Source organism: Neltuma alba, unplaced genomic scaffold, assembly GCF_004799145.2.
Source record: "Neltuma alba isolate B1F8T4 unplaced genomic scaffold, ASM479914v2 tig00000654_pilon, whole genome shotgun sequence".
In the NCBI taxonomy this organism is placed as follows: domain Eukaryota; kingdom Viridiplantae; phylum Streptophyta; class Magnoliopsida; order Fabales; family Fabaceae; genus Neltuma; species Neltuma alba.
Window position 1 is genome coordinate 1 of NW_021632132.1, and position 67,582 is coordinate 67,582.

General features: G+C 32.1%; 1 protein-coding gene and 1 pseudogene across 3 annotated transcripts; one reads left to right on the plus strand and one right to left on the minus strand.

The window, feature by feature from the left end:
- Positions 1-20,672: 20,672 nt before the first annotated feature.
- Positions 20,673-22,619, plus strand: LOC114743720 (uncharacterized; annotated as a pseudogene).
- Positions 22,620-29,837: 7,218 nt separating this feature from the next.
- On the minus strand, positions 29,838-42,321 carry LOC114743689 (G-type lectin S-receptor-like serine/threonine-protein kinase B120). Of its 3 annotated transcripts, XM_028931919.1 has the most exons (8): positions 33,429-33,591; positions 32,097-33,344; positions 31,600-31,707; positions 31,245-31,477; positions 30,949-31,159; positions 30,578-30,815; positions 30,332-30,479; positions 29,838-30,159 (listed from the first exon to the last, which is right to left on the minus strand). In XM_028931919.1, exons 1-8 carry the CDS (start codon positions 33,460-33,462, stop codon positions 29,851-29,853), a joined length of 2,529 nt encoding a protein of 842 aa, XP_028787752.1. In that variant the 5' UTR covers positions 33,463-33,591; the 3' UTR covers positions 29,838-29,850. The 3 variants fall into 3 exon arrangements, with proteins under 3 accessions (XP_028787752.1, XP_028787747.1, XP_028787759.1); XM_028931914.1 differs by having other exon boundaries at positions 32,097-33,592; XM_028931926.1 differs by lacking the exons at positions 31,245-31,477; positions 31,600-31,707; positions 32,097-33,344; positions 33,429-33,591 and adding an exon at positions 42,317-42,321 and having other exon boundaries at positions 30,949-31,098.
- Between the last annotated feature and the right edge of the window lie 25,261 nt (positions 42,322-67,582).

Genomic DNA, 67,582 nt, shown 5'->3' on the forward strand with positions numbered 1-67,582 from the left:
CGAACCATTGACGAGTTTAGTTGACGGTTTAACCAGTCGAACCGTCCGGTCTACTTCTTTAATTATTGGTATCATATATTATCTATGTGTTTTTTAATATAGTATTTTATTACAATTTTTTTATAATGAAATATAATATTTGTAAATCATACCCCACGGTAATCCTAATCTAATCATGTCAACTCCTCTTTGACTTACTTGGCTTAGCATTCCTTATTTAGCACGTTTTTCTTGTATGAGAGGTTAAGCTTTTTATTTTGTGTTTGCTACCAATGTAATCTTTTAAAAATATAATTGTTTACTAATAACACTCATTTCATATATTTTATATAGGAAAAATATTTCCCCGTCAAAAAGTGCTGTTTTAATTGATAAATGAAAAATAAAATGTTAATGAATTTGAAGTAAGATCATAAAATAAAATAATAAGTTTGTAAAATCATAGTATTTTTGATATGTGAAGAAAATAATCTGATCATCCAATCGTATGAATTGACAAGCTTATTTTGATAGATATTGTATAGAAAAAAGGGTAACAAAATTTACCATATCACTATCATGATCGGCTTATTCGAATTGGGTTTTAACAACATGCTTATTAATCATCATATGCAGGCAAATTGAGGATATTGTGGATATATGATATATGAACCTAGTGTTATTAGTGAGATACTTTAGTTTGATTATATTAAACATTTTAGCTTGGATTTATTTATTAAATGTACTATTTTGAGGACCATCATAAGCCTTTTTTTTTCTTTTGCTTGAAAAAATTAAGCAAATAAGTCTAGATTAAATGGCATATACTATCTCCAGTTTTAATTATAAGACCTCGTTTGTAGATTATAAATAAAGTTTTATAATTAAGATAAGAGGTAGTAGCTTTTTTGAACTTTAGATCATGCACACGTAGTTTTTAACATTAATATTTTCAAACTTTGAAAATTCTCAACTTTGATTTTTTTTTGTTTTGGTAAAAAGGAGAGCTAGAGCCCGTACAAGCTAAATACAAAAACTAATGAGGACTTAATCCCAAACACTCAGCATCAAGCAAAGTCCTCAAATAGGGGGAACAGGTATCAAAAAGAGAAGATTTGGATAAACCTCCTTTGGCCAAAGCATCAGCAAGCTGATTTTGTTCTCTTGGAACATAATGCAACTCCAGGTCCCAATCGTGAGCCATGAATTCACGAATTTGGAGGCAGAGTAGACTATCTGAGTTGGTGCATGGCTCCTTCTTGAACATATCGATTTACACTCTTTGAATCAGATTCTAGAATAACCTTCTTGAATCCAAATCCCAAGCTAGTTTGAGACCTTTGAAGATAGCCCATTGTTCAGCTTCAAAGGTGGTGCAACTACCGAGAAATGGGAAAAACTTGCTATCCATATACCTTGACAATATCTTAGAACACCCCCACACCCAGCCTTACCAAAGGATGAAGTCATAGCACCATCAACGTTGACTTTTATCCAACCTGAGTATGGAGGTTTCCAAGAGCCCTCTCTTGTATTAGACCTGTTTGTTTCTATCATCATCCTGGATCAGGGTATAATTCCTCTAGCTATTTTCAATGACTACTGTTGGATCAAAGCTTTTTGAACATCATCGCCAAACAGCATCTCATTTCTACATAACCATAGCTTCCAAATAGTTACAGCCCATTTTTAAAATCCCAGTGATTATCTTCCTGTATACCCAAGTCTCTTTTCAGATTTAAAGCAAACCAGTTTTTGAGGGGAGAATTAAAGAATTGCGTAAATAATTTGGTTTAATAAGCTGCCTCCACAGCTACTCAGCATAGGCGCAATCTCTAAAAATGTGCAAAGCACTTTCCACTTGATTATTGCACTGAGGGCACGTCGAAGATGATTAAGACCATTTACTTCTCCATTCATTTGTTGGAAGCCTATTGTTGAACGCCACCCATAGAAACACCGTAATACGTTCTGCACCTCTCCACTTCCATATCGCTTTATAGACATGACTATAATTGTTAGAAGGAGTCTTCTCTATCATATAGTAGGCACTCTTGACTGTAAAGCTTCCTTCAGCTGTACCATTCCAGGATAGAATGTCATTTCCTGCTCTTTCCAAAGGCGGTATCATAGTGATGAGTCGCTGGAAAATATTACTTGGAATAACAGAGGCAAGTCTTTGGAAATCCCAAGACCCATGCTTAACCCATTCATACACCTTACTTTCCTCCTCAGTTTTAGTGAGAGGTCTAACACATACTTCTTTAATAGCTCTATCATGGATTAACCACTTGTCATTGAAGAAGTTTATCAATCATCCATTCCTCAACTTCCATTTTGAACCCTGCTCAACTATCTCCTGCTGTTGTGCAATAAAATGCCATAGTGGTGAATCACCCTTCTTCGCATCAAGTAAATTCTCCTCATTCCTGAGCATATATTTGTTAAATAACACATCAGCCCAAAGTCCACTGGAACCAGCAATAAGCTTCCAAGCAATTTTTGCCCCACAAGCTCGATTTAGAGAAGATAATCTCTTGAAGCCTAAACCACCATAATTCCTAGACAAGATGATTTGTTCCCACCCAATTGGATGGAAACCATGCGTTTTGTTACTTGTTCCCCAAATAAAATTCCTCTGTATTTTTTCAATTTCAACACAAACAGAGAGAGGGATTTTAGCAACTTGCATTGGATAAAGAGGAACAGCGCTAATAACAGATTTCACAAGAGTAATGTGTCCAGCCGTCGACAAACAATTCTCATTCCAAGTAGCAAGTTTAGATTTGATTCTATCAATTATATAGTGGAAAGTATTGGATGGATTCCTCCCTCTTGTGATTGGACATCCAAGGTACTTTCCAATTTCTGCAGAAATGGGCATGGCAATAATATCACAAATACTCCTTCTAATAGTAGATGGGACCTTTGGAGAAAAGAATATAGATGATTTGCTGTTACTAATCTTTTCCCCTGAAGCCTCACAAAAGTTATTAAGGCAGTTCATCATATAGCTAGCTTGTCTCTCATAGGCTTCATCAAACATAAGTATATCATCTGCAAACAATAGATGGGAAATAGCAAGTCCCCCTTTAGTTACCATTACAGGTTTTCAATCTCTTCTGTTGATTGCATCACAGATGACATGAGACAATTTATCCATGCATAAAACAAAAAACAGAGGAGAAATAGGATCCCCTTGGCGAAGACCCCTCCTAGGGGAGAAAAATTCAGTTTGAGAGTCATTCCACAAAACATTGTAAGAAGCAGAAGTGACACAAGACATGATCAAGTTAATGAAATTTGCATCCAGCCCAGTTTCAAACAGTGTTTGCCTTAAAAAATCCCATCTAATACGATCATAGGCTTTTTCTAAATCAATTTTCCAAGCCATGAGACCTCTCTTTCCTCTAGCTTTTTTCATAATATGCATTATTTCTTGCCCCCACAATAATATTGTCTTGGATATGTCTTTGGGAGAGATTAAATCATCTAGGAAATGCTTCAGTCTACTAGCAATCACTTTAGTAATACACTTGTGTGGAACAGTGCATAATGAGATAGGCCTAAAGTGATTAATCATATCAGGAATATTCTTCTTTGGGATCAGCAATATAAGGGTCTTATTGGCCTCAGAGAGAGAGATATTCCCCCTGAAGGCCCCTTTAACAAAGTTGCAAACAGACGAGCCCACCTTGCTCCAGTTTGATTGATAAAAAATTGGCAGAAAACCATCATAACCTGGAGCTTTGTAAAGACCCATAGAGTAAATAGCATCTTTTATTTCTTCATTAGTAGGAGGTTTTACCAATTGAGCTAGGCTAAAGTTCTGATTCAAAATGGAGAAAGTTCGGGTGGGGTGTTAGTCCGGAGCTATTTCCATTGTGGGCCAATACTTCAAAAATGTTTTTGGATCGGACCGATTCGATTTGGTTTTTGTCGACTTCATCAGGTGTCAGAGTTTTTGAATTTCAAATATGATCACTCGAGCCAGCTGAAATATGTTAAACTTTACTCTTTTTTTTGGTAGAGTTAAAAATCTACTATATTTTCAGGCTTAGTCCCAATTGTACATGGAACAAAGTTGGGCTCGAGTCCAACCCCATCACTATTTTTCTTTTTATTTTTTTTATTTTTAAAACTAAAAATAATAACAACGTAGATGAAACCAAAATCAATAAAAACTTCCATCCAGAAGGTCTGTGTGTTTTAAAGAGTTAATTTGAGTGTCTAACAATAAAATTAATAACCCAGTTTTTTTTGCTTATGACAAAGCAATGATTCAATAACAAAAGAAAGATGACTTTTTTTTTTTTACGAACGAAGGTTGGATCTAATAAGACGGGTAAGTTTCTCATAATGTGGTAAATTAAAATTCAAATTTCTATTAAAAATAATCACATTTAATACCCGATAGTACTTTGAACAAGATTGTCTTCACTAGAAGAATACATGTACCTAGCACAAAAAAAGGGAAGATTGCCTTTTTAAATGTATAAGAAAATAGTTTTTCCTTAATCATCATTTATGTATAAAATATATTTATCAAATATGATTTTACTTGCAGCTACCACATCGCCTGCAAATGGGGGAAGCATTTCACGATATTGAAGCTCAAAATGTTGTGTTTAAAAGCCAGAAAATTAAGGAAATAAATCAAAGTAGCTTTACACACAGCACATTAGGTTAGAACTCTCCTGGTTCTTTTCATAAACTTCAACTACTATATCATAGCTAAAAACTTAATTAATATTAGTTATTTTCTGTGAAATCTCAAAATTATCCACAATAAATGTCTTTAGTTACTATAGCAAAAAAAGAATAATTAATTAGAAGAGTTTGATTAATTAGTCAATAAATTTATAGATAGTCAGAAATATTAGGTAAAAATAATCAAAATTGTTATAGGATGAAGTAGCATCAAGTACCCTAATCTTATTCTCTAGTGCATCTAATATCTTAATATTATTTATGATGCCTCCAGCACCTTTAAATCATAAATAATATTAGGATGTTGGATGTAACTGAAAAAAAACACCAGGATATTGAAATAAAAAATAACATTATAGTACTAGATATTACTTTATGTTATATTGCATTATAAAACACGCCAAAAGTCTTTTATAACATAAGGTAAAGATATATCTAATACGCTAAAAACTATTTTAAGGTGCATCTAGTATTTTAAAATAATTTAATATGCAATTTGACCCCTAAATTTTTAAACTGGAGCAATATCGCCGTGTGTTAAACAACCCACAAATGTCCGTTAACTCCCTCCCACTTGTTCTTGTGTGTTCTTCCATGACTATTGCGTCTACTGTTGAGGATGGATCTGTTGTTTCCGCGTGAATCGCTGTGTGTCTGATGAAGAAGGAGACGATGGAAAGGAAAAGCGACCATGGAGATTTTTTGTAACAGTTTAGAAGAACACACACGAAATGGAAAAAAAATAATGGTACTAAAATATTCAGCTTTCAGCAGCAGTACATAAGCATAAGGGGAAATTGCCAGCCACAGAGGTAGGATAAATCACAGAGAAAATAGAAGAGAGAAGCAGCGAGTACTGAAGGAAAGGAAAGCATAGTCATCAGAAGGGTCCAGGAAGAAGAAGAGAAGCCAGAGAGAAGTTTTCATCAAAATTCTTCACTGCCTCCATACCTTCATCTTGCTCCACTATGTACCCTAGTTCCTCTAATTAGCCCGTACTCTTTAAGCCCAATACTAACATCCGTTGGCCCAATAGTTGTTTCCTTCTGTTCCTTATTATACAAGGCCCATTCTACATTTTATAGTTGAACGACAGTAGATACTGGTCAGTAATGGAACACGATGGGGAAGAAGCAAGAAGTAGGAAGATGAATCTTGAACTAGCAAGGGACTCTTTGAAAGAGCTACAAGTTAATGAACAAAAGAGAGGCATAATCACAACACACGCATTGCCACAATGCGATCCCTACTCTGTTATCACTACAAGAAAATGTAGAATTAGCAGCGGAACATTTCTAGCGGTTCAACAAAATCGCTAGAAATTCAAACATTTCTAGCGGTTTTTAGAAAAACTGCTGCAAATTACAGATGGTTTGACCATTGCCCGTACATTTCTAGCGGTTACCACCTAACCGCTAGAAATTTAGAGCTAGAAAATTTTTCGGGTTTTGGCGGGAACTTGGCGCCAAATTTGTAGCGTTTATTTTCTAGCGGTTCAGGCCAATAAACCGCTAGACACTGAAAATTTCTAGCGGTTGATGCATGAACCGCTAGAAATATTTTTAATTGCCCGAGGAGTTTAAAAATTTCTAGCGGTTCGGGTAAAAACCGCTAGAAATTTCTAGCGGTTTTTACCCGAACCGCTCGAAATTTCTGACTTATGACCGTTGGGAATTTCTAGCGGTTCTATCCAAAACCGCTAGAAATTTCTAGCGGTTTTGGACATAACCGCTAGAAATTCTCGGTCTATATAAACCCCCCCACTTTCACTTCTTCAATCGTTCTGGAAGCGAAGCTCTGCTGAATTTTCTCCACAAACATATTCGAGTTCTGATTCAGTTGCAGATCCTTATTTTCAAGTAAAAATAGTAATTTATTGATAAATAATTTTTTTTGATGTTTTATTTTATTTAATTTATTATGTTGTAGTTTAAAATAATTTTTCTTTTTATTTTATTTATAAATAATTACTATTTGTTGTTATTAGGATGACTCGTCGGCACGGGAAAGACCCAGTTGATCCTGAGAGAGCTGGACCCAGTGAGGTTTCATGATGCTGGTGAGCCATTCCCCAGCATTCATGACTACGATCTCAGCGAGGAGGATATCCTCAGTTTTATGGAGCAGGATGATGTTGAGCGGACTGAGGAGGCTCATTTTTACTGGGGATGAGCAACCCATGTTGATGCTGATGCTGCTGACAAGGAGGAGGAGGAGGAGCAGGATCAGGGGAATGAGTATCCCCAGGCTGCGCAGCGTCCTGCTCCGAGACGTCAGGCTGGTTATGAGGTGGAATTTGTCGGTAAGTATTTATTTAACTTTTTAAAATTTTGATCAGTATTTAATTTATATAGAAATTGTATTAATTTATTGATATATATTTATTTCTTAATTAAATTTTACAGACACTGAGGGGAACAGGTCCTATCGGAGGCTGACAGCCAGAGAGCTGTCTATGATGACGAGCAGACGAGTGGTTGTGCCGCTCAATGAGTTGGGCCAACCGACGAAGAAAGGTGGCCAGTTGTACAACAAGTACGTGCGCCTCCTTGGTCAGCAGTGGACGCTGTTCCCCATCTAAGTGCAGGACTGGAAGAAGATCACCTCAGACAAGAAGCAGCAAGGCTGGGAAATGATGAAGGTAATATAAAATTGTTATTTATAATTTTTTTAATTTAAATAAATGATTATATATTTTGTTTTCAAATAATTTAATTGTTTGATTATAATTTTTTATTTATTAATTTGTTTGTTATTTATAATATTTTTAAAAGTAGTTAAATGAATATATATATTTTTTATTTAAATTATTTAAAAGTAGTTAAATGAAAATAATTTGTTATTGATTTCATTAATTATTACTTATAATAATTTTAAATTTAGTTGAGTAAAAATATTTTTTCATTTAAATTACTTAATTGTTTAATTATTATTTGTTTTTGATTAATTTATATTTTATTTATAATATTTTAAATTAGTTAAAAACTAATTATTTGTTTTTGATTATTGAAATTGCTTAATTATTTGTTTATAATTTGTTATTTAGTTAATTTATTATTTTAATCATAGAGTAAATTTATTCTGGGGGAGGAGTTGAGGGCTGACATGATCAAGAGGCTTGGGATGGCATGGAAGAACAGGAGGGCCGACCTGTGGAGGGAGAAGAAAGGTGACGGGACGAGGCCCCTCCAGGAGATACTGGCAGATGTACCTGGTGGAGTCCCGGACCAAGACTGGTCCAGTTACGTCTATTTTAGGATGACGGCTGACCAGATGGTATGATAATATTGTATTAATTATAATTTCTTTATTTTTTATCTGACTTGACTCATTTAATTTAATTTTTTTACATTTTGCTTCAGGCTCTTTCTAGGAGAAATGCTGGGAGCGTCAGGCATCAGACAATACGTCATAGGGCTGGATCCAGGAGCTTTGCGATCACTTATGACGAGATTGTGAGTACTTGAAATAAATTTATTAAATATGTATATGTATTTAATTTGTAACTAATTATTTCTTTGATTTCATTTACAGAGGGAAAAGATACGGCAGGAGCGGGGATACACGGCCACTTATGGCGAGATGTGGCCGATGGTGTATAGACCTCGAGACGGGCGTGCGTCGGATGAGGTTGAGGAGATAGCGGTAAGTAATAAATTAAATATTAATATAATATCACAGTGTAGATATCATTATATTATAATTAACTTCTTTATATTAATTTTGGTAGGCACGGATGACTCAGGTCGATTCCGAGTTGCGTGAGTCTCAGGGGTCTGCCTTGGATCCCACCGCCTCACTTTTAGCGGGTCGTGGCCGGCCGCAGCACCCTGGTCGAGTTAGCGGGCTTGGACTTGGACCTACACCGACTAGGTTGCCCCGCTCAAGTGGCGCTGGCCCTTCATATACTGCCGGGAGCTCTCATGCGAGTGCGAAGCGGCCGGGTTCCTCATCCTCAGAGGAATTGCGAGAGGAGCTCAGACAAGAGTTCGAGGCCAAGATGGAGGCCAGGATCGTGGAGCGTGATCGTCAGCTCCAGGGGCAGCTTGACCAGCTCTTGGCAGCTGCTACGGCTCTGCGTCATGTGGTGGTCAGTATAGCTCCAAACATCTCGGTTCCTGAGATCCCAGACCTACACCTGCCACCAGTCCCGCCCCTACCCCCCCATCCGCCAGTCCAGTCCCAGCAGGTTGAGCGGCCTGCCCACCCCCAGCCGGAGGATCCAGCAGAGGATGATCACGATATGCTGCTTCTGCCCCTCACCCATGATTTATCTTGCTTTCATTGTATGGGATTTTATTAGAATTTTGATTTTACGGTTTATATACTATTTAGATATTTATTTAAATTTTATATTTATTTGTTTACTTTATTTATTTATTTCTATAATTTTATTTATGTCAAGTATTAATTAATATTGAAATATTTATTTATTTATTACAACATCAACATTACAATTTATTAAACACGTTAAACATGTTAATTAATCAAAATAATTCTATAATCATTTATTAATTTAATAAATATTTATTTTTGTAATGTTATTAATTTATTGTGCAGTATTTCTATTAATATTTAAAAATAATATCATTTGTAGCGGTTCTAAAACCGTTAGAAAATTTAACTGAATTTTATTACATCGTGAAAATTTCTAGCGGTTTAATAAACCGCTAGAAAATTAGTAACTTTCTAGCGGTTTACGAAAAAACCGCTAGAAAATTACCATTTTCTAGCGGTTGATGAAAACCGCTAGAAAATTACTATTTTACGTAATTTTCTAGCGGTTTTATAACCGCTAGAAATTTCAAAACCGTTGGAAACAAAATTCCCGTTAAACCGCTAGAAATTTCTATCGGTTTGTAACCGATATTTTGAATTTCTAGCGGTTAATAACCGCTGGAAAATGAAACTTTCCGTTAAAACCGCTACAAATTTGTAGCGGTTTTGTAACCGCTACAAAAAAATGACCGTTCCACCAGCCTCCTTTATAAGCTGAAGCACTCCAACTGAATTCCATTTTAACTTCTCTTTGAGCTTCCTGTGTCATATTTTCACGAAATTTGAGCATTATTAGTGATGGATAGGTCGTGGATCAACTTGCACCGGTCGACTCCGCAATACTTGGCTGGTCTAAACTATTTCTTGGATTTTGCTTTCGCCAATGCTGCCGTAAATGGTAAGATTCAGTGTCCCTGTCCTAAATGTAATTTCAAAAAGTGGCATCCCAAAGATATTGTTAGGGAACATTTAATCTTTAAGCCTTTTCCGCGAGAGTACGTATTTTGGCAACTACATGGGGAACGGCTAGATATGGGTGCTGAGTCAGTTCCAGTAGTTTCACGGATGGGAGTTCGAGTGGATGAAGCCGATGCCGTGAATGATGCTGTGCGTGATGCTTTTGGTGTTCACGAAAGCTCGAATCCCAACGAAGATGAAGTAGAGGGACCTCAACCGGAGTTTCTAAGAAACGAAACTGCTCGGGAATTTTTTGACCTCATGACCGAAGCTGACAAGCCTCTTTATTCTGGGTGCACAAAGTATTCGAAGTTGTCATTCTTGGTGAGGCTGTATCACATCAAATGCTTGTGCGGTATGACTGACAAGGCGATGTCCATGTTGCTGGAATTACTGGGAGATGCTTTCCCCCAAGCTGAATTCCCTCCATCTTTTTACGAAGCAAAAAAGATTATTAACAAGCTTGGCTTGAACTATAAGAAGATAGATGCATGCCCAAACGACTGTATGCTATACTGGGGAGATGATGCCAACAAAGAGATTTGTACGAGATGCAAGACGTCACGCTATAAGTCGGTACGGAAGGGCAAGAAGCAAAAGAAGAAACCGGCCAAAATTCTCAGGTACAAATTATTACACGTGTTACTTGTTCCGTCTCTAAATATTCGATATTTGAAATTCTTAAAACAATTGATTATGTCATCAATTTTTTTAAATTGAGTCGATATTTAGTATTTAAATATTCGGTATTTTAAATTTTTAATATATTATATATTTTCTTAGATACTTTCCTTTGAAACCACGGTTGCAAAGAATGTATATGTCATCAAAAATGGCTCAGCATATGAGGTGGCATGCGACTGAGGAAAATCTAGATGGTAGGTTAAGGCACCCACGAGACTCGGAGGCGTGGAAAGCATTTGATGCGAAATTTCCAGACTTTGCCAATGATCCTAGAAATGTACGTCTTGCATTGGCAACCGATGGTTTCAATCCCTTCGGAAACATGAGCACAAGTTACAGTATCTGGCCGGTGGTGTTAATTCCATACAATCTACCACCTTGGTGTGCATGAAGCATAGCTCCTTTTTGCTTTCCATGATCATTCCTGGCAAGAAAGCACCAGGAAATGATATTGACGTATACCTGCAACCGTTGATACACGAATTGATCGACCTATGGACGAATGGTGTTGAGGCATATGACTCACATGACAAGCAACTATTCAATCTCCGTGCAGCCTTGATGTGGACAATAAGTGATTTTCCCGGTTTGGGAACTTTGTCTGGCTGGAATGTGCATACTGGGTTGGCCTGTCCTGAGTGCAATTTTGATTCTGTGCCATGTCGCCTTCCACACAGTCGCAAGTGGTGCTTCATAGGACATCGACGGTTCCTTGATTCCAAGCACAGACTTAGATTGCAACGGATTCGCTTCGATGGGAAACAGGAGAAGAGAGATCCTCCTGTTACTTTGTCTGGTATGGATATTTTGCGGCAGTTAGAAGATGTTCATGTCGAGTTTGGTAAGAGTGTGGATCCCGAACGATTGGGACGACGATCTCGTGGGACATCTGATACGCAACCTATGCAATGGCGGAAGAGAAGCATATTTTTCACTCTTCCTTATTGGGAATCTAATTTGCTACGACACAGTTTGGATGTTATGCACATTGAAAAAAATGTGTGCGATAATGTGCTATATACGTTGCTCAATGAAGCTGGAAAGTCCAAAGACCATCTCGCAGCTAGAAAAGATTTACGGGCTGGGGAATTCGTGAAGAGGCTTGGCCTGATGAAAACGACAAGTTTCAACCAGCTAAATTCACCTTGACAAAGCATAACAAGGATATCTTCCTCTCGACGTTGAAGAACATAAAAGTACCAGATGGATATTCTAGCAACATCTCAAGGTGTATCGATCTGCAGGCTCGAAAGGTTACTGGGTTGAAAAGTCATGACTCTCATGTTCTTATGCAACAGTTACTTCCATTGGCCTTGAAAAACACACTTCCTTCTGATGTATCGGTGGTTTTGGTAGAATTATGTTCATTTTTCAAGAAGTTGTGTGCGAAGGTCTTGGTAGCGGAAGAGCTTGATCAGCTGCAAAATAAAATTATTCTTACACTTTGTCACTTGGAGATGATATTTCCTCCATCATTCTTTACTGTTATGGTTCACTTGACTGTCCACCTTGTTCGAGAAGCAAAGGTTGCTGGCCCAGTTCACTATCGATGGATGTACCCTATAGAGAGGTACTAGATTATCTTTTATTCCCGCCTCTTTAAATTTCACATTGTTCTTTCATTTACTCGTAATTATTAATGCAATTTTAACTTACAGGTACTTGAGAAAATTAAAATCATATGTTAGGAATAAGGCATGGCCTGAGGGGTCAATAGCAGAAGGTTATTCCGGAGATGAGGTCCTAACTTTCTGTTCGAGGTACTTTGATGACATGGAGACATCTTTTAACCGCCCGCGTCGCGTAGATGATTCTCCTCCTGGTCCTTCCACGTCAACTTTATTTCCTCCTGTTGGGAAACCAGTTGGAGGATATGAATTCTTCAGACTCACTCCTACAGAGAAACTCCAGGCACACAGACACGTTTTGATAAATTGCAGCCAAGTTGAACTCTTCATGTAGTAAGTATATATATCATATAAGCTCACTAGCTTTTACACTTTATATCTGTTTCTTACTGACTCTTCTAACAAATTACACTTTACTATAGTGAGTTTAGGAGTTATCTCAGGCGTCAGCTACGGGGCCGTGCGCGTTCTGCTGACATTGATAAAAGAGTCCACAAAGAGTTTCCCAGTTGGTTTACACGTCGAATACGTAATGACAACAGCCCATACACAGATGAATTCAAAGCTCTTTCTCTCGGTCCGTTAGACCATGCACGAAGGTTTACCGCGTACAATGTCAACGGCTTCAAGTTCTGTACGGTTGGACGTGATCAGGGATTGCTCACACAAAACTCTGGAGTTTGCGGGACATTCGGAACGAGATGTTATGCTAGCAGTAGTGATGGCGATATGCGCTTTGGAGGCGTCACTTACTATGGAAAGCTAATTGACATTATTGAGTTGAGTTACCAGCTTTTCACCGTGACACTGTTCAAGTGCTCCTGGGCAAATACGACAACTTCACGGGGACTCGCTACTGACCATTTGGGCATCACATCAGTTAATTTCTCTAGACTTATTCATACGGGGGCATCTGAAGATGATGAGCCATATATCCTTGCTTCTGAGGCACACCAAATTTACTATGTCGAGGATGAGAAACATAAAGACTGGAATATGGTCGTTCACCTCAAGCCACGGGATCTTTATGATATGGGTGATGGTGACATTATTTACGACAGTGAATCCTTCCAACCCTCGAATTTTGAAGACTTCTTTCCTTAAGGAGATGATAATTTGCCAATTATCAGGTACACGTCTTTTCTTAAATTATTTAAATAATTAACTGCTAATTACTAATTTTTTCTAAATACATTATAAATTTAACAAATTTTTTTAAAATGTGTTCTTTCAGGCCGGATGATGATGGAGAATAGCAGCATCCAAAATAAATTATTAAAAAAATTTTCCGTCCATAAATACATATGTATAAATTAAAATTCGTACAGTTTTTTTAAAAATAAAAAAAGTTTAATTTGTAGCGGTTAAATAACCGCTACAAATTTATTTTACAAAATTATAATTTGTAGCGGTTATTAACCGCTACAAATACATATCTATAAATTAAAATTCGTTCAGATATTTAAAAATAAAAAAATTAAATTTGTAGCGGTTATTAACCGCTACAAATATATCTATAAATTAAAATTCGTTCACATATTTAAAAATAAAAAAATTAAATTTGTAGCGGTTATTAACCGCTACAAATATATCTATAAATTAAAATTCGTTCAGCTATTTAAAAATAAAAAAAATTAAATTTGTAGCGGTTAATAACCGCTACAAATAAAAACGCTACAAATTACTAGCGGTTATATATGCGCTAGAAAATGAATAACAGCTACAAAATGCAATGAAACGCTACAAAATCACCGCTACAAATGTGTCGCTGATCTCTATAAATACCATATCTTCTCTACATTTATTTACTCCATCTCTTTTCTTTCCTCTCCTATTCTTCTTCATAATTCTCTCTTTTTTCTTACTATCTCATATGGTGGTTTCTTTCTCTTTACTGTATGGTAAATGAATTTTATTTTATAATTCATTGTATCTTTTATTTGTTTTATTTAAAATTTACTAACATATTTATTTCTCCTTTTCTTTCAGATTTTTCTTCTCCACACTTGTCATGCCCTCCTCAACTGATTCAAATACTCCTCAACCTAACACTACAGGTTCAATATTACAAAATATATCATCTTCAATTCAACTATCTTATTAAATATTCAATTGAATTATCTTATTAAATTAAATTCACTTCTTTTGACACATTCATAATTTAATTACATATTGTTTATTACAAAATTTAAATATATAAAATGTAACATATAACTAATTATACAAATTAACAAAAATTCTTCAACATAATTTATTTAATGGTTTTTAAAATTATAATATGAAAAACCATAAATTTTTTTTTCTGGCACGGTAAACATTTCTAGCGGTTCCAAACCGCTAGAAATATTTCGTCAAATTTAAATTTTGCGCCAAAATTTCTAGCGGTTCAAACCGCTAGAAAATTTTTTGCCACCATTCCAGAAATTTAATTGGCGGGAAAATTTAATTTCCTAAACATTTCTAGCGGTTTTATAACCGCTAGAAATTTCCACGCACTACTGAAATTATTTATTTCTCGGCAAAATTGATTTGGTTTAGCATGTTTCTAGCGGTTATAAAACCGCTAGAAATTTTATTCCGGGCACATTTTCTAGCGGTTTTATAACCGCTAGAAATGTTTTTCCTTTATATATTTTCTAGCGGTTATGAACCGCTAGAAAGTTTCTAGCATGTTGACCATAATGTGTAGCGGTTGCCATAACCGCTAAAAATTTTTTCTTGCGCCTGTTTTTCTAGCGGTTAAAACCGCTAGAAATGTATCACTCTAACCGCTACAATTGACATATTTTTTTGTAGTGTATTTGCATCCTTATAATTTTAATTTTTTGCCTCCACGGACTCCACTGAACATAAATATACTGTAATTTGTTGTTTTCGCTAATGTTTGGTGAAAGAATTGAGAGAAAAAGAGTTATATATATGATTGGGGAATAAACCACATTTGGGGGTGGGGGAGCCAGCTCTGCTAGCTCTAAAGATGACGCGGCGGTGGCGGCATCCATGAGAGGAGGTGGGATGGTAAAGCATTTTAAGGAGAAAGCCTTAATGCCCACAAAAAAAAAAAAGAAAAAAAAAAAAAAGAAAAAGAGGAAGCTAACAGACATTCGTAAGCTGTTAAGCCTTAAGAGAGAAGTGAGATTGCTCTACTTTTAAAACATTAGGGTTAAATTGCAACACAAATTATTTTAAGGTAGTGAATATACATTTAAAAAATTTTTAAGGTACTAGATGCATCTTAACCGTATAATGTGAGGCACTGTTAAGAGGTAATAATACATGAAGAAGAGTAAAAGAAGCCCTTGAACTAATATAATAGGCATTGTGTTTAATATGACTTAAGAAGTGATCGTACTTGACTTGTGTGAAAAGAAAATAATGTCCCTCCCCCCTTTTCTCATTCTTTTCTGTATCATACTTGACTTGTGTGAGAAGAAAATAATATGTTTCCCCCCTTTTTCCTCATTCTTTTCTGTGATCATACTTGACTTTTTTGGGCAGAAAATAATATGATTTCCCCCCCCTTTTTTCCTCTTTCTTTTCTTCTTGTTATTTTTTTTTAATTTTTTTAATTCCTCAACTACAAAATTCAATATCAACAGGGTGCTTGACATAGAGCACTAATCATTCGGAGGCGGTTTTCTGTTGCCAGAGCTTCACAACGGGCTTGTCTTGGGGCTTTTCGCATCTTGAGGAGTTTCAACTTCCACAGCACAACCATCTTAGTTTGAGCTTGTTCTATATCTCGAGCTCTTCTAATGAAATATGTGTTTTATTTTTAAAACGCCTTGTAATTTACTATTGGTTGTTTTCTTCGTTCTCTTTTTATAAAGCAAATTTTTTGTAGTTGCAACAAGCGTGAAGCCACCAACAAATGGGTGAAATTAAAACAGCCTTTTTCTTACTACAAGAGGTTGTAACTGGCTGAGGCAGATCATTGAAGCTCAAGTGCTACATTCAAATGCCTGAAATTTAAAGAAATAAATCAAAGTTGATTCCCCCGTGTATACTACATTATGCTAGAAGTACATGAAGAAAAGCAAAAGAAGTACCATTAGGCTAACACTGCCAGATCTATCGCTCATCATTTGAGTTTTTGATAATTTTTAACAGTGACTATACTTGACTAGTGTGAGAAGAAAATAATATATTCTTTCCTTCATTTTTTTAACTTCTTTTTTATTTCTTTTATATCACTCAACTGCGTACAACCCCAATAAAAATTATAAGTTAGAGAAGTTTAGTTAGTTAGAAAAACAAATCATTAGTTAGGAATATTAGTGTGGAAAAAATCAATGCTTTATTCAAAACATATTATGGAACACGCATTGAGTTCTTGCAAGAATCAAAAGGAGTGGTATATGAAGAAAAACAAAAGAAGCACCACTGGGCTAACAGCGTCTTGTTAAACTAAAGCATGCACTTAGCATCTGAGTTTTGTGAAAGTTAAAAAAGTCAACGTACTTGATTAATGTGAGAAGAAAATAATACTCTTTTAGTTCTTAATATAAGACCTAATTATTGAGTTGATTTTGGTCCTAAATATAAGACTCATTTCTCATATTTATCAATGTTCTCTAAATTACGCCTATGGATACTCCATCAACCATAATCAAGTAGTAGAAGAAGAGGGGGTATTAAGAAAGATGATTATAGTATTTTAGGAAAAACGTGTCATATTTCTTATAATTAACTAACTTACCTAACTTCCTTAATCTAATCAAATTAGTTAAATAGGTCTTCTATTAAGGACCGAAGGAGTATATTCTTTTCTTTTTTCATCCTTTTTCTTTCTTTTGTAATCCTCAGCTACATGTATGCCACCCCCGATATCATTATGTGCTTTAGTTTAAGCCTTATTTGCCTAAAAACTAGGGAAAATTAAGGTGCTGGTCCCTATAATTTAACTTGATTTTTAATCATTTCCTTATACCATTTTTAATCAAATTCTTACAATTTCATCTGATTTATTTAGCAAGTTTCTATAGGATTTTTCTTTTTCTTTTTTTATCAAATCCTCATAGTTTTATCTAATTTTTAATCGGATCCCTTTAGCTTTTTTTATTTATTTGCTATTATAATTTCATATGATTTTAACCATGTCCTTTTAATTTTTTTCCTTTTTCTCAAGTCTTACAACTATACAATATCTTATTTTTATTATTTCAAATTAAAAAAATCATTTTTTTTTAGGTTGAATTATTTTCAAAATTATTTTCTATTTTCCTGTATATATACTAATTTATAATTAATATTAATTAATTATTTATTTATTTTCGTTTTTCTTGTTCAAATTTGTTTTATTTAAAATTTAACTATTTTTTATTTTACATTTTAAAAGTGAAACTACGAAAAGTATAGAAACTTGAAAATTAATTCTTCCTACTTTGGATGGAAATAACGCTTTTAAACTAAGATACGCATAAATAATGATGGTTGGATTGGACGAGAAGAAAGAGTTCAATATCTGTTAAACAAGACTGTGGGTTCAAATTTTAAAAATAGAAAAAAAAAAGTTGACAAATTCAAAAGCTTAAAAAACTTTTATAAAATTATAAATATCATAAAGTTACTTGTCTTGTATATATACACACACTTGACCAAAAGTTTACAAAAATTGTATAGAATTCAACCAAAAGTTTGTGAAAACTCAAATTGCAAAGTTGTGTAAAAGTCAACGATTAATAAATTAGTGTTCCTGTTTACCAATCCCAATTATTTTGGATTTTTTTTGGATTTTTTTTGGCCTTGAACAGTTTTCGATTCAAAACTTTATCGATGCAAATTTAAAAAAAAAAAAGTCATATTACTCGAATCGAAATTAATCAATAATATTAAATTTGAAATTATTATCATAAAAATTGTAGTGTGATCATTAACAGGTGGCAGAGCCGGTTCATACAAAGCAAACAATTAGATAGAATAAAGTTCAACAAAAAAATTTAAATTAATCAATAATATTTCCATTATACTGTGATCCATATACATACATACATGCATACATATATGAAGACTGTCCGGATCAATTGTGAAAATACTATTACTTCCCATTGACTTTTATTTTGGTCCTAAATATAAAGCTCCAATCCATATTGTCTCTTATATTTATGAAAGTAGTCTTTCTAACAATAGTAATTTTAACCAATATATTTGATTAGTAAGGATATTTTAAAAAAAACAACACATATTTATTACAAATAATTAATTTAACTTTTTTTTTTAATCTCCTTAAATTAGTTAACTAATTCTTATAATTAAAACCGGATGTGGTAATATATACGTGTATATAACTGTGCCGCTGTGCGCGCATCTATATGAAGAGTCAGTACGACAATAAATTAAAAAAAAAAGGTGCGACAATAAAATTGCTAACTTAGCTCTTTTCTTGACAAAGTAATTATAATTCAGCAATAACGTTAAGAGTACCTTTTTAAATTTTTTAAAAAGTAGTTATTGGTTAATCATCATTTATTTATCTCATATATACTCACACTACCGTTAACTTAATATAAGAGCTAGTTAAAATTTAATTTGATCATAAATATAAGATATCAATCCATCTTATCTCTCAAATTTATAATTTTTTTCTCAAAATATCTATACTGATTGTAAAGAGTTCCCACCAAGAGCGGTTCCAATGAACATAATTAAAGAAGGTATTTAAGAAATTTATTATACATTTATTACAGATAATCAACTCAATAATTTTTTAATATTTCCAAATTAGCTACTTAGTTCTTATATTAAGAATCACGTGAGGAGCTCGATCTTCTGCGGCATAAGCATGTTAGTGTGAGCTTGTTCTATATCTCAGCTCTTCAAATTAAATATATGTTTTATTTTTATTTTATTTTTAAAATTCCTTACAATTCACCATTTTGATTGTTTGCTTCGTTCTCTTCTATGTTTGAAATGCTATATACATGATATACATAGTCAAATAATGCTTATCAAATTCTAGTCTTTTGAATAAAGGCTTTGCTCTTTACAAAATCACTTGAGTTTACTTCCAACAGTGCAATGGCATCTACATTATCACTCCTACTTCTCCCTCCACAAGTTCACTTGATGCATTTATCTTTTAACAATAAAGAGTAGGATACCAGGAGTCGATGCCACCTTAGGTTTTGCTTGACAGAAAAGAAAATTAGGAGTGTACATTACAAGAAGAAACTTTGACAAATATTAAAATAATTGTTTTTAATATTTTTTAAATTTTTCTTCTTAGCGAGAGGCGGTCACACATGCTAACTTGAGAATTCTAGATTGACTCACCTCATGATAAGTAGAAAAATTTTCAACCCATCCCACTTGCTTGTCCATTTTGTTTAAATATTTTCACACATACACGTGTATTTATTAATATTTAAATTAAATTACAAATTCATAAAGACTAATTTTTTTCCTATATGTGCATAAAGTTATATAATTAAACTAACCATAAAAGTTACCAATATAAACACATAACATATTTTACATAATTATTTTATTAATATAAACTAAAAACTCAATTAAAAAATAAATAAAACATAAATCAAGTCTCTAACATGAAATAAATCTATGTTTAAATTAAGTGAAAACCAATGAATTTTTATTAAAATTAAATTTAAAAAGTTGTAAAAATAAAAAGAAGGGACCAGCCCACTGCAAGCTACTGGTTAGGTGGGTCAAGCTTCAAAAGCCCACTTCAAAATCAGCTGCTAATTCTCTAACCCAATTCAACGCTTGTTGGAGGCTAGGCCTGCATCATGTTACCGCTTCCACTCCCAGTAATTTTCTCTTCACTATTTTTGCCGCTACCTAAACGAAGGTTAATCCACGCTCAATCAATTATATGTCGAGTCTAGCCTCCCTGTTCTCTCTTCTTATTCCATTTGCTCGCAATTGGACTATACCGAGGCTTTCACCAATCCCATGAGAGAAGAATTGTCTCTCATAAAGACCCCCCCATATCATTATTTGTCTTGGAACCTTCTTTGCACATGACATTGTCTTTGATTCCAAGTTCCCAACAGTTTTTCTAAACCAAAATACAAGGACCATAAGATGCCAAGCTTTGACTTTTGGCGGTCCTTAAGATTGACCATGCAAAGAAGCGCATAATATCAAGCCCTTCATATTTTGCTAGGAGTTTGATCAAATTCCTAAAACCCTCTAGAATCCCCCAACTTGGCAATTCTGCAATGAAGTCACATTAGGAGTCCACTTTCACACCAATTTAGATTCCAACACATCTTTTTAACCAATCTTTTAGTGTTGGGTAAGTTATACAGTTAAAAAATTTTCAGACCTCTAGAAAGAGAAGATATGGTTACTATCATTCCCAGCAGAGTGGAGAAAATATGGGAGAGTTGGAATGCCCGAGGTGCTATCCTTTTAAGCTTCTTCATACAAATGTTTCTGGTCTCATTTGCTCCATTAAAAAAACACTCAGACAACATGCTGGTGGGATTTGCCATTTGGTCTGCCTGGTTGCTTGCTGATTGGGCTGCCAACTTAAGTCTTGGACTTGTTAGTTCCAACAATGGCAATAATAACGATGCTGCTAAGGATAACCTAATGGCATTGTGGGCCCCATTTCTATTGTTACACTTTGGAGGCCCTGACACTATAACTGCTTTTAATTTGGAAGACAACCTGTTGTGGCTGAGATAAATACCTAGGTTGTTGTTTAAGACTCTGGCATTAGTTTATGTGTTTGTCGTAACTGTTCCACAAAACACATTGTGGGCTCCAACACTCCTCATTTTTGTTGCTAGAATCATCAAATACTCTAAGAGGACTTGCGCTTTGTACGTTGCAAGTAACAAGATTTTAAGGGAAGAACCTACAGAGTCTATATTACCTAATGAGACCGCAATGGAACGTATTGAAGAACATAGAAGAGGACTATCACGCAGTTCTTTAGATAGTTACAGCTACCTAATTGATATGAGGCCTCTTGGTGATTTACTGATAAATTATTGTGATGACTTCTGGACACATGCTGAAAGATCACACATTGAAGCTTTTGAATTAACAGAGGTGTTATGTGAATCCACCTATGAATTGTACTACACTAAGGCTTCGATTTTACATAACAAGGTCGCACGCCTTGCTCGTTTTGCAGCTCTCAGCTCTGTTGTGGTAGCCTTGGGGCTTTTCATTTCAATGGAAAAGGATGGCTCATACAAGTTTGACAAAATTGATGCTGCAGTTACCTATGTATTGTTCTACGGTGCATTGTTCCTTGAAACAATCTCTGTCTTCAGGCTTATATTCTCTGTATGGATGCTTGTCATTTCAAATGAATCTTCGCAGAACGATTCATATTTGGGTCATGTCATCAAATTTTATCGAGTCAAGATTCTTAAGCCTATCCTTGTCCTTCAAAGATCAAGGTTCTCTAAATGTAAGAAGATGCCTTACACCGATTTTAAAGAATTGTCTACTCCATTCTTATTTCACAGATGGTGTGGTTCAGTCTCAGGGCTCAATTTAATCAACATGTGCCTTGGCCAGTGTCGTCCCAAGAAGCAGTATTTGCACTTCAAACTAGTGGAATTTCTAGAAGGTGTTTTTGATCAAATTGCTCCTTATATCGGTGCTAAAGACCTGAAGCAGTTGAAGTACAAAGTAAAAAGTCCATTCTTTTTACACTTGTGGCAGTTCATTTTGGTTGATCTGATATCTGTACTACCAAAAATGCTTGAGGATTATCATTTACGGGGAAGAATACGTGATGTAATAGAGATGCGAAAAGAATCGGATTCACGCTACGTTGATCTATTCAGTGCACTCGAATTTCTTGAAGAATTTATCCTTCGTGAGAGAGGTAGCGATGAGTATGCTTTTGATAAAATGATCCTATTGTTGCATTTGATTACTGATGTGTGCTATGATAATGATGAACACAATGTTGCTGCTAATAAACGTCATTTGGCCAAGCTTCTTTCAGAATACATGCTATACCTTCTACTCATGCAACCAAATATGATGTCAGAAGTGCCAGGATTTGCACAAACCTTGGAGTTCCAAAACGTTTATTCTGCTCTCATTAGATTGATTAGAGAGGAAGATCCAAACATAAGAGATCATGAGCTTGGGATAGGTCTTCCTAATCTAATCAAGAGATCAAATCTTCCTACTCTCTTTCATGCACTTACCCTGGCAAGAAAGCTAAATGATGAATTCCCGCCAGACATGAAATGGGAATTTATGGGCATGGCATGGGTTCAAATGTTGTTATTTGTAGCAGTGAAAAGTAGGCCAAATATTCATGTCCAACATCTTTCTAAAGGTGGAGGTCTTATTTCACTTGTTTGGCTAGCCTCCTTACTTGTACAGCTAAACAGAGATCGTGAAGAGCCGCGACGGCTTCTGCAATGGTTTCAACAGTTACCTTAACAATTTACATAACAATGTGCATTCTCACTTGTGTAATTGCTCCAATACTTTGTTATATTATTTGTATAGTATCTCACTCTATTTTTTTCCCCTCGTATTTATTATTGCACACACATGGCAGAATGTTTTAACTTTTATTTTTTATTCAAATATGACTCTAGTATCAATAATAAGGGAGAATCCCAATTAAATCCAATCAAAATGCTAAAATTCATATTAAAGCCTACACTTTTAACAAATTACTAATCAGACCAAGAGACATATTTAGGAATTTCTGAATGTTAACAAAAGACCATAATGCAAATTTATAATCAAATAATAATATTGTTTAAAAAATTAAACCATGAACGTTGGCCAAAAAAAAAAACCATGAAAACTTGGCAGTATATAATATTTATTTATAAAGAACATTTTTAAACCCTTAACTCTTAAATAATTACTCTCAACAGATTTAATGACTGATGTAATTTTCAGTATCTTGAAAACTTCAGTTTCAAAGCCTTGGGAAAAAAGGGGGAAAATTCGGGTGGGGTGTTAGTCCAGAGCTATTTTCATTGCAGGTCAATACTTCGAAGATTTTTTGGATCAGTATGTGGATCCGACCAATTCGATTAGACATCCATTGGCCCAATTGAGTGTCAGAGTTTTCGAATTTCAAATTTGATCACTTGAGGGGGAAAAAAAGTTAGGCTTGTGAGAGTGTCCCGACACAAAGACAGTTTTTCTTTTTATTTTTCTTTTATTTATTTTTTCGTGACAAGATTTTAGGCAAAGAGTCGGACACCCACAAGTCAAGGACAATAAAACTAGCCAGTTACACACAACTTAGGGTGTGTTTGGATTACACCCCAAACCATGGTTTGGGGAATAATCTACCCAAACACCCCCTCCAAAAACCAAAACCATGGTTTTGGGTCAAAACCATGGTTTTGGAAAAAGCAAAATTTTTTTGCTTTTGGAGAAAAAGGGAGAGTGTGAGGGCCTATATGATATGTATCTTGTTATTTTTTTTATAAACATATTTTTTATAAATATATTTAATCTTATATTTATAAATATATATACACATTAATTATTTATTAATTATATTATCTTATGTATTATTAATTATGTTGGTAAAAAACATATTATTAACAATTTTATTCATTCAAATTAAAATATATCATAAAATCTATTTTTTCTGTAATTATCATATTAACTTATGTCTTTTTTTTAGTAATTTGTATATATAAAAAGTGCTTCTGATAACAACTATCCAAACACTCTCACTTCTCAGAATCACTTTTTTACAAAATCTATTCTTCACAGAATCTATTTTCCCCAGAATCTATTCTCCAGAATCACTTTTCCAAACCACGGTTTGATTTCATCCAAACACACCCTTAGTTGCTTGTCGGTTACATACTATGCATTTGGGTCCTTGTTTTGATGAGTGTCAAACCTTTTGACCCCTGAACATGATACAATAGGTTAAATCTTTTACTTTTAAATAATTTTATACTTGGCCGTTTATATTTCAAATTATATTTCAATTACATGTAAATATCTTATATTCTGACTTCAACGTTGATTTTTCTCTTTTGTTATGACTTTAATTCTACCCCTAGCAAGCCATCATTTCCATAAATCCCTCTTCCTCATCGCTCATGGTCCGCAAAATGAGTTGTCAAAAAAACCATGACACTAAACACACACGTAGAGGTGAACAAAACCGAATTGCAACCGAAAACCAAATCAAAATGAATTTAATTTCGGTTTTTTGATTCAGTTATTTCAGTTTTCGATTACATATTTAGTTTTTATTTTTTAACAATTTAATTTCAATGTTTGGTTTGGTTAGTAGAAAAAAAATTCGATTATAACCGAAAAACCAAAATAAATATATTATATATTTATAGTTAATAAATATTATTATAATAAATGTATATGTAGGTATATGTGAACTCTTTAATATGGTTATAATAAATTACATTGAATGATGAAATATTTATTAATTAATGGTTGTAATTGTGTTTTACTATTATTTTTAATTTAAAATCACTTTTTATATTTATATATTTCAGTTAATCGGTTAACCAAATCAAAATATTTGAATTAATTCGGTTTCTGTTAGTTTCGTTAATCGGTTTCGGTTCGGTATTTAAAATTCATTGTATTCAGTTGTTTAGTTAATTCGGTTATCACTGAAAACCAAACCAAAAAACCAAATGCTCACCCTTACACACAACTGATTCGTTTTCTTTTGATTCCAGTGGTTTTTTCTAAATCAAAATAAACGAGCCATATACAACACTACGCTTTGTCTTTATGCAGTCCTTTAGATTGACCCAAAACAAAAAAACCACATAGTATGAAGCCCTTCATATTTCTTGTTGGACACAAACAAATAACACTCCGTGTTATTGAACAATAGAAAATCAATTTACAATTGTGGCTCCGCCGTTTTATAATAGGCCCATGATAATCATTTATCAAGAAACAAAACAAGAAAACATAACAAAGGTCCATGTCTTGTAGTGAGCACAGTTACTACCCCATCTCCCCAATATTGCACACACGACATAGTATTCTAATTTTCATTTTTATTCAAATATGAATATACTCTAGTAATAAGATAAACACAATTTCTATTGTTTATATACCATTTCTCTGTAAATCTTCAGTGTATATCAATTTATATTTAGTTCTCTTAATGTTTTTCTTATTGCCTTTTGACCATGTATTTCTGGTGATTTTGGTTTTTGGTGTTCCGTTCATACAAATATCTCGCGCAAAACATAGGTAGGAATTGAAATACCAATACGAGGGTGTCATGAATTTATAAGTCACTATAAGAACTTTTAGCTTCCGGTTAAATGAAAAAAGAGCAATGGCATTTTAGCCACATTGCTGGTTTTTATTAGAGTGAGGAAAAAATTGATTTTAGTTTATTTTTCAAGTATTTTTATATAATAGAGTGTAGTGGACAAAATTATTCTTAACTTTGATTTTAGGGCGGGAGATAGATATAGATATTTATTGTTGTTGGATTTCATGTTTAGATCCGTCCTTGATTAGTTGGATTATTTAATTAGAGAAAATGAGAAACCTAACTAAATGAGAAATAAATAATCATTAATTCCTATGCGAGAATTAGGGAATAAGAAAGATTACTAAATAGAAAATTAATCAACATTAATTTTGAGATTGTTGATTGAGGGGCGAACAAAAAATAATATTATAATAAATTAGAGAAATTACACATTCATATATACCTCCTCTAGTCCTTAATATATAAGCTAGTTTAACTTTTAATTTGATCCTAAATATAATCTCGATCCACTGTATCTCTCTATTTAACCATTTTTTCAACGTATTCCTTGTAGTAGTTACATATGTTAAAGATTCCATCAAATGATAATTCTTAGCTAATGCACATGATTATCAAGGACATTCTAGGAAAAACAACACCTAATTATTACAAATAACTAATTTAAGAAAATTTTTTAATTTACTCAAATCAGTCAACTAGTTCTTATGTAAAAAATTGGAGGTAGTATATATCTACGTAGGACGTATCTCTCCCACTTCCTTCTCGCCCCAATCACAGAGTTATCTAGCTTTCTCTTCTCTCTCTTTTTCTCTTTGTGGGTGCTTTGACCTCCAAAGCTTAGAGAAATTTGACCCTGACCCTAATATGGATCCAACTCGATACACATTTCTCTACCTCTCTTCTATTTAATTTTCTATCGAGTAGAACCGGAAATATAGGTTGGGGTCTGTAGGCCAGCTCGCCAACCTACCATGAAAGAGCGGCTTAGGGTTGGCATTTTGCCAATCTGCCAAAGTACGGGCCGCTCTAGCCCGCACCGCATAACCCATGGGTTGTGGCGAGCTAGCCTGCAGGTTGGTAGGTTGGCCCACTTAACCCGCTACCTTTTTTTTTAAAAAAAAAATTTCACATAAATAATATATTGTTATATTTAAAAATTTTCTTCTCTCATTTACATTCCAATTTTCATGCTACATAATACATATGTAAACAAAAAAAATATTGTTTAAAAATAAGCATACTGTATTTATAGCAAAAATTTAATAACTATAATCAAATATAAGACAATATTTATTACAGAAAAAAAGTGTTTTAGAAAAACATGGTGAATGAACTTTAAAAAAAAAAATAGATAAATACATTTCTAATTTATTAAGAGATAGTATTTTGTATCAAACATCACATTTCTACAGAAAAAATTATTAAATTTATCACTTGATGAGTTGATGTTAAATGTTAATCATGTAGTAATGTATTGTTTTATATTTGTATTGACTGTTTTAAGTGTGGTTAAACATAATTTATACTTGTGATTGCTTTTAAAATTTTACATCACCATTTATTAATTTAAAAAAATTAAATAAAAATAAGATTTAAAAATTGAGAATAAAAAAAAAAAAAAGATGGCCAGCAGGCCACCTGCCCACCAACCCGCTGTAGCGAGTTAGGGTTGGGATTTTTCTAACCTACCAAAATGTAGGCTGCTCCAACCTGCACCGCATAACCCTCAGGTTATGACAGGCTGGCCTGCAACTTGCGGGTTAGCTTGTATTCCCAGTTATATTGTCGAGTATAATTTCTAAGAGCTTGTTGAAAGTAGGGCTATTCGCGGGATGGATTGGGATAGGGACAGGCCTGTCTTGGTTCCGTCCCAATGAACAGTAACGGGACAGATTTTTTGTCCCGTGTCCCGGCCCGTCCTAGTGTTGTCTCGATCCCGGTTGAGATGAAACGGATCCAGGACGCCCTAATGTATTTTTTTAAAATTTTTTAATTTTTTAAATAAACTCTGATTTTTTTTAATTATAGTTTTTTGGGCTTAGGCCTTATAAAAACATCTTTTTATTTTCTTTTTTATTTGTTTCGATACTCTTAAACAAAAGCCCAAAATATTACATATAATAGTCATTAAAAACTCTAAACAAAAGCTTTTAACACAATAAAAACTTGCTAAAAATTCTAATCATCAATAACCTCAAATCATCAACAAATATAAAAGCTCTAAATAAATATATCCATAATTCCATACAATAGTCTCAAATCTTAAAAAAAATAAAAAAATTATATAAATAGGATAAAAAAAAAAAGGAACCAGGACGGGATGACCTCGTCCCGCGTCTTGTCCTGTCCTAGTTCCTTTTTTGTCCTGTCTCGGTTTGTCCCGTTCCAAAAAATTTCAAGACGGGTCTGTCTTATCCTAATAAGGTCGGACCCAGAACGGGCCGATTAGGACGGACCAGCCTTGAATACCCCTACTAGAAAGGAAGGGATGAGACAGAAGTGGAGAAGAAAGGAGAAAAAAAACAAAAATAAAATGGCTAAAAATGTATAGGGGGAAAGAGGTCAATAATATTTATGAGGGAGGGGGGTAATTATGGTTCATCATGAGGTGGGAAGTCATGATTCAAACGGTCAAACGGGTCCTAAAATATTTCAAAGAGTAAGATAAGCGTGCATATATATAGTATGTATTTTGATTAGAGTGAGACAAATATATATATATATATTAAAGTAAGAATATAGTGAAATTTTAATAAAATTGACTGAAGGTCCTCGTATTTTACTCTTTAATTATTCATTTGAATAAATAATTTATGTAAGTTATAGAAACGGTTTATTATTCTTCCACTGTTCCCATGAGCATTATTTAAAACATGGGATTAAAATTTAGGCCCAATAGCTCATGGGATGTGTCCTTTTTCGGCTGAATCCCCTTTTTTTTTTGGGCCAACTCTTATGGGATCTTTCAGCTAATAAATTTTGAGGCACGTCTTGTCCCATTATTATTAATTGTCACAATAACGTTCAATAAAAAGCCCAAAAGCACCATTGGTTTCTATAAAAAAAAAAAAGTCAACAAAAAGGATGTGTTTGAAATGGCCTATAAGAAGCTTTTCGATCATGATTTACAGAATACATAGTAAATATATGAAAAAAGCTTTGCCTCAATTTACATGAATGTGTTTATTGATAGTAAATTCAAGCAAATCCAAAATATTTGACATTATGATACATTACTCTCTCTTAAAAACAAATTACTAGTAGAAGGGACTAATTTTTATTAAAAGAGGTGTTCATATTTAGTGTATGATAAGGTTTTGAATGTGATTGTTTACATTACGAGATTATGTATGCATAATAATAATAATAAAAAAAAGATTATAGTACATCTAATATCTTGAAGTTTTTTTTTTTAATTTTTAAAGTTCATCTAGTTAACTAAAGTATTCTGTAATTCAATTTTGGCCTTAAAATATTTTACGACTAATTTTTTATCACTCCTTTTTCATATTTTAGGTACCCATTCTTAACACTTTTAATATTCAATTTTTAAATAATCAATTTTGTAATTTTTGTTCAATCAATAAAAATAGTTTGTGAAAAAAGAAATAAATATGGAGAACAATATGTATCGAGGTTTTGCTTTAAGATTAAAATAAACTTCTCATATCTACCTCTTGGTTGATGGAATAAAGGAATAATAATAAGATACATTCAATGAATGAAGACGAAGTCTACCCAATTTTGAATAATCATTATGAAGTTTCTTGATTGGTCTCAATTCTAATTTCTAATCATTATATTAATCTAACTATTTAGATTAATCATTTTTATTTTGGCTATTCAAATCGCGTATAGTCACAAATTTCAAACAGATCACGTGGGAAAACCAAAAAAACCAATTGAGAATATGTTGGTTAGTGGTCATTCATTAAAATTTTATAATTAAATACGTAATGGGAATTACTGACATAATAAGGTTCTTAATTGTCATTTTTATGAACATCTTAAATAAATTTAGTGTGTTAATGCCCTATAAATTAAAATTTAAACCAGATGTCAAATTGAGAAGATAAAAATTTATAACAGCAAAATGTGAGTTCTAATGTCAAAACCTCATCAATAAATAATTTATACGCATTTTCGTAAGCGCTCTTGAACTCGTTAGGTCTATGCTTAGCTTACACATAATTGATAGCGTAACACATAAAAATGAATTAAAACTATCTCTCACAAAATTCTGATATACAGTCTCAAAAATGGATAAATATATACATTGAAGTCAGTTACAAGGAGAGTATGAAAGGAAAAGAAATATAATGTGTGTATGTGTATATATATGTACCTGCTTTTGTTCATGGAGAGAAAGTGAAAAGCAAACAAAGCTGATACAAAAGGAAAGTTAAAATGCAGATAGTTCTATCTTCCTACCACCATTGTAACTGTAAGTTCATTCAAGGAAACATCAAGACCTTCCATGTAAAAATCTCTGTCTTCTGATCGTCTTCTCATGGAAGTAAGCAAAGGCTGTCTTGGCAAAGGAAGATTGGCTGCTTCACTTTCTAGCATCAACACCACAGAAGACATTGTTGGTCTATGAGCTGCTGAATCCTGCACACACAGCATCCCTATGTTTATGCATCTCAAAACCTTGTTCTTCTGACTCGAATCGCAAATCGAAGGATCAACAAGCTCCATTGCTCTATGATCATTCCAAAGATGCCAAGCCTGTGGATATTCCATCATATAACTTTCAGCTATGCAATTTGAAAATGACTCTCCTTGCACAGAAGGAATTTACACAAGGTGATAACTTCAAGAAAGATGTTATCAACTTCTCAATGCTATATCACATGTTGGTGAAAAGTTGGTGAGTAGTTTTTGAATAGCAGTTACTTACGTATCCTATGAGACTTGAGTCATCAGAATGACGAAAGCTAGTGTTTTTGCGACCGCTTACAATCTCAAGTAATAATACACCAAAACTATAGACATCTGATTTAACTGAGAATAGACCTTCCATTGCATACTCCGGGGACATATAGCCACTGCAAGTTCATGGTTTTATATTGAGGTTAGTCTAGCTCCAAGAAAGGATTTAAAAGTGGAAGGTTTGGTTTGAAGGGAAAACCAAAAGCATACTTACTATGTGCCAACTACTCTAGTAGTGTTCGCCTCACTTTGGCCTCCTCCAAATATTCTAGCGAGTCCAAAATCTGAAATTTTTGGATTCATATCTTCATCCAAAAGAATATTACTTGCTTTCAAATCTCGATGAATTATTCGGAGTCTTGAATCCCGATGCAAATAAAGCAACCCTCTTGCAATCCCTTCGATGATTTCAAAGCGCTTAGTCCAGTTTAGTTGTTGCTGTTTGATAGGATCTACAAGAAGTATTAAAAACATACAAGAACAATCCATCATTAAACTGTGTAGTTAGCTTTCTTTTTCAATACCTAATAACTCAGAAAAGACAGAAAGAATATAAAAGACTGGGCAAAACAGAGAAAAACGAACCAAATAAAAAGTGATCCAAGCTTTTGTTTGGCATAAATTCATATACCAACAACTTCTCTTCCCCTTGAATGGAACATCCTAAAAGCCTAACAAGGTTTCTATGTTGTAATTTGGCGATCAACATCATCTCATTCTTAAACTCCTCTAGGCCTTGCCCAGATCTTCTTGAAAGCCTCTTGACAGCTATTTGCTCGCCCCCACGAAGCTTTCCCTATTAAAATGAATGAAGAAAACTTTATCAGATCCTATTCAAATTTACATTCCGAAAAGAGGAAAGCCCACAGAAGCAGTTTCACCTTGTAGACAGGACCAAATCCTCCTTGCCCAAGCTTATTTTCCTCTGAGAAATTGTCTGTCGCTATTGCAATACAATCAAAATTGAATAATGGAAGTTCTGGTCCACTTAGTTCATGACCTTCCAAACTCAGTTCAGCTGATCCTGAAAGTTCTGCTGAAACTTGTCTGCTCTTGCTTCTTGTAGTATCAAAAACTGGAATATCGCTTGTTTTACAGCATGAAACTGCAGAAACTGCCGGCAGAAACAGAATGGAGAAGCATACATGAGTTGAATAGCAAGAAGCGCACACACACACACACCCATATATTATTCCATCAGAGGGGGAAAAATAATTGGGGAAATGAATGTTTTACCTTTTCTTCTCTTGAACCTCCACACTAGCCAAAGAGAGATCCCAACGCAGATTGACCCCAACACGATAGCAAATATTATCACAATCTTGATTTTCTTCTTGCCATCACCTTTATTTGCAGAAATAGAATTCATATACAATAATCACAACCTGACTATCAAAAGAAACTAGAAAGATATTGTTTGAAATTCTTAACATTAAAAAGTGATATACTCCTTCACATCAATAATAATAATATTAATAGAAGTGAAATAAATGGTCCATTGACTGCTGAGATGGTGAAATTTTTTCAACATGAACTCAATCATGGCAATAAGTCCTTTCCAAAATAACTTTAACGCACTAGGGAAAATTTGAACTTACACAATCTACAACAGAGATACCAAGGCTTTTCTTGTTGATTGAAAACATAGAAGAAGATTCACTGATATACTGACTTTCTAAAACAAAACTTGATTGATCATAAGAAGATATAAATATAAAGGTATTTAACCTTACCTAAATCAGAATGAGCAAGGCGAATATAGAGTGTATTTCCTCCTCCACCCACAAAGTGCTTAATATCATGCAGCTCGCCATGCCAAATCAGGCATCCAATTCCATTAACAGAAGTATATGCAGTACAATTCGTATCCTGCAAGCAATAACTTTCACAATCTTTCTTGTCCTGAGAACCCACCAAGATGGCAAAATCAGGCAACTTCCTGCATTGCAGCTGCAAGAAACCATCTTCTTCAACATCCACTTCTGTTGCAGCAACAGAACTAGCATTATTACTGTTCTTTTTCCTCTCAGCCTTCAATGGTGTCATCCTCTTACACCCACCAGACCAATTCTCTCTATTCCACTCATCCACTTCCTTTGGTTCGAACCCTCTTATGCAAAAACATTTCATTGGAGAAACCAAACTGCATTCTGCAAAACTCCCACACTTGTTATAAATCTCACATTTGTTATATGGCTCTTCCTGTGTTCTTACCCACTGTTTCTCACCCTCGTTCCATTTGAATTGCCTCTCAAATCCATCCCAACCTATCTGAAACCTCACCTTGTCAGTGATGTTCAGTGGGGTATAAGCTAAATGCCTTTCTCCATTTTCATCAGTGTTCAGTCTGAATCCATAGAGATAACTTCCTGTCATGTTTGAAACTCCTGTGAATATTCTTCCATCCCAATACCCACTTCTCCACCTCCTTTTTTCTCCTTCCCAAATCACTATCTGGGTTGATGCTCGCGGGTCAATTCCCATTGAGAAATTTCCTCGAGCAGGATCTGTGCGAGATTTCCATGACACGAAAGATCGAATCTCACCCTTTGAAGGATCCACCGGTATGGTCATACCAGGAAGAAACGTGTCGGTTGGATGATCAAAGCTTTTCCATATTTCGTTTTCATCATCCGTGGTGGAAAGAACAAGGTTTCCATCATCTCGAAGAACAGCTTCTGTGTTATTCTTGGAGTCCGGTACGTTGCTCGACCATACTCGATTCTTATCTCCGTCGAAGATGACCAAATTTCCATCGCTTTCAATTGTTATAACCCCTACTCTGCCTTTGATGGGTTCGTCTCTGTTGGCAACCCATATGTATTCTGCTCTGGGAATCCTGTAGTACCAAATTCCAACGTATCTCAATGAGCTGTTGTTATCAAAACTGAAGAATCCTAGTTCGAAATTGAGTTCATCTGAGAGTAGAGTGTCACCGTCCGGTCCGTCTCTGATCAATTTGCCTCGGGTGATGGAACTCGCTGCATGTGACAACAGAGTAAGGACACAGAGAATGAAGAAGAATGGGAATAGAAGACGAAAAAGTATAGTTCTGGGTGTCAGACCCATGTCTCTGGTTGGTGTTCTGAAAACGGGCATGACGAAAACAGAGTGATAATCAACAAAGAAGAAGAAGATAATGAAGATGAAGAAGTTTCAATGAAGTGTGGCGCTGAAAACGAAAGAGAGAGAAGGGAATGGTCCAGTTTTAGGTGGTGAATCTCCATTGCCCAGACACGCTTTTAGGTGCGAATTTTGGGAGAAAATAAAGACTTGAATCCGGTTTGTCAATGACGCCATATGGGATTGAGGAACAAGTTGAAATTCATAAATCAACTTTTATAAAAAGGGTGTGCCGGTATTTTTGTGAATTTATAATTTTTTCCAGGAAAAATAGAATAATAATTAAATTTTGTATTATATGGAATTATGACTAATCATTGACCCTAGTGGCTCCCACCCAGTAATAACATTTTGAAAGTGACAGATTTCGAAACCAGAAAATGATTGTTAAAAAGTTTTTTGGCCAAAATCTAAATAAACAGTAGCATAATAACATTTCAATCCGAAAATTTTAAAATTAAGTCTTTCAAATTTGTTAAAATTATGAGGTATTATTTTTTTCTGTTTATAAAACCTACATACACTCTATAATTTAATTTTTAACTTTCGCTGTGAGGTTTTTGGCCAAAAAAAAAAAACTTTCGCTGTGAGGTTTATGTGCATTTTAAAAATAAAGTAAATGTCTTTAAAAGACTCTTTTAAAAGACTCTTCCGGTCTTAAATATAAGACCTATTTTGTAATATAAATATAAGATCTATTTTGTAGTATAATTTACACTATAAAATGAGTCTTATATTTAAAATCGGAAGAGTAAAAATTAGCCACATGAGCTCAATTGGTGACGAAGCCAAAAAAAAAAAAAGAAGGGAAAAAAGGGAAAGTTACAGATAAAGATCCCCAAATATATAAAATTATGATTTGGGACTCTTAATTTGAAAAATAGTAAATAAAGACCCGATCCTAAATTATAAATATGAAATTTTGATAAAATGTCTGAGATACCTCTCAACTAAATTGTGATTTGATCTGCTGAAATTGTTATTCGTTAAAGTGAACTTGTCATTTTTTTATAGTCAACTTGTCATTTGGCATACCCTCAACCAAATTGTGATTTGGTCTACTGAAGTTTTCATTCGTTAAAATAAAATTGTCATTTCTCATAATCAACTTGTCATTTAGTTGAGGGGCATTTCAAACATTTCACCATGATTTCATATTTACAATTTGGGACCGGGTTATCTGAAACTATTTTTCAAATTGGAAGTCCCAAATAAAAAATTACATATTTGGGGGGTTTTTATTTGCAATTTTTCCAGAAAAAAACTCAATTGACAACGTCAGGATAAGGTGTCACCGTATGAGTAGAGATAAAAAAAATCAAGCCTTTCAAATTTTTTTGAAAAAAAATTCAATTAAATATCAAAAATTAAAGATTTTGATTCTTGAGAAACATTAAAAATAAATTAATTAAAATCTCTTTGTATAGACATATAATTATAAATTATAAAAAGTCTCAGTTAAAATTTCAAAAGATAATATGGATATACTTCTTTTTTTTTTTTAATGAAACATCAGGGTATCCACCAACGGATTCAATGACTAATCCCTTCGCTGACTTGTAGGCACCTCGATGGGTGGAACAGCTGGCCCGGGATTTTAAAGCTTTTCCGTGCTCAAGGAGAGAATCAAACCTTGACACTTGGTTAAGGAAGGATGAGCCCCCACCGCTCAACTACACCTCCCGGTTGATAATATGGATATACTAAACAAGTATGGTTGGTGTTGGTTTTGACATTTCGGAAATGGCTTTCCTTCTCTACTCTTACCGTCCTCTTCTCCACCTCTACCCAAAATTACACAGTTGTGAATATGAAAATGGAGGCTGATCAAACCTTTTTTCTTTTCAAACTAATATCTGTTACTCTAAAATATTTTTCAATAATATCTAGTATTTTAAAATAATTTTTAATGCAGCTGGCATTCAAAAATATTTTTCAGATGGAGGCTAACCTCTTTTTTTTAAACTAATATCCATCATTCTGATATATTTTTAGTAGCATCTAATATCCTAAAATAATTTTTAGAGCATTTAACACCATGAAATATTTTTTCAATAACACTCAGTATCTAGCAAAATGGATCTGAAATATTTTTTTTAGTAGCACGAAGTATTCTAAACTAATTTTAGGATATTAGGTGTCATTACTGAAAAAATACTGTAGGATACTAAGTATACTAAAAATTAGTTTAAGACAATAAGTACTACTAAATAATAGTATAAAGTGCAGCTTGCTGAGCATTGGGTACTTCTAAAAAAATATTTTTACGGGAGAAAAGCCAGTTCGTTGATATTACGGAGATGCAAAGCGAAAGGAGTGGGCTTTATTTACCTTTAGATGATGAGGATATTTCGATTTTTTTATTATTATTTTTATATAGTTAAATAAAAATATATTTTGCCTTTCAATATTTGTCAACAAAATTTACAATAATTAATATTTTATTCCTTGTTTTTATTTTTATCATTTTAACGAAATGAAATGAGTAAATTAAAAAGCAAATATATGAAGGATTTTTATCTCAATAATACTTTGTCAGTGACAGGATTTTACTATGTTTTATTAAAACTGGATGAAGAATTTGAGCCGCACAAAAACTAAAAATATTTATATATATAATATTACGTCAAGTTTCATATATTTATTATGATGTCAAGCTCTTTTTTTTTTTTTTGAGTGTTATGATGTGAAGCTCATTTATCACACATAATCATGTATCTTGCTTTTTAAATATTAACATTTAATAGTACTTAATTATAAATTCACATAAAACAAAAAAAAGATACATAGCAATGTGTGCTTAGAGAGAACTTGATATGATAGCTATAAGAAATTTGACATAAGTTTTTTCATATAATAAATGGTTTTTTATAATTTTTTTTATGATAGTGGTTTTCCACTTGGCAAAAAAAATAGTAGTTTTCCGGAATGATTATTATTTAAGGATGACCATAGAGGGAACTAAACCACGTGAGACAGAGAATGGATTAATTAGTAATTAAGTAACGAAATGATGGCTATCGTTTTACTTTATTTTTGGGTGGAAAATATAATATTAACGGGTTAGGACAGGTTTAGGTAGCAAGAGGGACCCACTAGTCATAGAATCTAATTTTGGAAATATTCGTGTTAACCACTATACTACTAATAATGGATGGCTATGACTTATAATAGGCTCGTTTGGATTTAAATGCTAGAAATCAACCCCTGGCATACAAAAGTTAGTTGAAAAATGGATTTATTCTAGATATAAAATCTTGATTCGTTTCATTTTTCATATTTATTATTTTTTTAAACTAATTAAACTAACTTATAAATTAATATATAATCTATAATTATGTTATATATAAAAATTTTAAACAGATTATGTCAGTGTTTTGTTTTAAATTAACTAATCTATTCAACCTTTTTGTATCCATCCACATTAGTTAAGTAATTGTTATGTCAAGAAAGGTGGTGAACAATTATTTGTGAGAATCAAGACCATCATTTTCTTTGTTGCCAGGGAAAAACCATTATTTCCTTAAAAAATATTCATATATATATATATATTTATATACACACGTCACTCTAGTCCTAAATATAACTTATTTGTAGGAAAAAATTTTGATCCTAAATGTAAGTTACTTGTAGTACATTTAATGCTTGTTTTTCAATTTTATTTTTATTTAATTGTCATTAGAAAGGGAGAACGAAGGAAAAATACGAGAATGATTTGTAAATATTAAGAAAAGAAGAAGATACAATTGTGGAGGGGGTGAGGTGGAGAGAGAACGAGTGAAAAAAGAGAAGGAGAATGAATAAAAGAAATCAGAAAAACATTAATTAATTAAGGGTAAAAATGGAGGTAATGCATTAAATGATGCAACAAATCTAAAATAAAGCTTATAAAAAAAAGTCAAACAACTTCACATAGCTAATTAACTTTATTTAGGATAATTTTTAAAATTTGAAAAATATTATCTGATCCTAATTAAATTTCTTAATTTATATAATGTTATAAAGATAATTAATTTAATTTATGGAATTATAGTGATGATCTCTTTCTGTGTTTTTGCTACATACATGCATACCATAGTCTAATCAATACTGAGTTTGGGAGCTCATTATTCAAGTGATGATTATTCTTTTAATTTTAATAGAAACAAAATTTAAAATATAGATAGTCTTTTGATTATCACTCTATAAAAATAAATTTATTGTTTCAAAATTACAAATTATGCCCCCTATTCATGAAGTTCATCATTTGCCTCTTTGTTTGGCCGTCTGTTTGCTTGAACTCATTGAATGTGCATGTTTTTGGCCGTGGTTTCTTCCAACATGAACATTCTTTTTGGAATGTTATGTATTGTAGTTTCCCTTCTCTCTTCCTTCTTTATCAAACCATTTTTTGGTAAACGATAGGGTCCTTACCTAATGTTTAGCTAAAAGGATAAATAGGCTACATTTTAAAACTTGTTGCCTGGGCCTTTTTTCCTAAGGGCAAGTAGTGACATTCTTCTAGTAATATATGAACATTTCCACCAACTTCAAATATATTCCTTAATTTTACAACTTGAAATATTCTAAGAAAAGAAATATAAATACTACATCACAAATCTACATATGTATCTATTATTCCACAAGTCCGCATTATTATCAACTTGGAATTCCATTTATTCTCAAAAATTGTAAACAAAAACGGTATGAGCAAAATATTAAAAAAAAGAAAAGAAACGAAACAAAATCCGTTCGTTGGAAGATTGTCCCTATGTGTCAAATTAAGAGGGATTATATATATATATATATATATATATGTATGTATGTTCCATTAAAATAATAAAGCAACATATATAGTGTGCGCACAATTTTCAAATTCAACATAAAGAATATATTTATTGAACAGTTGACCGAAAATAGAAAGGCGGAGTATTGCACAGCATGGAGTAGTTGTAGTACTACCTCCGGTCCTAATTATAAGACCCAATTGACTTATTTGAGGAGATTAAGGAAGTAAGTTAAATTTGTTATTTGTAATAAATAAGTGTTGTCATTCCTAAAATATCCTTGCTAATTAAGTGTATTGGCAAGAACTATTATTATTAGAATGACTATCTTGAAAAAAAATATATAAATATAAGAGACAAAATGGATTGGGGTCTTATAATTAGGACCAAACAAAAAGTCAAATGGGGTCTTATATTAAGGGCCAGAGGTAGTATTTCTTAAAAGATTAATGGGAGCTTCTTTATTGTGCGTACGATAACTTAGTTTGATCCTTTCTATTGTATTTCTTTGTTTGACTGCGTGGGAGTCTTGGAGAGGGATAATTAAAAAAAAACTTAACAACCAAAAGATATATGTTGCATTTGTTTTTTAGTTGTATTTCTCACCGTCCTTTGATTTTAATTAAATGTACTGCCACGTAGCATTAATATATGTATTGGACTTGTCGTTTTCAACGGTTTTTAAGTTGCATTTAATTTCAATAAGAAAGACATTGAATATACACTAAACAAAGATTACAAGGTTAGCGGATTTAATTGATAGTACTCTAGGTTTGAATGAAAAATTTTAATACTGAATTGCTTGGTTAGAGATAGATCCGAAAAGTAGTGAAATATGTCTTATTTTATTGGAATTTATCCTCTATTTTTCCTACTTTATTTGCCCAAAGATTCGATTTTTTCCAAAAGTTAATTAAGCCACACGCTTTTCTCGCAATTAGATTAGTAATTTCCTGTGCTAAATTCAAATATATTCTACTTTTCCATGTTTTTACTTTTCAAACAAAAAAAAAGATTTAAAAAAACATAATTATAATTTTTAAAAAAATAAAAAATCAACGCGGCAACTTTTTTATATGCATGTATGGGCAACTTTTCAGAAGTTGCGTAGTCGAGCTAAACAAGGCTTTAGTTCAATCTTTATAAATGTTTAAAAAAAAAAAAAAGAAGAAGAAGAAGTTATAATATGAAAACTCCTCCAGTCATCAGTGGCGTGGCAGCCAGTTGTCGATAGTGGCCTTTGAAAGGAGAAAAATTGAGGGGTAATATGGTACTCCCTCCGTTCTTTATTATAAGAGACATTTGATGTCTATGGCATGTTCCTATATATAAGAGACACTTACAAGTTGTCTCTACTTTTTTGTGTTTGATTTACTATCTTACCCATATTTATTATCTTCAACTCACACTCTCTCTCCCTCTCACTTCTCTTTTCTTTTAATAATTTAATTGTTCTCTCTCATGCTCTCTCTCCTTATTAATGAGGGCATTTTTGGAAAAAAAATTATACTTTTTACATATTAATTGTTCTTAACTAATTTTAACTGTTTTTTTGATCAACGTACTTCGGTTATTTGTCTCTTATAATAAGGAACGGAGGGAGTAAAAGACACAACATTCATAAATCTCAAATTGATTCCCAATTTAATATTGAGAAAATTTTACAAGAAATTGAAAATTAGAAAATCTCAAATTAAAATTATTTTTTATATTTTAATGAATTGTGACTGCACTTAACACATAAATAACAATATACTTTTGCAGGAATTTTCGATTCCAGACTTCGTATTCGTAATTTCATTTTTTTTAATTTTTTTAAAATTTACTGGACCAGTTTAGAGTTCGAGTATTTCATTGCATTTAAATGGGGTTGGCCAACCGTTTTTTTCCCCCCTCTAAAATTAATAGTAAGTGGCCGGTGTCAATGTTAGATTTGACCTCTTTTTTGTCACGTTTTAAACCACAAAGGTGCTTTTGGGATAAGAAATGAACAAATGCTCAACTCGAAAGAGACGGCACAACTAAAGTCAAAAACGCTCCTCGAAAATGGCCGTGACCGATTTTGGTCAGAATCAGCGTCTCGTGCTGATTTAATAGTCCTCCGATTCTTAATATAAAATTAATTTAATTAATTTAATTAGATTAAAAAAGTTAGATAAATTAGTTAATTATAAGAAATATAACACGTTTTTCTTAAAATATCATAATCATTTTTCATAATACCATAAGAGTAATTTAGAAAAAATTGATAAATATAATAAATGAGTCTTATATTTAGGACCAAAATTAACTCAATAATTGGCTCCTATATTAAGGACCGGAGGAGTATATAAAAATATTTTAAAGAAAACTGTATAACAAGTGCAAGTCGCATTTTATGGCAAAAAAAAAAAAAAAGAAGTCGCATTCTTAAATAATATAAAAATGTAAATAATTTAACTAAAACAATAACTATAAATATTATCTATTTCGTTTTACAAGTTAAAAAAAACACGGTTGGGAAAAAACTAATTTGATCAATACAATCAATTAATATTTCTGATTTTCAACTTCCATATCAAATAATTCTTTATTAATTTATTAATAAAGAGAATTTTTTAAATAGGGAATTATTAATTATATTATTGTCTTTATGCTTATATTTTTTAAAATCATTATCATAGCTGATTATCTACATTTTATTATTTATGCCATGAATGTACGTGGCAGTCTTCATTCTTTTAATTTTCTTTCTATCTTTCTCTTCTTCTCCTTTCTTTCTGCCAGAAAGATGTGGGAATTTGATACGTAGGGATTCAGAAATTAGATTGATTAAATATTTGGGATAATATTGCTAAAAAAAATAAGATAATGACTAATAATATTTCCTCCCAGTCAATATAATTTCTTATTATAATCAGAGTATATGATTGATATTCTGAAATGATCAAAGCTTCTTCTTCTCTGTTTTTTTTTTTTTATTCAAAGATATCTGCCAGCTAATAGCTAATAAATTATTTCTTTCCATCGATAAAGATCACAAAAATATATTTTTCCTCTCTAATATTGTTTTTTTACATATATAACAAGAAATCAAACAGCTGATATGCTAAAGAGATTCAACTATCTGCTGATTATTAGTCAGATCTTGTTGATGAGCAAGGTTTTATTTACAAGGAGACAAGTTAAAGTAATAACTTGAACCAATTAAATACAATGGGATAGAACAAGAGACCTTGATTTTTCTTTTTGAATAAGGTTATGTATTCCAAATTCCAATTCAAATATTTTAAATAGAAAAAGTTATGGTAATTGAGAGAAATTTTTCTATTTATAACCTAAATATAGGTAATTTTGAATTAAAATTGATAACGAATATCGTATAATTATACAAAATTATTAATAATACGAAAGGTAATAAGTTAAGAAATCACAAGCCTTGAAAGCCACGTAAGTGGAAAATTAAGGAAAATGAAATTCACTGGATATAAATTAAAACATGTGATGCATTTTATTTCTGCTACTAATTATATATAAGAATTGGCTTTTTATTTTATATAAAAATATTAGAATCGAATTTCTGATTATGAAAATAATCTTAAATTATTTCAATCTAATTTATTAGTTGATTATGGCTAATTAGAATATTTGTTTTGTGTGTAGTGTTAAAAGAATTTGAGATTGATGAAGAGAATAATTAAGCAATCAAAGGAAAGCATAAAAAGAAAAAAAAATTCGTTGCATAATGAAAAAAGGAAAGTTGATCAATGCTTGTCAATGCAACACAATACACACACACACATGCGTGTGTGTGTGCGCGTGCGTGAATCATGAAGATGAAGAACATTCGAAGAAATATACATTGAGGGATAAACTATGTATTAAAAAAATTTGTGAGCTTATCATTTTCGTTTTCTATCTAACTAAAGAGCAACCTGAGCGAATTTGGATTATACTTGTAATGAAATAATTCTGGGTGAGATGCATTAAACCTGGTGTATGTAATCAATTTAGGGTGAGTTGCGTTGGACGAAGAGGTGAAAGACAGCAAGAGTGTGAGAAAGAGAAGAGGAAGAGGAAGAGACTTTGAAGAAGAAAGGAATCGGAGAGGAATACGAAACAAATACGTTGAGATGCTATTCATAGACCTCAACCTAACCTGATGAATTAATTATAGAACCTCTAATTGCAATCCCAAAATTAAATGCAAATAACAATTACTGGTAAAAGATAACAATCAAATTAAAATTAATAGAAAAATCTATAGTGTTCATTTATCTACCATTAATCATTAATCATTACACAAAGTGCACACTGTCAAAAAATATATAAAAATATTTCTGTTCTATAACATTACTTATATTTATACCTTCATTTCCCTTTTACCTATTTCACACACACACACACACACACACACACACAGACACACACACACACACACAGAAAGTTTCTTACGCCGGAATTAGTCTACATTTTATCTCTCATCAGTTATATATTGATTCCTTACCAATTTCAAGCTTTACGCAATGAAAATTTTTCATCTAGAAAATTTATCATTTAGTTTGTTTCTGAAGCCTAATTAATTTTGGTGTCAATAGTAGCTCATTTTCTTTTGGGGACAAAAACACGTCTGTGTGCGTGTAGGCATGTCGGTCAAACGCGTGACTCACATGGAATGAAAAGCCAATAATATAATTCCTGCCATATAGTAACATACTACCTCCGATTCTTAATATAAAATCTCGTTTAGTTTTAATTTTGTTTTTAAATATAAGATCCTAATCTATTTTGTTTTTCATATTTATTTATTTTTTTCGAAGTAGTCTTTCTAATAATAGTAATTCTAACCAATACGCTTGATTAGTAAGGATAGTTTAGAGAAGACAACACATGTTTATTACAAATAACTAATTTAATTTATTTTTTTAATTTACTCAAATAAGTCAACTAGCTTTTATATTTAGGACAGGAGGTAGTAATAAACCTCTCATGTGTTTCATCATGAGTAGAAATTAGACGAGCGATGATTTATAGAGAAAATTCAAGAAGGGACATAGTATGAAGTGGAAGAACAAGGAAAGTGCATTTATCACTGTCTGGAAATTTCAATAAAAATGAAAAATTGGAGTTGAATGATAAGATTTATTTTCAAAGTGATTGCTATTATTTTCACACTACGTGACAGGATCCATACGAAATTTCTTTTGTTGAACAATAGGCAAAACTATATATATATATATATATATATATTCTAAAATGGATTATATATGGTCAATATTTTTGGGTCAATTTCAAACTAATTAAAATTGGAAAAAATGATAATCTGCTTCCGTTTTGAAAGAATATAATAAATTGAATTATATATAATCACACAATATTTTTTCAAAGAGAAATTTGTCTTATTTTTTAGAACCAATTTCAGCACTTATCGCAGTGATAAGCACTATGATAATTTTCAAATTCTAACTATTCAAATTTAATATAGGCTGCTAAGATTTAATTTTTTTTATTGTCTTAATTTTTTAAAAAAATTTTCATTTGAGAGGCAGATAATCCAAAATAGATGTAATCTATTAATTGTAAAATTTTTAAAAAATATTTTTAGTTTAAAAGTAATTAATTAAAAATTTTAAATCAAGACTACTAAAATTATATGTGATAATCTGAATAGTATAGATTCTATTGCAGCAATAAATATCATGGTGTTTATTACTGGGATAAGCACTAAAACTGGTTCCCTCATTTTTCTTCTATTTTTTTGCAGACAACAGTAATTTTTCTTCTCTTTTTGGTATTGCTTTTCAATTCATTTATACACAATTAATTTGTAATATTCACATGTGTGTGTGTGTGTAGACGCATACGGAAGAGTTATATGTGTCAGGTTAAAAACATGTGCAAGTTTTAATTCTTCAAGGGACAGTTTAAAAGGAAAACTAATTCATTAATCTTTGTAGTATTACTTGATTTTTAGTAAGGTTCATGTACTTACTTTTTTTTATTAGATCCTTACAGTTTTTTCTTTCAATTTTATACATTTGTCTCAATACTTACTACTATCTTTGGTCCTAATTATAAGATTTCATTTGTAATTTACAAATAAAATCTTATAATTACGACGAGAGGTGTATCTTAATTATTAGGGTTGATGCTGATGGTAATTAAGTAAATTGTAACAAAACATGGGCTTTGAAAACAACATAATAAAATAAAATTTATTTATTATCAACATAAAAATAAAAATTATTATGCTCATAATATGTAATCAAATTGATTTGATTTCATTAAATCTAAGGGGCAAAATTAATTCAGGTGTATGAGGAGCGAAAAGCATGTCATTATTACGGACTAGCGTCGTTTCTTTTATGAATCAACATATTATAGGGGATATGTCATATGAGAACCAGTAATCCAGTAACTATAATGAAGGAAATTATATCCATTAAAAAAAAACTACAAAACCTTAATTGAAAATGAAGTGAAATTATATAAAAATTAAAAACTTGCATATTAATTTTCCCAGTTTGAAAATTACATGAAACATGAGTCGTACTTCTCCTTAGCACATGGTCATTGTGGCAGGTGAGATCAGTGCTTTCATTGTGTATGAAATGAAGACAATTTATGTTCACTACGTTTCTTGTTCTTAAAACAGAATCTTCAAACTAGACAGCTTTGGAATGTTCAAACAACATCCTTATATAGTTCAAGTTGTTGGTAAGGCAGCAGGTTTGAGGTCGCACATCACTTGTGGGCCTTTTTGGGGGAAAAAATTAAAAAAAAGGAAAAATGATAAAAATATACTAGCTGAATTTCAACAGGACAAATAAATCATGCTGGCTAATTTTTGTTCACTACTCTTGTAATGGTTTTAACAAATCAAAATCTATCAAATCACCTATTTGTCATTTTAAAATTTAATATATATTTTTCTAAAAAAATGGTGCCGCCATATTGTCATCATTTTTTGGCCAAAAAAATATTGTCATAATTTTATTTATTTATTTATTTGCTTGCGCGCTCCACTATTTTTCTTAAATGGCGAGAGAAGAAAATAGGGTTAAGCTTTGATTTGACTAAGGATTATAACTTAACAACAATGGTCATTAATGTAGAAAATTGATATGGAACAACGGTAGGTAGAGGTTGTTAAACTTATTAAATGTGCAAGGACTTTACATGAGGTTTCAAAATCAAAACTAACCCCAATTCCTGGTCAAAAAAAAAAAAAAACTAACCCCAATTTTTTAATGATTTCATGACACCACTTAGTTATCCTTATTCTTAAAGTAAATAACATTTTTTTAAAAAAGGTAATTAATCTTTAAAAAACGATTTGTGCAGGACATATTTAAGATAAAAAGACCTTGCTAAAACAGAAGAGGGCGCATATGAAGAAGTTCACGTGCCAGACCCTTGAATCCGGTTTGTTTACGAAATGTGATGAGAAAGAAAGAGGACGCTTTTCTCGAAGGGAGGGACAACGTCGTTTAAAGTTTTAATTGCAAAGTTTATCATTGTATATATATGTGTGTGTGTGTGTGTATTTTTATAATATTGTTTGATACCGCATATTTGAGCAATGTATTGAACCAAACAGACCCTTACATGTTTCATGGGAGGATGGTTGCCAAAGAAAAATGAGGAAGAGGAAGAAGCGAATGGGAGGACAAGTCGTTGCTGGAGGACACAAATGAGAACTATTTAACAAATTTAAACAGATTAAAAAAATTAGTTTTTCTTTGGGCTTTGTCTTGGGATAAAAGTAAATAATATTTTTTTATTTCTATGTGTGATCCCCATTATATATCTCAAAAAATATAATCCTCATTCCCTCAAATGAAGTAATCTTGATGCATCTAATAATATCCTTTACCACGTAATTAAATGGGCCAACCAACACTTGAAAGAAGGCTTTGCACTATAACAAGAAATCCTAAGGCATTGTATTGAACGAAACGAGCCCTCATAGGTCCATCATAATGGTAGCAGTAATAAATTTCTGCCGTCCATGACGTACATAAAGGAATCAAGGCATAAAATAATCGAGTCTTGTCTTTAACTTTATTTTGTTCATATTTTCCCATCGACTTAAGTTTTTATTTAATAGTGTTCACGTAAAAAAAAAAGGAAAATGAAAAATCATACCTTCAACAATCTCCTGGGGCGGAGCTCTTGTTCTAGCCATCGGATCTCTGGCCACGGTGGCAGGAGATGGATCTCTAAAAAGATATTTAACTATTGATCCGCTAAAACATCGTAACTACTAATCTTTACGATATACGATTGACTAGAATAGCTAAGTGAAGCCACTTTCACTTCATAAATAACAAAAATAGCTTGATTAGTGACAATTTATTTGTACATGTATATTGACTAGTTTAAGTAGAGAACTGCAAAATAGCTAAACAAATAATAATTTTATTTCAATAACAAATGATAAGAACAACCTAGAAATGCTTGCGAATTTTAGCAAATTTAATACTTTCCGGACACCCCCCCCAAAGGGCCCCCTTGACAAGCGAAACTCCCCCTATTTATTACAGGAAATTTTCATTACAAAAACGATATTCTAACCTATATACCACTTCCGGTCTTTAATATAAGACATAATTAACTAATATTAAGATATTAGAAAAATTAATTAAGTTAGTTATTTATAATAAATATGTGTTATCCTTTCTAGAATATCCTTGCTAATCATGTGTATTAGTTAAAATTACTATTTGATGGAATATTTAACATGTGTAACTATTACAAGGACTGTCTTAGAAAAAATAGATAAATATAAAAGACAGAGTAGATTGAAACCTTCTATTTAAAACCAAATTAAACGTCAAACAATCTCTTATATTAATGACTAGAGGTAGTGTGTGTGTGTATATATATATATGAATTAGTTAACTAAGTACTATATTTAAAATTAAAAGAATTATTAATATAATGGTACTAATGTGGGCCAGCAGGCTATAGTTCTTGTCTTTTTCAAATTATTCTTGCCATACACTTTTATGGGCTCGCGCACTGCTGCACTCGTAGCGTATAAAGGTTGGAAGGAGGACTTCAATTTCCTTTTTTGTTTTAAAAAAAGTAGGTGGGTCAACAATAAACAGCGCATTGACCAGCAAACGGGTCAGAAGATTCCTAATTAATTTGGGTCTTCGTTTTTGTCCCGGCATTGTCGTCTGGTCCGTTTCTGTATCCTGCATTGTTGGTTCCATCCTCGTCTCATTTAAAAAAGCAAAAACGATGGTATGTATCATTCAAATATACAGTTTTAATGATTTAAGTTTAAAATTCTCAACTAATGATTTTTAAGTAAAAAAAACCGTTTTTTTTCTGAAAAAACTGACATTTAAAAGTTTAGGGCTATAAGCCTGTAACCATTTTTAGTTCTTCAAATTTCATGTTATTTTGGTTTCAGTTATTGAAATTTGAAACTAATGGTTTTGATATTAAAATTTGACATCATTTTGGTTTTGATTCTTGAAATTTTAAACCAGTGATTTGTGTCCTAAAATTTGACTTCACTTTGGTTTGCCTTAAGATTTTTAGTCCGTGAAACTATGACCAAAATCAAAATAAGGTTAAATTTCAAGGACCACTTGTTTCAAATTTTAAGAACAGAAATTAAAATGAAATTAAATTTCAGGGACCAAAATCATTGGTTTCAAATTTTAGAGACTATATAAATACATTTCAGGGATTAAAACTAAAAAGAAATTAAATTTTAAGCACTAAAGATGGTATTAACCCAAAAGACTATCTTTAATTATTTTATACATTCAAATGCTAATATTTTAAAATAGTTGAAAGTTAAAAAATTTGATCTGAACCAATCAAATTAGATTTGAACGGTGGACAACAGTTTTGAGCTTTTGGTGCTCATTGTCCCCCTGAGCACTAAATAAAACTCATTCCATCAATCTTGTCTGTGATATTAATGGGACGTCTTTGACTCATATTTGAGTGTCTAATCGATTCAGAAGTTCACATCACACAGTTTAGATATTCCTTCATTTTCATTATCATATTGTTTGAGATGTTATGTTTGGTCACCCAAAACATTTATTTTCTATTTATTATAAATGATTCAAACTCTCATTTATATTATCTGTATTTGAGAAACAACATTCGTCTTTGATTGGAGAACTGATCTGGCTCATCTCTCTTTTTATTGAATATGAATGACTATATTCTGAATGTTGTTATTTATCGACAGGAAGTTGGTTAATGTTTGTTTCTCTGTCTTTTTTCAAATAATTATATATTGTTTGTTAGAAAATAATATTTTTTTAATGTATTACTTATTGACCAAGAAAACAAATCTGGATTAGGTGACGACTTCAGATAATTGAATCGGCTGAAATCATATAAAAGTATATATCACATATTGGTTTAGCCCACATGATATGTAGAAGAATCAACGATGCAAAAAAAAAAAAAATTGTAATTAAAGATTGTATATATTAGCAAGAACAGGATAGAGACGAATCCCTAATTAGTTTGTTGTCAAGTTGATCTCTTCATATTTAATCTAAAATGTTTCTTAATAAATAATACTCCCAGCAGGCCAATTTGTTTACAACATAGGCATATCTAGTTATTAAATCCAAACGTGCCAGAGTTGCTTATTAAAAAGGGTCCAAGCATTTTGTCTCTAAATGTTTTTTTTCCCTCGAAATGCATTAGACGTTCTAAAATTAAGGAGGGCACAATATTACTCCTCATGTATCAGCATCAGAACGATGTCCCCCTATATTAAATGTCCGCTAATTTCAAATGGGATTAGGTCTAGTAGAAGGAGCTAGTTCCTCACAAACGTGATGAACCAATAGTCAAATTTCTACTAGGAGATGTGCTTACATTTAGTGTCTAGCAGTGTTTCAAATATGATTGTCTCCAATAGGAGCATATTTGTGTGTATCAAAACAAAATGTCTGCTAATTTAATCTGTAGTTTATTTAGGAAAAAAATTACTGAAAGACCTCAAAAATGTATAAATGAGGACTCCACATTAATACCGATTAAGTCCCTAAAATTACAAATAAATGTCAAGAGGCTAATGTTATTTGTTATCCATTAAAAGATCAAAATACCATTTAACCAACTACTTTGACGAGCTACTAGATAATTATTAGATTATCACGGTCGTAACAACTCATAATTAAAAATTCTATACTCCTCTAGCCATAAATGTAATACTCATTTTGTATTATAATTTATATTAGAAAATGTGTTTTACATTTAGGACTTAAGAAATATTTGTTTTAACAATAATATCTTATTAAAATATTTAATAATTTAAATATAATTATATAAAGTTAGAAATCATAGTAGACAAATGAAATTAAAGAATGAAAATTGTCAATAAAAATATTTGAAGATAACAATATTGCTTAAAAATAAATAAAATGAAAACAAAAATAGACAAGGGATAAAAAGCGGAGAATTACTATAAAGTCCAAAGGAAGGAATATAATTATTAAAAAATCTTAATAATAATACATGAGTCTGTAATGACAAATTTTAAGATAGAAAATGATAACTTCTCATCTATCATTGAAACTTTTTCGTAATTATTTTCTTTCTTTATGACTTCATAGTAATTCTGTCATACAAAAGACTACTATTCACATAACAACCATTTTTGGAATGCTTATTATTTGTGGCATCAATTTGACATGAACTTTTGAAAAGTGATCGTTCAATAATCCAAAATCAAGCTACAATATTTCAAAGGAAGAGGAAGGAAATGGGAAAATAGTAAATAAGAAGAGATATCAAAGTATAGTAGGAAAATTAATATACTTTACAAATAGAGGCCAGATATTGTCTTTCCCGTAAGCTTTATAAGTGAGCACATGCACTAACCAAAGGAAACTCACCTACAAGATGTGTACCGAATTTTAAAGCATTTACAAGATACCCCAGGGAAGGGCTTATTCTTTAAAAAAGGTGAACAATCCAATGAAGATATGTATACCGATATATTGTTGATCGAGGAGGTGCTTTAGAAGATAGGAAATCTACATGTGGGTATTGTACCTTCGTATGGGGCAATCTAGTAAGTTGGAGGAGAAAGAAATTGAAAGAAATTGAATGTGGTGTCTAGGAGTACAGTCAAAGATGAATTTAGAGCCGCAGTGCATCATGGGATCTGTTAGCGTTTGTGGTTGCAAAAACTGTTTAAGGATGTGCAAATTGGGGTGGAGTTACCTATTAAGCTCTACTCTGACAACACGGTAGCTATAAACATATCTCATAATCAAGTGCAATATGATAGAACAAAAAGCGTCAAGGTTGATAAGAATTTCATCAAAAAAAGGATTGAAAGTGAACTCGTGTGCCTAATATATATTCCATCAAGGAAGCAAGTTGCTAATGTACTCACAAGGGGACTTCCATGAGAGAATTTTGATATCGATTTTAATGAAAAATATTTTTTTAGAATATTTTAAACAGAGTTAAGAGTTTAGCGCTAAGCATATGTTTTCAAGATAGAAGAGAAATTTGTGTAATTAAGATAAAATGGAAGAGTGGTTAGAGATGTGATAATTCCAAATTCACCATATTAGCCTCAATAAAAAAGGTTTTCAAAAGGACCTAGGAACTGTTGGCCCTTTCCTTTGACATGTCTTGTGTTTCTGCAGCAGCAAAAGATCAGATGGACCCTAGCCAAATCACGGACGGAGGAGCAAGCAGCGATAGGGATTCGCCAACGTTGACCACCATCATTACCTTCACCATTTTGATAGGTACTTTCTAGAAATTAAAAAAAAAATTGTGAATAGGATTTTGATGGAAAGAAAGATGGGTTGGTGGTGGAGGAATTTGAAAGATGGGACGGATAAGAAATTGGAATCGAGTTCTTGAATTCTAATTTCATACATAGTGATTACTAGGGTTGCATAATAGACTAACTAGACTAGACTAGAGTATAACTCGAAGTCTAGTATGATTTTTGATTAGGTTGAGTTTGGCAGTCTAGAGTCTGATTTAGTCCAATAATAACTTAAGGTTAGGCTAAAATGAATTTTGTCCACCAGATTGATAGACTGGCCCGGGCAATCTAGAACCCAATGTTCTGTTTTTCCTTAATTTTTTTTTTTAATGGGAATCAAGATTTCAACATGACAAATACAATAAAGACAATAAAAAAAACCTATAATTATATAAAACTCATCATAAAATATTTAAACTTAATCATAAATACATAAGAATCTCTAAAATACATAAGAATCTCTAACAATTAAATCTAACATCTAAATTATAAATTATTAAAAATAAAAAATTACCGAGACTAGATTGGACTAGTCCACACTACAAAAAACAGCTCATTATTAACAGAATTAGCAATGAAAAATTATTCCAGCACTAATTTTTGAGGGATTATCAACAAAAATTCCATTGTTAGCTCTAATCCATTGGTAAACTTTTAGTGATGTAATTTGTGCTGACATTTTTTGTCAAAAATTTCTGTCACTAATTTTAATTATAAATTTTTTAGCAACAAAATTAGTAAGAAAAAAATTCTGTCATTAATTCCCTCACTAAATTGTTTACCATGAAAATTTTTGTAACTAATAACGTCGCTAAATCTATTTTGTAACAATTCTATTGCTAATCCCTCGCTAATTTCAAATTTCATTATTTTATATTATAATCCCACAACAATTTATATAATAACATAATTAAGAATTTAATTATTTAAGTATATTTTTAATTGCAAAATGAATTGACATATTTGTGGAGTTGGTGTTAATAAAGGTATTATACTCATTCATCTTATCATTAGATACATGTTGGGACACAAAGACAATTTCTTAGAAAACTTATTTTATATTTCATTAAAATCAATTCCTCTTGATCATTAACAATAATTAAAAAAATGATAAAAATATTACTAACTTTCTTATACAAATTAATATGAGAAAGAAATAATTCTATTATATATACAATACTCCCCCCGTCCTATATATAAGATTCAGTTTTAGAGAGAGTTTTGGTCTAAAATATAAGCTTTATTTTTAGTTTGTCCGAGCATTAATGCTCTTATTTTGCCCTATGTTAACTGTATTTAGTGCTCTCTCTCTCATTAATATATCCCTCATATATTCTCTTTCATTACTTTTTTATTGGTTGCCTCTTTCATTTACTCTCTTAATAAATAAGGACAAATTTGAAAAAAAAATTACATTTCTGATCTATTTATTATTTTTAACTAATTTTAACTGCTAGTTCATTAAATGTGATTCGATTATTTGAAACTTATATATAGGACTAGAGAAAATATATTGAAAGATGTAATATATGATAGAAATTCAAAATCAAAGAATATGAATTTATATGAATACCTCAATTTATGATTATAGATCAAACTAAGGTTGAAGTAAATTTTGAATTTGAATCATGAAACAATAAAATTTGATCATGATATAAATAATAACTAATGATATAGATTGATTTCAATTTTCAACACAAAGACAAATGGTATATACAAAGGATTTTTAGAAAAAAAAATTATGTAGGATACTCACATAAGGAGGAGGAGGGTGTTTATTATAATCCATTCAAATCATTTAATTTTTTATATAGAATAATTTATTAGATTTTATTATAATAGGTTTTTTGAATAATTAGATTTTTTTAATTATAAATGGTTTTCATCAAATATATAGAACACAAATAGATAATATAATATAGTGTAATATAGTACATCTATAATTAAATTATATATCTTCTCAATCTTAATTAAAAATAAAAATTAAATTTAAAAATATACTTATGAAAAAATTATTTATGATTTAAAGTTCAAAATAAATAGTAAAACACATATTTAAAAATTATTTGTCATATTAATAGTTAAAATTAAAAGGATTAAAGTGCATCCAACCCCTTGAAATATTTTCTCGAGTGCACCCATCATCCTAAAGTACTTTTTGGTGTATCTGGCACCTTGAAATATTTTTCATATGTGCCCAGCACCCTGAAATATTTTTTTTGGCCTTAGTGCTGGATGCACAAAAAATTATGTTAGAGTATTGGACACATATAAAAAAAATATTTTAGGGTATTAGATGCATAAAAAAACACTTCATGGTGTTGAACGCATTTGAAAAAAATACTTTAGAGTGTTAGATACATCACAAAATATTTTAGGATACTGAATGTCCCTTAAAAAAAATAATTTGAGGTGTTGAATACAGTTTAATTCAAATTAAAATTGTCTTATGTGTATATATTTTCGGGTTGTGCACAATCACTTACTTTTAAACACCTTTTTTCTTACTAATCTAAATATTTGAGGACCTGAAGCAATACACATAGAAATAGCAACCCCTGTTTTAGTAATCTCCCCCAATCATCTTATTCAACATGCAAGCACTTGTATCTTTTTGGAAGAGGCTTCAATCTACTATTAGCTATATCAATCTCACTTCATTTTCTCTCTCTAATAACTTCCAAATTTCAAATATCATCTTCGTCCCTAATATGTAGCAACTGAAGAAGATAAAGATGAGATGATGTTTGGGGAACTCGCCTCTATTTAGATTCAAGTTTGCATGTGAGATTTTGAGCCTTTTTCTTCATCTTCCTCTCTTCCTCTTGTTTTCTCTTTTCGTTCCCTCATTTTCACTTTCTTTTTGGCTACAAATCAAAAATGAGGAGGAAAAAAATGAGGACATGTTGGTTTTAATGGGGGTGTAGCAATCAAATGACCAACATGCCCTTCAATCACCATTTGCTTGCAATTTAATCCCATATTCATTCTTCTAAAACACCAAATAATCAATAACTATCAACTATCAATCAATCATCATCAGCTATCAACTATTAACTATTAATCAACTATCAATCGACTATCAACTATCAACTAATACTCTTGAAATCTTGTCATACTCAGTTCATTTGCAAATAGATCGGGTCTGATATTATAGGATCCGAATATATTCAATTAAATAGGATTTGAATATATTAAATTAAATAGAAAGCATCATAATTAAATGAGATTTCAACTGGGAGTCCAAATGGAGAATGTAATAACTAAAACCCCCATATCCATTTCAAATTGTATAAATGAATTGACTAACAGAGAAAATCAAGGAAACCTATAAATTAAACTAAGGACAGATGGAAGAGTTAATTTTCATCTAATTCTCATCCGATTGTCTCCAATTTATACATTGAATCCAATGAAGGAAACCTATAAATTGAAATCAAGGACACACGAATGAAGTGATACAAGTTGAACAATTGCATAAATTGGAGAAAATGATATTCCTATAAATATATTGAATTAAATGGAGAGCATCATAATTAAATGGGATTTTAATTGGAGGCTCAAATGGTGAAACTAATTAATTTCAAGATTCCAATTGTCTCCCCAAATTTCGTATCTCTAATTCAAATCTTATTTGAAGGAAAAAGAATCATATTCCTATAAATAACCATTTCTTTCACGCTATTTTCCCACTCTTTGTTTAGTTAATTTTTCCTTATCTAGCCTTGTGAATCCACGGTATTTATCTGTCAAGGCTGATTTTTTTTTTTGTTTGATTGTCATTGCCTCTTTATGATATTAACTAGCCACAAATGCTTTCTACATCACACTTGCAACGTCAAAACAAATGGTGAGCTTCCTTCATGATTTGATTAAGGACGTTAATGGTAGCAAAGACATGTGGTGCATTGTTGTTAGAATGCTAAGGAAGTGGACAGTATCCAAGAAGTTCCCACCCTTTGATGATTTGAAAGTCAGTATGATTTTATCTAATGAAAAGGCCAGTAAATAATGAATTTTTTTTATTCATTGAAAGAAATATTTGTAATGTACCCATTTCATCTTATTGATTCTATGCAATTAGGATGATAGGATTCAAGCTTCACTTGCTCGAAAATGACTATGTCCATGATTTAGTAGAGGGTGAGGTTTACCTGTTCGAGAACTTCAAAATCGTGACTAATGACAATGACAATTACAAAACTTGTAATTACCCTTGGAAGATTATGATCCATGCAATGACATTTTTCTAGGAGCATGAAAGTTTATTAATTAATAAATTTGTCGAGATTTCCCTTCCATTTACATCACTATAATAATTAAGCAACATAAAAAATAACAAGTGTCTATCAGATCATTATTAGGTTAGAGAGAGAATATACATCCAAGAATATAATATCGTATCTATGAAAAAAAAGACCTACACAATGTAATGAGCCTGGGTATATGAAAATAGAATTCAATTTTTATCGACATTTTGATGATCAAGTATCAAATCTAGTCAATTCAAAAATCGATCCCCTTTGCATTAATGACATTAATTACATGATATTTTTCACAAATTAATTTTCATTGTGAAAACTAAAACATGAACTAAAATGAATTACTACCTACCTTTATTCTATAACTTAATTATGAATATTCACCTTCATAATCATATTTGTTACTTTTGGATAGTAATTAAATTTCAGTAATTTGACATAATTAAATCTATAGTCAAGGTGCAGTTTCAACCATATTTATCCAATTGAGAGATCTATTATAATACAAAATCAAATCAAAATAAATTATCCACTTGCTAAAATTATAATACTTTAGACACATGCACTTTGACATACTTGTTGATACAGTGTTCATGGGAAGGTTTAGGAAGAAAGTTGATTACACTGCACAGTCTCACCCAACAGGTTAGATTATTTGTTCATTTTTTAAGAACTTCACCACCTTATCTTATGTTCACTACGCAATAGCACTTTTTCACATAATTTGATTACCATACTCATTCAATGCATTATCTTTTCTTAAAAATGCCTTCACCTTCAATATTTACAAGGGTGGATAGTCATATAGAACCCTATAAGGAGAATCAATTTCTCCATCAAATATGTGTATATGCATAATAAGAGAAAGGGACCTGGGGGTTTTAACAACTATACAAGGGACATTAGAATTTGCACAAGTGGCAGACAAAATGTCAATAGACCATAAACTTGCAATGTGCCACTTCTAGCTATTCTAGCCTCTGTAATGACAGTTTGGATTGGTCGTTTCCCAACATAACCTTAAATAGTATGTAAAGAAATTTACAAACATTTAGGGATTTCTTTATTATCATTCTCGTCTTTCTACTTTCTCCATACCAGCATCCTTCTCAAGTTACAATTCAAGAAGGTGCAATTTCAGTTATTGTTGTTAAGAGCAGTTATGGCCCTTACTAAATTTTTGATGACAATAAAAGCAAACATTCATCAAAAATTCTGAGCATAATACTCTTCTGCCTCTTCAGGTGTCATTTTTACCTGCTTCGTTGACTGGAATACTTAGAGGAGCTCCCGTGTCAATCACTTCCATTCCTCTCATTAGACCATCTGTAGCACTCATAGCTACAGCTCTAACTCAATTATTTCCTAATAATTGCTGTACTTCACAAGTCACGTTAATTTGTTGACCAATAGTATCCCGACCCTTAACTACTAGAGCATTGTAAATATTAGGCATCTTCCCTGGGGGAAAAGCTACATCCAGTAAGTTTCCCCCCTTGTTTTTCATAAATTCACACTTGACACTCTATTTGTATGCATGCTAGACAAGAACACTAGCTTACTAGATGGTCCTGTAAGCACCATATCACTAGGGAAGACAACTACCCTTTTTCTATGATCTAGCATGACATTATCATGTGACAACCAATGTATTCCAATAATTACATCCATCCCTTGTAATGGCAAGCAAATCAAATCTATTGTTGTTTTACAGCGTTTAAAATTAAAGGCAAGGTTTAAACAAGCTTGAATAGTTCTAATAAATAAACCTGCAAGCATAAACACACTCAAAATAATAGGCATCTTAGAGATATGCAAATTTAAATGCAAGGCACACTAATAAGAAATAAAGAAATGAGTTGTACTAGAATCAAACAATGATTCGACATCACATCCTTAAAGGGATATCATACCTTTGATGGCGTTAGGAGTAGTACCTACTTCTTCCTAGGTGATAGAAAAGACAAGGGTTCACATTATAGACTGAGTATAATGGGGGTTCTGAGTATTATGCTAGTTTTTAGGGCAATAATGAGCAATGTGCCCCATTTTGTGACATTTATAGCATTCTTAGCATTTCCAAGAATGGTTCCTTCCACATTGTAAGTAAGATCCATGGATAGTAGGGGTTGAAATCACTAATTCATGATAAGTGATCAGGTTTCTGTTAGACTAAGATCTTGAGATTGGGTTCTTTTAAGTTGAACCCTTTTATACATATTTCCTGCAGCTTGAACTTTGGCTCTTCCCATATGGATCTATACCTCTTATGCCAGTATTACTTCTCCTACCAACCTCTCTAGTTAGCATGGGTTACGAGGAGAACCACCCTTGAGAATCCTTCGGCAAACTTCTTCAGCCTTATGAGTTTTCCTAGCTTTAACTCGAAGCTTAGTACACATGTCTCCAAAATCAATTACCAAAATTATAGCCAAATGTTTCTTTAACTCTAGTCTAGCTCTTTCTCATAATTGTATGGCAATCCAACCTGAGTCTTTGTCTCTATGTAAAAATTTCACAAATTTAGATAGGTCTATGAACTTAATGATGAAGTCATCTTTATGAATATTGTTTTACTGTAAGGCAAAGAACTCTGATTCCTTGTCTTGATGTAAGGCAAGTGGGAAATAGTGATAGAAGAACATCCGCTTGAATTTATCCCAAGCGACTTGTGAGCTATTGGCTAGGCTCATATTTTTCCACTTGCTCTTAGCTCGCCCTTCTAAAAATATAATAGCTACTTGCATCTTATGCTAAGTAGTGCAAGGGGCAGCTCTGCAAAATGGTCTCCAGTTTATCAATCTAGTCTTCATCTTCAACCAGATTCATGTCATCCTTGAACCTAAGGGGATGATGATGGCTCACCTCTTTCCATATTGCTCTCATTAAAGTATCAACAAGAGGATTCTATTGAACTGTTTCTCCCCTACTCTCATTCCTCAGAGTACCTTGCTCTCTAAACTACAAGTCACATATACTCTTACTCCTAACCAGGTTTCCTTCTACTCAATCTCAAAATTCCTCTTTCCAACCATATCCTCCTTAAGCTTCTTAAACCTTTCTTTTACACCACTTCAGCTACTACTTGCCCTAATGTGCCAAGAGAACCTCGTTATTTTACTATTGAGCTTGCTTAGGTGATTGATCATCAAGTTGATTAAGAGGTTACTTCGGAGTAGAGGAAGCCCCCTTATTTATGGTTTTAGTCCTTCATGGTCTTGCCATTTTCCCCACTTAAGATGGAACCCATAAATATAGAACAACCAAGAAAACATGAGTAAAGTTAAGACATATATTCAGGAAGTTTATGCAATTATGTATATTGCCACTATATGCATATAGGATGCAATATAGAATTGAAAAAAAAAAAACTAAATACCAAAATGTAACCAACATGTCATACCAAGTCGCAAAACCACTGGGTCAGATATTAAAAGTGTATCAAAAGTGGGTTATGGCATCTGACTACCAAAAGTTACAATTACTACTAAGAAATTCGAATCTCCTTGCATTCATTCTTCTTGTCAATTGATTTTTACCTTGAACTTTTTGATCGGTTAGTTCTATTTGGAAAAATGACTTAAAAAACTCCAGTTATTACAAAGTGGAAAAGGAAGGTAGAGGTTGATTGCTAGGTGAACTCCTCATTCTTATTTTCTTCACTTTTATCATAAGCTTTGTTTGATTAGTTTCTTTGCAATTTCTTAATTTCTTCTACAAGAATTTAAATCCTAGAAGCATTAAAACCTTTTTTGGGTAATTAATTTGGTGATTAAGTGAGTTAGCTATAGAGTTGGTAATTCAATAGGCTCCTTATGAATGACCTAGGTTAGGCTGCTATTCTATATAGTTTAATTTTAAAGAAGTCACATCAACATGGCTTTTCATAGGACTATGAAGAAGTGCCTAGGTTCAACATCAATGTCTAATAGGGCTACATTAGCAATTTGTGGAATTAGAACTCATTCGAAGGAGGAGTAGCTATGTACACTTTTGGATTTAGCAAGGTCCCAAGTTGACTGCTTTAAAAAAAGAGAACACCAATGGCATTGGTCATCTGGAATTAAAATCTAGCTCATCGTTAGTTTTTCGGGATAGGTGACTCGAGTCTCAGCTTACACCGTTCCTAGCTGAGCAAGTATGATCTTGTGCTTGTTCAGAATAACTTCTAACTCTGTAGAAACAAAACCAATAGTATGGTAACCTAAGGGGGCTACCAAAAAGCTATTTGCTAAATAGTCAGCTACCTTATTTACTAAATGAGAGACTCATGTTACACTGATTTGCCAGTCATACTGAAGTAGCAGTTTAATCTCATAAATAATGTCTCTATTTTAATGCATCTCATACTCATCGCCCTTTACATAGTCAAGTACTTCTTTTGAGTTTGATTCAAGCATGATCTTTCTTTAACACAAACCCCAAATTGCTTTAAGACCCCATTACACAGGCTCATAGCTCACTTCTACAGTCTCTTTTACCCATGTGAAACATAAAGCCATAGATAAAGTGACCCTCACTATCCCTTATTACATCGCTGCAACTTGTACTCAGTTGAGCCCAAGAGAAGGGACCATTGATATTCACTTTTATGAAGCCATTCTTCGATAGAGACTAGTTAGTTTCTTGGGCTAAGTTGTATCTGCCTTTTTAGTTAATGCCTCCTAGAGTTTGGAGGTGTAATAGCTCAAATTTTAGATCTAGAAATGCATGAAATAGCTTAAAATAGGTAGGCTATCAAACTTTTTTTGGCATGAGTCCTAGAAATATTCTGAAAGGATAGAAAGATTTTCAGGAACCAAATTGTAAAGAGAAAATTTTCTAGGACAAAGAGACAAGAAAGTTAGAGGTTGCAATGAAGTCTCGAAGGCCAAGTATGAGAAATAGGGATGATTATGGGCTAAAAATTGTCTTAGAGATGTTCATGAAATGACTCTTAAGGTTAAACCCTAATAGGAACCAAACTATAATTTTAAAAAGTTTTGAGCTAAAAAGGGTAAAAATAGAAAATATGTGTGAAATTCTGGAAGAAATCTTGAAAAATGGGAAATGAGGTGTTAAGACCCATTTAAGGTTAAAATGATGAAAATGCCACTGGAATGGATTTTTCAGAAATTAGCTAATTATGGGAATTAAGAAAAAATTACTCAAAATCAATTATTTAAAATATAAGAGGCCTCAAATAAATAGACAAAAATGGGAATTATTATTTGGGGAATTATGTAAGATTGTAAAATTATTTCCAACCCTTGAAAGTAGAGAGGTTAGCTTTAGAATAATTTAAAGTCAATTTTACATAAAAAGGGTATTGGGGAAATCTTTAAAAGAGAAATCTACAGATAGAGTTTTGACTTGAGAAAAAAGAAAAAATTTCCTATGATTAGGGGAATTTATGGAACAGAAAGAGGAATTTTTAGAGCAAGGAAACAACAAAAAGCATTTGATGAGATTAAATTATTAGTTTGGTATGAAGACAAATTCAATTCGACTTCCTCTGCTTTTTATTAATGGCTCAATTGATCTGCCATGTGAAGCCATATGAACAAATTTATAAAGGGTAGAAAATGTAGGACGTAATGATGACAATGATGAGATGAATATTTGAGATATTTAGTTGCGGAACATTGTAATCTACCCTATATAATAGAATTTCTATCGCATGACTTAGTGAGACTTGATGGCTTGCCAATGAAGCTTTTCCCCCCTCTCTTTTTCTTCTAGATAGAGCTGTTTGTGTGCCTTCTTATTGGCTATAAATTTCAAGAGTGCTTAGTCACCAAGTGTAATCAATTGAGTAATGAATTATGTATTCCAAGTTACCATCCATGTGGATCAATAGAATGAAAACATATAGATATTCCACTAGAAGCCTCTCTCTTTTGCTAGAAGGTTCAAGAAGGCTCAAGAAGGCTAAGTGAACCAATGGAAAGAGGGCAAGTAGTGTTGTTTTTTTAAGCAAGTTTGATGGTAAAGATAAGGCAAGTCACCATAAACATTCTCTTCCCCATTTTATGAGAGGATTTTTGGCCAAAGCAAGACAAGGGAGAGGGAGTAGAAAACTTGAAGAGAGAAAAGAAAGAGGAAGGGCTGTGGGGGTAGAGGAAGAAGGAAGAGCAAGAATTAAGCAACAATCAAGATATATAATATGATTCTAGCTCTTGATTTTAGTATTGCTTGTGTTCTTGTGTTTGGCTTTGAGTTTTATGGAGTTTAAAAGTATGAGAACCCTAAGAAGGTCCTGTTCAAATGTGTTTAAACCATAAAAAAATTGATTGATGTTATATTGATGATTAAGAGGAAGAAAGGAGAAGTAATCAAGTGGTTTTGCATGAAAATTGAATGAATCCAACTTCTCCTAATTGTATGTAATATTTTGGCCAAACCCAGGGTATGAGTTAGGGTTGGATTTGATGTTTTTGATGCTTCCAATGTGTTTAGAATGAAAACATTTTATGGGGATAATGATGAGAAAGTAAGTTTAGAAGTATTAGAATTGAAAATAGAATTTCGAACCCTAAACCTTATGGTTTCAGCCAAGCTTGTTCAGGGGGAAGGAGTTAGATTTTGTTTGATTTGAACTTGGAAATGCACTCCGATGTAAAATTATGTGGGAATAGCATGTAAAATTAATTTTAGAAAAGTTGGAATTAAAGCTCAAAAGTTAAGGTTAAAGGGTTAAGTATAAAGAGAGCTGAGTTTGAAATGTTATTTGTCTCTATGACTAAATGAAGGGCAATAATGTGTTGAGACATCAAGGAAGATGAATGGAAAAGTTGATCAAGGAACCTTGATGGTTGGAAGCAAAAAAGACCAAGAGGGAAGTCTTAAGTTATAAGATAGTAAACTTACCTTTATTGTATGCTTGATGTGTGTTTGTGTGTCGATGTGTATAATGTTATTTGATGATGATATGAGACATGTATGAATGAATGATGCTTTGCTTCTAGTTGTCCCATGCCATATATGATGGTTTGAAACATTAAGCATAAGAGCATGTTAATTGCTAGCATGAATTGTGTAATGTCCTAATATTTTAAATAAAAAAATAAAAAATAATAATAATAGAGTCAACTTTCCACCAACTTTTGGTGGAAAGTTGAAATGTGAAGGTGGAAAATTTGGGAGAGTGGAAAAAGGGGTAGCGTGTGGAAAGGAGGAGGAAGACCTAGGAAAATTTGGCATCAAGGAAGACTTTGGGAGAGGAGCATTTAATGCCAGAAGAAAAAATGAGATAGGGTGGTTGGAGAAATGAAGAATAAAAGAGAGAGGGGACGCAGAAGTTGAGTCGTATACAAAAGAGGAAGAGAGAATGAGAAAAGAGAGAACAAGAATCAGAGAAAAAGAACGAGAGAGGAGCAGAGAAGGTTTAGCATTTTGAAGGGTAATACAAGCTTTATGGATCATCTAGGTACACAAATATAGTTCTTTTTATCAAACTTTCTTTATGAATATTTTCTATATATTTTAGGCTTCCTAATGATAGTATTACTAACGTACTTAGAGAAAATTTTGAGACTTATATATGATATAAATATGGAGTTTGGTAAAAGATGATCATGAAAAATTTAGAGGTAAATGAATTGTTATTTTAATTGGTTAGATTTGTCCATTTGTTTGTTTTTAGTATTTAAATTAATTTTTCTAATTGAAAAATCTGTTATATATGATTTATATTATATTTTTACTGATTAAATTTAAGTTAAGTAATTTATTTGGATTGTTTGACATATTATTAAGATTTTAATCAATTTAGTTTTATTTATGGGATGATTAGAGGTTTTAAAATAATTATTATAGCTAAGAAGTTTATTAATTACGGAAATATATATATATATATATGGTAGTTATACCATTAAAGTTTTGATTAGATTATTTATTTATAAATATTTGAAATATTATTAAATTTTTGATAGTTTGATTTTGAGGTTTAAACTTAAATGGGATTTTTAGAATTTAGAACATAATGATTTTATATTTGGAAATTGTGGAAAATCCTTTTTATTTAAAGTAAATAATTTGGAGGTGGTAAATAAATAATTTGGATTGTTAGAAATTTTAGGTTGTTTTCTAAAATACTTAATAATTTTGGGTTATGAGAGTTGCGGGAATTTATAATAAATTTAATTAAAGTAGAAATTTCATTAATATAGAGAATTTTAATTAATTAATTAGTTTATATTAATATGTGATTATATTAATTGTGTAGATTAATTATTGGTTGAGCAAAGGATTGACCTTGTGGTAATCTTTAGTATTGCTTTGGTGAGAGGTAACCATTTTCCACTTGTTATATGTGCTAATATGTTGTTTGTGAGTATTTGTTATTTTTGAATAATATTTATTATTTGGAATTCGAGTAGATAAGTTATATCTTTTGAGTTATAAAAATTTGTCTTATGGGATTTTTGGAATTGTGATTGAGAAGTTTGAAAAAAAAAAAATTTATATCTTAAGGATTACATTGAGAAAAGATTGAGATATTTTTGTTATATTGTGAATGATTGGTTGTTATTTGGATTTTGGATTGAGCCCTATCCTACCACATGGTAAGGCCGCCATTGGTTCACATTGGTTGGCTTCTTCCTTCGTCCCCTATAGTGAGGGATAGGCCTTTGTAGCTTCTTATTCGTCTCCCAGAGTGAGGGATAGGCCTATAGGTCTGATTAATCCCTCATAGTGAGGGATAGACTTATGTGGCTTGTGTGTTAGCTCCCATAGTGAGGGTTTGGATGATTGAAATTATATATCTATGTTTTCGAGAATTAATAACTGTCCCACTTGACACCTCACGAGCACATGTTAGTATGTATGATGAGTTAGAAAGTTGGTTACTGAGACGTTTGTCTCACCCCGTGGTTTTTACTATCTTCAGGTGATAGTTTAGGTGGTGGCCTATCAGGGAAGGCTCTGGAGGCATAATGTGCTGTTATAGCTTGTATAGCCTCCCTGCTTTTGTTTTATGTGTTGACTTGTTATATATTGCCACATAGGACCCATATACTCTAATGCTGTAAACTAATACTTTTAAGTACTACTATCTGATATGGGGATCATTGGAGGGCCAGAGATATTTAAGACTTTGCGTGTTACGCTCTTTTGATAGTATTGACTTTTGACTAATGGGCTCCATGACTTATATTAAAATGATTTACCAGTTCGTATGTTTGAAAGTATAAGTTTATTTCTTTTAACCATGATAGAGATTTTAAAATTTTAAGGTTTCTTCTTTTCTATCATGGTTAATCATTCAAATAAATTATTAGATTTAATCTAAAATGGTTTTGAAAAAACGGTTTTCTCAAATTGCATTCATTTGGCATGCATATAAGTTTGTTTGCTACTGAGATTCTCCCTAATCTTATCCTCCCTTATCCAACCATAATAGTTATGATGTGCAAAGAAAGATGAATGCATGATGATGAACAAAGAAAGAACAGAAGAATTTGAGAATTGTATTATGATATTTTATATAATTCCTTATGACGATGTATGTAATGAACATGCCTATGATGTTATGTGAAGATGAATGATGATGTTGGCACGTATGAATAAGTATGATAATGCTTGAAAATGATCAATAGCATGTTGGAATGATAGCATGTAAGATGAAAAAAAAGGATACATTTTGTAACACCTTAGTTTATGACTATATATGGAGCCACATTGCATATCATTAAGCTTAGAAAATCAGACTTTGAAAAATTACTTTCTTAAGTTACTATTCATTTGGTAACCCTAAAAATTTGACCAATTTTTAAAATTCATAACTAATTCTAGAAAAATCAAAGGAGGTGGTTCTATATTCTATTTGAAACTCTTTTATTTCTTTACATGAGAAAAATATAGCTGGTTAATTATCTTTACTATTTGAGCTCCATTATTTGTGTAAAAAGTACTATTCATTTGGTCAACTTTTAATTTTGTAGCTTTTACTATAACTTCAAAAATTCACAACTTTTAGTGCGTAGCTCCATCTACCACTGTATTTGAAGCTTAGAGTATCAACATTAAGCTTACCAAATCTCATGGCCAGATTCCATCATTTACCTAGAAAAGTCACGGCTATAATTTCGTGGTTTTACAAGCCTTTTTATCTTATTTTAATACATTATCTTGTGGCATTTAGGTCATGAGCATACAACACACCATTTAGCACCCATATTATCACATATTTATACATGATCATACTTCCCAGGAGATGGAAACATTGTCTCTTACAAGCATTCTTCAAGTTATAAAAAGCTACAAAGTTTTAACCAACACTCCTAATTACATAACAAAATCAAACATATCAAAGTATAACATTTCATATAAGTTCTTCTCATGCCTCCACATTCTTTCCTCTTTCTCTTGATTGACCAGCCCCTAAGGTAATCATTGATATAAAGGGGGCAAGATTTCAAGAAAGTCTTGATAGCAAAAAACAACAACTATAATGCTAACAATGCGAGGTCATTGAATACTACATGTAAATCAACATTTCATGTTTTCTTCTACATTATCATGCCATGGAAAGGGAGCACATAAACATAACATTAAACAAATCAACTATATATATTTTCAAGGTATAAATACAAGAGTTAAGCACATCACATCATAGTAAGCTCACCATATCATGGCATACAACACCTAACAAAACAACCAATGCAAGTTAACACTAAAATTGTAAGTTCTTGCTATCTTGTCTATGCTCTTGCTTTTTATGCTCTTTCCTTTGTTCTTGAGTTTCCTCTTGACCAAGATCAATTTCTATCAATTAAACAATAAAGGCATCATAAGTTTCAATTCAAACAACTTTGTTAAGAACTAAATCTAAAACCCTAACCCTTTATTCTTAATTTTAGGGTTTTTATATCATCTTTCTTAACATAACTTCCATATACTTTTCCTACATGATTTTTCATGTGAAATTCATATTTGAACTTAGATTCAGTAAAATCCAATTCATTCTCCTAGATTCAAGCTTGACCGAAACATAGGGTTTAGATCTAAAAATTTCATTTTTAATTTTAATGCTTCCAAACACATTTTCTCAACATGATCCTAGACAATTTCCTTTTGTAAACTCATTGGAAGTATCAAATCAACTTGACTTAAACTCTAACCCCATGAACCTATATTGGCTGAACCATGTATTCTAGTTGAGTAATCATGAAATCTTTTATAAACTATGTAATAACACAAGATTTAAGCCCTCTTTTAACCTCTAATCACCATGCTAACTTTAATCAAGATCATCCTCATTCATTCTTACTTAGATAGAAACTAGACCTCAAGTTTCTAACTTTCAACCTCCACTGAAATCATATCTAAAACCAACAATACATATGACAACATAAACTAGAATAAGGTTCATGATCTTACCTTGATTGGATGCCTAGATTTGCCCAATTTTCTTTTACTCATTTCTTCTTCCTTCTTTCCTTCTTCCTTTGCCAAATTCTCTCCTTCATTTTGCTTTTCAATTTGGCTAAAATTTTGGCTTAATGGGAGGGGAGGGGTGTTTATATAATGGCTTTGAAAATTCATCCTATGGTAACTTCAAGTTACCATTTACCATTATCATAGCACTTGTCCTCTCATTAAGCTTAATCCCTTATGATTTTGCCATGTATTTCCATCAAATTGCTATGTGTCTTGATCATGCATCCTTCTTCAAGATTATGCCACATATCATGCCACCTATTTCATGTGATCATAAACAATATTTTATTGTAATTTAACTTCTTCTAATTATATCCTTAAACAAATTATGTAATTCCATCCACCCCCTCCCCCCTTCAAAATTAGGGCAAAAAATGGTAGGAAAATGAGGGGGAAAGTTGTCTCACTAACCTTTGTGTTATTCCACTATATGATTTCACCGTGTCAGTTAAATTTTTCATTTTTCTTAGGTCAAAATTTGACATATAACTCCTTCTATTCATATTTTTCTAAATATGTCTTTTAAATGACATGACTCATCTTTAAATATTTTTATAGCTAACATCTCCACTTTTAGAGGTTGAGAATAATTTTAAAATCTGATACAAACTCTTAACTAAATTTTTTTAAAAATAATTAAGGCTTCTGTATATTTAAAATAATTCATTTGGTTAATATTCCCTAATTAGCCAAAAATACTAATGATTATAGAAAATCTTGTAACAAATTATTTTCATCCTATTTTCACCATTTGGGCCTCAAATACTATTCTAGATACTCTATTCTGTTTTTCATAATTTTAGAGATTTTCAAGAATTTTGGGCATAGTTTTCAATACTACCCTTTCTTGATTGAAATTTTTTAAAATGACAGTTCAGTCC

Bases quoted from the DNA above. Each gene is read 5' to 3' on its own strand.
- LOC114743689 (XM_028931914.1), bottom strand. From the start codon at position 33,462: ATGCCCGTTTTCAGAACACCAACCAGAGACATGGGTCTGACACCCAGA. The intron at 30,480-30,577 runs GTAAGTATGCTT...ATGAACTTGCAG, and splicing joins ACTAGAGTAGTTGGCACATA to TGGCTATATGTCCCCGGAGT. The intron at 30,160-30,331 runs GTAAGTAACTGC...GAATATCCACAG, and splicing joins ACTCAAGTCTCATAGGATAC to GCTTGGCATCTTTGGAATGA.